The 72089-nt window shown below is 32.8% G+C and overlaps 6 protein-coding genes across 6 annotated transcripts in view; 4 read left to right on the top strand and 2 right to left on the bottom strand.

Annotated features, from left to right (window-relative positions):
- The window catches only part of LOC125811950 (uncharacterized), a 7874-nt gene extending 5360 nt beyond the window's left edge, over positions 1 to 2514 (bottom strand). Inside the window, exon 1 of the mRNA XM_049491499.1 lies at positions 2057 to 2514. Within this exon, the coding sequence (XP_049347456.1) occupies positions 2057 to 2266 (210 nt within the window). The 5' untranslated portion in view covers positions 2267 to 2514. The remainder of the gene's footprint in view (positions 1 to 2056) is intronic.
- Positions 2515 to 13543: 11029 nt separating this feature from the next.
- On the top strand, positions 13544 to 27712 carry LOC125811542 (uncharacterized). The gene is made up of 15 exons (XM_049491047.1): positions 13544 to 13710; positions 15629 to 15802; positions 16893 to 16944; positions 17051 to 17158; positions 17683 to 17767; positions 18367 to 18421; positions 18535 to 18927; positions 20341 to 20400; positions 21891 to 21989; positions 22067 to 22177; positions 22515 to 22586; positions 22776 to 22892; positions 24902 to 25051; positions 25968 to 26068; positions 27267 to 27712. The coding sequence occupies exons 1-15, from the start codon at positions 13648 to 13650 to the stop codon at positions 27595 to 27597; spliced, it is 1971 nt and encodes a 656-aa protein (XP_049347004.1). The 5' UTR covers positions 13544 to 13647; the 3' UTR covers positions 27598 to 27712.
- Positions 27713 to 28373: 661 nt separating this feature from the next.
- Positions 28374 to 32159, top strand: LOC125811801 (thylakoid lumenal 16.5 kDa protein, chloroplastic). The gene is made up of 4 exons (XM_049491344.1): positions 28374 to 28751; positions 30101 to 30240; positions 30316 to 30388; positions 31836 to 32159. The coding sequence occupies exons 1-4, from the start codon at positions 28415 to 28417 to the stop codon at positions 31943 to 31945; spliced, it is 660 nt and encodes a 219-aa protein (XP_049347301.1). The 5' UTR covers positions 28374 to 28414; the 3' UTR covers positions 31946 to 32159.
- Positions 32160 to 32605: 446 nt separating this feature from the next.
- Positions 32606 to 43742, bottom strand: LOC125811630 (methyl-CpG-binding domain-containing protein 11-like). Its single transcript, XM_049491155.1, has 2 exons — positions 43529 to 43742; positions 32606 to 34149 (listed from the first exon to the last, which is right to left on the bottom strand). Exons 1-2 carry the CDS (start codon positions 43598 to 43600, stop codon positions 32908 to 32910), a joined length of 1314 nt encoding a protein of 437 aa, XP_049347112.1. The 5' UTR covers positions 43601 to 43742; the 3' UTR covers positions 32606 to 32907.
- Positions 43743 to 51129: 7387 nt separating this feature from the next.
- Positions 51130 to 56898, top strand: LOC125811639 (axial regulator YABBY 5-like). Its single transcript, XM_049491163.1, has 7 exons — positions 51130 to 51367; positions 53371 to 53508; positions 54741 to 54843; positions 55310 to 55358; positions 55575 to 55650; positions 56146 to 56220; positions 56740 to 56898. The coding sequence occupies exons 1-7, from the start codon at positions 51287 to 51289 to the stop codon at positions 56800 to 56802; spliced, it is 585 nt and encodes a 194-aa protein (XP_049347120.1). The 5' UTR covers positions 51130 to 51286; the 3' UTR covers positions 56803 to 56898.
- Positions 56899 to 60291: 3393 nt separating this feature from the next.
- Positions 60292 to 68071, top strand: LOC125811638 (CBL-interacting serine/threonine-protein kinase 24). Its single transcript, XM_049491162.1, has 15 exons — positions 60292 to 60391; positions 61008 to 61239; positions 61871 to 61933; positions 62054 to 62125; positions 63176 to 63283; positions 63362 to 63436; positions 63541 to 63594; positions 64806 to 64931; positions 65296 to 65385; positions 65794 to 65916; positions 66088 to 66207; positions 66725 to 66841; positions 67385 to 67441; positions 67526 to 67600; positions 67732 to 68071. Exons 2-15 carry the CDS (start codon positions 61075 to 61077, stop codon positions 67825 to 67827), a joined length of 1341 nt encoding a protein of 446 aa, XP_049347119.1. The 5' UTR covers positions 60292 to 60391; positions 61008 to 61074; the 3' UTR covers positions 67828 to 68071.
- Positions 68072 to 72089: the final 4018 nt, after the last annotated feature.

The following is a 72089-nucleotide window of genomic DNA, read 5'->3' as shown; positions in this document are numbered from 1 at the left end:
AATTAAAAGGTGAGAAAAAGCTCAAAAATGTCCCGTTAGTTTGAGCTCTAAATTAAAATCATCCCTATCCTATCATATGGAGCACAAATGATCCTCTAAGTATGCAAAATTAATACACATTTAGTCTAAACTCTAAACTTAATGAAGATGTTAAAACCTAACAGATCCCAATCACGTGTTGTTCACACCACTCTCTTTCTTTCCTACCTCTTTGTGTCGTCATTCTAAAAGTGTACTAATTATGCATACTTAAGGGACCATTTCTGCTCCATATAATAGAATAGGGATGACTTTGATTCAGAGTCCAAACTTAAGGGACAATTTTGGGTTTTTTCTCACTAAAAGGTTCTAGAACCTACCACTTGTCAAAAATTAAGTCCTTGATCGATGTTAGGAATTCCATCCAAATGAACACAAAGTGTCCTAGTAACAAGGTACAGATAAACCCTACAAAGTTAACTGATTTTTTGTGTGTGTTTTCTCTACGTTATTCCATGTTTATTTCCTTCAAATATCCAGCACTTCACACCGAGTATTAACACACCACATGAAGTTACAAGAACCAAAAAAATAATAATGTGGCATCACTTAGGCCACTTTCACTTTTCCAATTCTATATTATGTTAGTTTAGTGCACCCACGAGGTTCCCATATGTATAGATGATTAGGTGTTGTTCGCGGAGAACCATATCTTTTGTAAGGTTTTCTAATATTTGGTATACTACTTGTGTACACTCATTGTTTTGTCCCTTCTTCAGTAAATTATTACTTTATATAAAAAAATTATGTGAGTTTAGTCTGTTCCTTCAACAATCTTCTACTTTTATCTAAAGATGTTCTTTTACTTGATTACAGGAGACTCGATATATATCACTGCTTCAAAATAGTTAAGTATTTGCAAAGCCTGTCTTCCCTTTTTCATTTACTCATTTTTATTTGTAAACTCAAAGTTAAAGTCAGAAGAAGAACTTAATGACGTATATAAGTTGTTGAAATCACAGAACATATCAAACAAAAGGGCTTCAATTCATATACTGAAAATCTAACTAAAAGCTAGCTAACTCTTCTGCTCCCTTTCCCTCTTCCTCCATTGAAGGAGACTTGTGGAGAAAGCGCAGTTAATCAATCAACTTATCAGCCCAGTTCAAAGTCTTAAGAGAATATGTTAGCCTCACAAATGGAAGCACAAGTTCCTACAGTGTAAAGTGATAGATCTCCGTGGGTCTAACTTAAAACAATAAGCAGAGACGGAAGACAATCTTGAAATTAATTATGCTGGTTGTATGCCATGAAAAGTCAGCAAGAAGTTCAACTCCAAAAGGATAAAAAGAATCATAAAACAGGACTTCAAACAGCTAATAAGCAAATCTTCATCCAGCGAATTCAATTACAAAACCACCATAATCCTCAACAAGGAAGTGCATGAAGTTACCCCTCTAGTTACGGTGTTACACACCTAGTCTAGTTTAAGCAAAAGGTGTGCCAGAAATTAGCATCAGCTAAGTCATTAATTAAAACCACATTCCCCTAGTTCCCACTTACAACATCATAAGAAATACATCAACAAACTAACTAAATCACTCAAAAGGTACTCTCCCACATCCCAAAATAACTAAATGAAGGATGCAGTAAGCATTTTTCCCAACAGAGCTTCTCCAAAGTACTAACTTTTATTTTTCTATTAAGACATGTTCAAAACTTGCTTCTTCTTTTTTATAATGCCAGCTTGCACGCACCTAGACTGATTCCACCAGTACCTGCTACCTCCAACTATCAGCACAGGTACCGAATAACTCATAAGTCCAATACTTTTTTGAAAACATTGCTTGTCAAGTACAATCAGAATGAAGGATTTTTACAATGCGATGATGTAAAAGGCAAACCTTCTCAATTGCTCTACTCTTGCCATATCAAAAGCCAAAAAAATAGATAAATCAAGCTTGTCCAATACCTTTTCCCCAACAAAACACATAATTTTACAACGAAAAATCTCATAAACAATATGAAACTGTAAACAATTGATTGAAACAATTAAAAAAACAAGAAAGAATTAAACCTGCTTGTCCATGTCAGAGAAAAGCATGAGAAGATGATCGAGTGCCGACGATGCAATCAAACTACCAGAGAAAACACGATCGGAATCAGATTTAGACCTCGCCGGTGAAAAAGTACGGCGAATCCTCTTCGAACCCGGCGTTGGCGCAGATGACGACGACTGAAAATCCTCAAACAAATTCGATCTCTTCCCGCACACTATAGCAGACATGATGTGCCGGAAAAAAAATCCTCTTTCAGATTTCTCCGATCAAAAGTTCCTCTTTTCCCGTTCCGATCATGCAGATTTATAAATTAAAAAAAAAACTTAAAAAATCAAAAAATTAATTTTAAAAAAATACGGTCAAATTGCTAAAATTTGCTATGAATCTATAAATAATATTCTGTAAATAAAAAGAAAGAAAAAATAATTTTTCTCTTAAATTCTCCCTCTTCACGAGAGAGAGACTCAGCTTCTTCAACTCTGTAAAAATGGAGATTGAACATTTTGAACAATGGTGTAACAGAGGATAAACTGACGGGGAGTTTACGAGTGTTAAACGACGGACTAATAAGAAAATGACAAGTGTCAAAGTGATTATTTTAGGATAAAGTGGATTAAAGTGTAATTTTGTTGATGGGTATGAGGCTGAGAGAATATATGTTATCTCGAGAGTCTTTTGGAAATAATTTTTTTACCTTCGAGAGATAGGGGTTAGAGTTGTGTATACTTTACATTCATCGGACCCTATTTTGTAGGATTTTACGGAGTATGTTGTTGTTGTTATTATTAGTACCTCTAACTTGCGTTAAAAAAGTTGTTTTTAATAGATGTTTTAGTTACTCGAGAAAAATGTATCAAATTGGGTATGAAAAAGGAAATAAGTCATGCATGTTAAATAATGAAGAAAAAACAGTAGCAATAACACATATTGCGATAATCTTTACAATTTACATTGATTGTGTATCTATGTTAAATCCAATCAATCAAATATAATGATTTAAAGCTAGCAATTTTCATGTAAATATATATATACACACAAACATGGAATATGAACTGTGATTTTATTATTTAGAACAAAAACAGCAAAAAAGAGAAGCCTTATAGACAAATGTAAACTATGGACAAGAAAAATGGACGAATGAAATGGTAATAGGAAGTAATTTCCGCTTCAAGCCATTGAGAATGAAATATATTTTATTGGAAGCGTTGTCTTCACAGAAATGAATTTCATAATGCGCAACTTTGGATCTAATCAGTCATTAGGTGGGCAAAAATGAATGAAAATAGGAAGTGATATTGGCGCGGCTCAATCTGAGATCGTTCTTTACGAAAACTAGCATAAATTCGTCTTCGGATTGAACCTCACCAACATCGCTTCTTCCATTTTTACCCCATCAGATTTCTGTTTTGATCACTTTTACTCCAAGGACTTCAATTACACTACAATTAACAAGAACAAATAAAGACATCTTAATTAGATGACAAATTGGATTAATAGTAGGTAATAACCTTAGATAATTGTTTAATAAGAAAAAAAACTCTCCCTTTATTCAAGATTTTATAAAAGGAGGACAATTCAAACTAGGATTTTAATTTTTCAGAGATAACAAATAAATCGAATTCAAATAGTACCTCGAGAGGCCAGTCAAGAAAGTATCGTGCTATATAGAGAGTGAACAACTACGTATGAAGAGAAAAGAGGATATATAAGAGGGAACTCAATAACATGCATGACTATTTGAGTTCTAAAACTATGGATAACTAATAAAACTTCAAGTCCATATATATATAAAGATGGAAAAGAGAAAGAATGATGACAATGAAGGAGGATGTATAAAGTGTAGGGTTTTAATAGTTGCCTTGGGATGAGAATTAAGGAGAAGAAAGAATGTGAGGGAAATGATGTCAATTAGGTAGCAACTTGCTTTACTATTCTCATGCTTATTTAATTTAGATCTTATTTAATTAAATATTTTTTCTATGACATTTGATCAAGAGGGAAGTTTTTTGAAATTTATATCAATATAAGACAAGTCACAAATATTGATATGAGCACTATAGATAATATATGATAAATGTAAGTTAGAATTTAAATTGTGTATCTATACATATAAATATGATATCTTTATGTGAATATTTATTGGATATACTAAAGAGAAAAGACGATCACATAAAATAGAATATTTATTATAGAAAGAGTACAAGAAAATCATGAATTTAAGTTATAATACACCATTAATCTATCATTGTAAGAAGGTTTTACACGATATATTACTTTTTATAATATGTAACATACACTAAAAGAATTACAAGAATTAGTTATGAATTTTACGCTAATCTATCGTTGTATTACACATTGTGAACATAATTTTCTTTTACTATCCATCGCTAAATAGAATTAGCAAAAAACTTTATTGTTTAATATCCTTTAAGTAAATGATTTTATTAATATAATAAAACAATTTATACAAGTTAAAACTCAAAACTCACACATGCAAAAAAAAATGTGTCTTTTTTGGCATGCACCTGAAATATTCTCTTAGCAAATTAAACAAATACAAAAGAGACCCCCTTTTTATTGTAAAGTGTAATATGTAAATTAAATTTCCCCTCTTTCTGACTGTTATTCTTCTAATAATAATCACACTTTCAGATCACGCTTCATGTCATTAATCATATGATCAGAGAATGAAAATAGTTATGTTGGCTTATCTAATTAATTATAATTACCTTTTAAAATACTAAACAGTTATCTAATGTTTTTAATTTCATGCATGATTAATCAGACTAAACTAACATGGCCTTCAAATTTCTGTCTTAGTGAGTAGAAAAAGATTCTGGTGGGAGCGTCGCTTTTAAAAATGAGCCGTGTGAAGTGTGAATATGAATTTAGTTGGATCTCAATGTCTTTAATTTTATACTTTAAGTCAGTAAAAGTACTTTTTTTGTTTTGATTATGTGAAACTTTTCGCTTTTCATGAATGATTATTGAAGTTATTGATTGAAATATATAAGAGTATTGGAATGTAGCATGTTGCTTTCAAAAATCGACTGCCTCGATTGGTTGATTGGTTAATTAGTCGATAGAGTGATCGATTTTGTAGTCGGTATTTTGAATTTCGATTGGTTGGCATTGATAATTGATCGATGAAAAATATCTCTTTGACTTAGTTAAGGAAGAATTGGTTCTCTTTGCGTTTTATTGTGCACTAGAAACGACATGCCAATCGAAGAGTCTCATCTCTGAGTCTAGCTATCGCATAAAGGCTCGCTAGTATAGAGCTATGTTGTTCTAAGTCTCACATAGCTAACATTATCACAACGCTATGTTATGATACACTGACGTGATTTACAAATAGCACTGACGCTATATAATTATATAAGCAATGGTCTGGACCACAAAAATAATCGATTTAGTCATATAAAGCTAGTGCACACCTAAACAATGACTATTTATGAAAGATAATTTGTAAAAAAAAATCGATACTACGATAGTGTACAATTCTCTTCATATCGTTGTTGCATCAATTGAACTCTTATATGTTTTAATTAGTAATATATAGAGTTTGTTATATATATATATATATGTATTATCATGTTATTGTATTAAGATAATCTATTTTATTTTAAAGATTATTATGGGTGTATTTATAATTTATCACTTTTGCTTGTTATATAGTAAATAATTTATCTTATTTAAAGATTACAAATCAATAATTTAAGAAAGCTCCATAGGTATCTTTATATTGTTGACAACATTTATTTATTATAACAAGTAATATATTTTATTTTCTAGATTACAATTTCTACGTATTAAGAACACTTACTAGTTACTAGTAAAATACTTATTCAGATGATCATCTAATAACATAAAAAAAAAAAAAAATGAAAATACTATTGATAAGTTGTATAATTTTATTTTATTTTTGAGTACTCTAATATATTTCTATTATATAGAAGAGTGAAGACGACCAGGACGACCAAGGGCAAATTAGTAATTATGTTATTATGCAAGGGCATTGCTGCTTGCCGACCAAGGGGTAAATTAGGTATTACAAAAAATAATCGCTGTAATTGACTTGTACCATCTGCTATCATGATTATTTTATTGCTCTATTGGACAAAAAACCCAACACATATATATATATTCATTTATTCGTCCTTTCTCAAAATGTACTACTACTCTGACTTATGGACCCTAGCTGGTACTTAATTACTACGCGCCATGTGCTTTTGTACTCTCTTTTTTTATCTGTTTTTTTACAAAGTGTGGTCCTTACTTAGATGTTTACTACACGCGCTCTTTTTGCAACTTTTTAAATAGAGTCATCCGATAAAGTGGGGTCCATTAAAATTTTATTTGACAAGTTCTTTCTTATTTTGGTCTCTCACATTTTCTAACACAGTACCTTTAGCCTTTTGAGTGTTTTTGTACTTAAAATATTACTCTTAATATTATCCCTTCCCTCAATTTTATATTTTAATTTGACACAGAGTTTAAGAAACAAAAAAAATTAAAATTTATGATCTAAAACAAGTGATAAATATTTATGTAGCTATAAATATTTTAAAGTTAAATTGTATCATTCTATTTTATATATACATATATATTATTTTACTACATATACGTAGTAAAGTGGTAATAGTAATATTTTTCTTTACTATTTAGTATTTTCTTTGTATTAAATTTATTTCTCTAATATCATTCTTTCTGTTAATTATAAATTTAAAAAATTGTATTATTTACTATTTAGTATTTTCTTTGTATTAAATTTATTTCTCTAATATTATTTTTTCTGTTGATTATAAATTTAAAATAATGTATAAATAATACTAGAAATGATAATTAACAATATAAATATTTAAAAGCTATGTAAAAGAAAATTCGATTGACTCTTGACACTCTATTGGTCTACAAAAAAAATGAGTTAGATGACAAACATATATTATTCGAAATTGACGTAAAAAGTACTAAAAATCACAATAATTAACAATTTTAAAAAAAGTACATATAAAAGAATCACTTGACTTCAAAAAATCTATCAATGCCACATAAATTGAGGCATGAGAAGTAACATATATTATTTGAAAATTATGTTAAGTAGATACTATAAATTACAAAAATTAACAATTTAATATGTTTAAAAAACATGAAAAGGTTAATTTTTGAAATCCTATAGATGCCACATAAATTGAAACAAAGAGACTAATAAAACAAGTATAAATTACAATAATTAACAACTTAAAATATTTTTAAAATCATATAAAAAATTCGATAACTTCTCAAGTTACATGATATAACATAAATTAAGACACAAAAATTAACATATATTGGGCCTCGTGTAACAAAATATTGACTCTTGAAAAATCTACTGCTTGTTCATTACTAATGTTTAAAAATAGTATTACAAATTATCGACACTCAAAATTCTATTAATGTCACATAAATTAGGATAGAAGAAATAACATTTATTTTTTAAAGTTTATATAAAAAGTACTATAATTATTGTAATTATTGAATTCAAATATTGAAAAATCATATAAAAAATGATTAACTCTCTAAATTCTATTGTGCCACATACATTAAGATAAAACAAGAAACATATGTTATTTATAAAAATGATGTTAAAAGCACAATAGTACTATAAGTCACAATAATTAACAACTTAATTTTAAAAAAATAATATATACAACAATTAACTGCCTTTTCAAATTTCATTTGCATCACATTAATTGACCATTAATTCTGCATTTTTTTCCTTTTAATTTTGTCTTACATTTCTTTTTTAGCCTATTCTATATTTGAAAATTACAGTAATAATACTTTAAATCACAATAATTAATAAGTTAAAATATTTAAAATTAATATAAAAAAATCATTTGACTTCCAAAATTCTATGTGTGACACATAAAATGGGTTAGAGGAAATGACATATATTATTTGACAATGACGTAAAAAGTATATAAATCACAATAAATTAATAACTTCGAAATTTAAAAGACATAAACAAAATTGGCTAACTTTTGAAATTATATCAATACCACATAAATTGGGACATGAGAAGTAAAAAAAATTATTTAAAAATTACGTAAAAGGTACTACAAATTACAATAATTAACAATTTAAAATATTTAAAAGACATAAAAATGATTAATCTTTGAAATTATATATATGCCACATAAATTGGGAGAACGAAATAATATATATTACTTCAAAATCGCTTAAAAAATTATAAATCACAGTAATTAATAACTTAAAATATTTTTAAAAATCATACAAAAATTTGAATAACTTCTCAACGTTTCAACATGCTTGCTTGTAGCCAGGGGTAGTTTGACAATTTAAAGTTTTCTTTTTTTAAAATTTGTCTTTTATTTGTTTTTGGAATAACACTTTTGAAGTACTACTGATGAAGTTATTCAGGCTAATAGGTTTGTTGTTTCAGGTTTGGATGATGGATGATAGACACACGTGATAAATGTATTCATCTTTCTAGGGGCAAAATGTAGACAAACACATTGTTTGTGCTCCTTTTATTTTGTGTGAATTTCAAAGTTAAATCTCACTTAGATGTATACAAATGGTGGTGATGGGGTTACTGGTTCTTACCTATGAAGTATGCTCATGAAGCTATGGTTGCAATAAATTTTATGGGAAGAATTGGGCACGTGTAATTTTGAAGATTGTTGCCTTATTTTAAAAAGAATGCCTATTACGTAAAAGATACTACAAATTACAATAATTAACAATTTAAAATATTTAAAAGACATAAAATGATTAATCTTTGAAATTATATCTATGCCGCATAAATTGGGAGAACGAAATAATATATATTACTTCAAAATCACTTAAAAAATTATAAATCATAGTAATTAATAACTTAAAATATTTTTAAAAATCATATAAAATTTTGAATAACTTCTCAACGTTTCAACATGCCTGCTTGTAGCCAGGGGTAGTTTGGCAATTTAAAGTTTTCTTTTTTTAAAATTTGTCTTTTATTTGTTTTTGGAATAACACTTTTGAAGTACTACTGATGAAGTTATTCAGGCTAATAGGTTTGTTGTCTCAGGTTTGGATGATGGATGATAGACACAAGTGATAAATGTATTCATCTTTCTAGGGGCAAAATGTAGACAAACACATTGTTTGTGCTCCTTTTATTTTGTGTGAATTTCAAAGTTAAATCTCACTTAGATGTATACAAATGGTGGTGATGGGGTTACTGGTTCTTACCTATGAAGTATGCTCATGAAGTTATGGTTGCAATAAATTTTATGGGAGGAGTTGGGCACGTGTAATTTTGAAGATTGTTCCCTTATGTTAAGAAGAATGCCTATGATTTTATGTTCTCAGTGATTTTAGACATTTATTATAGCAAACAAACAAGGAACTAAAAGTCAAGTCCTGGCCGAATGACAACACCATTGCTGGTGCAAAATATTAGTATTACTTGGCCTAAAATGTTGGGCTCGTGCTTAGCACGGGCGACACTAATCTAGTATACTTACAAGTAACAACAACTTCAACATTTTTAGTAGTACTTTTTTTCAATATTAAGTAGTAAAAATCTTGGGAACATGTGTGCAGAATGTCAGTAAAAGTGTCTAGAAAAGAAGTTTCTAAAAAGTTTCATTTATTTTATTTAATTTATTTTTTATATGTGTACTTGCAAACTTTAACGAATTTTATCTAATTTATTTTTTCACACAAATAAGACACACTAATTATACTAAATTTTTCTCACACAAAGAGCGGAGACTGCGGCGCCAAATGAGCCTTGCCTTGAGCCTTCATTAGGAGACACTCCTCTTGGTTTTGTTAACCCCTTTTATGCACCTTTCTAAACCCCGTGTATGATATTTATATTGAAATTCGATTAAATTAAATTTATATAAAAATTTCATCTCAAGATCTTTAAATAAGATTGAATCTTGAAAAACTGAGTTTTCGAGCAAAATCATTCACAACTGAAACTTAAAGGAAAATCATAAATTTCTCATCTAAACGATATCCTCCAAACTTATATGCATAATTGAGTCATGAAATTTTCTTGTTACTATACCATAACTCTTATTGATATGTACACTACCATTCTTCCAATAATACTTAAAACTTTATGTATAGTTAGAGTAAATATATAATGTCTATTTACATAGTAAGTACACTAATTTATATAGAATTGTCTTTCATTCCCCTACTAATCCAAGTTGGAATTAGTGAAACCAAGATTTTCAGTCCTCAATTCTATCAATTCAGATTTAAATTGATTGCTACTAACTAAATATAATATGGATTTGTTCCCTTCCATTTTTTTAATTTTTTTTTAACTTTTCTTTTTATAAAGTGATTTTTGATAGTCTAAAATCAAAAGCCAACCACCCCACATCACTTTTTTTTTTTTTGGTTTCGAAAATATCACTATCTTTAATTTATTTTTCATGATTTGGGGAGATTATGTAGGCGTGCCACTAACCAAACAGACAGCCCCACGCCTTAAAAACTAAATTTAATTAGTTTCAATTTTAATTTTAAACATCAGATCCTAGGACACTCTATTTGTTTATTAACTATAATAATAAAAAATACATATACTATACACTTTAATTTCTTGAGGGGAGGGACTCTATATATAAGGAGGAAATAAAAAATGAAAAAGTTTTATAAAGTTTTCCCCACTGTGGAGGTTTTTTTCATAGTTTTACAAATTTACCATATCGAATAACTTTATCGATTAAAATTTAAACGAACATTCTTTTTACTAAGTCATTTATTCTTTGCTAGAATTAATTATTATCATTATGTGAATTTAATTACACGTAAAATATTAGGTGTTTAATTATGTTATCTCCTTAGGATTATAAGTTTATAACTCATATTAGGTGTTTATGTTATCTTCGTAGGATTATAATTCAAATTAAATTAAAAATAACTAGTTGAATGTGTATATAACTTGCTAAGAGGCGTGTGAAAAATGAAGAAACTCTTTAAAATTCATGATAATTCACGAGAATTTTGTGAACACCAATAATTTAGGTATGAAATTCGCATAATAGTGATAGTTTAGATATTTTCTTAAGCTATTCATTCAATTTTTTCCACTTGTACTACCACTTGAATTTTTTGGAGAAACTTGTGAAGCGTAATGTTCACATAACACTGTCATATTCCATTAAGGGGTATTTTAATATGAGTTCAAGGACATTTGTGAACACTTATAATAGTTTAGGTAAAATATGAAACTTATAAAATAGTGAGTTTAGAAGATTTTTAACCTATTTACTCATTAAAATGCTAACATATATATTGCTTATCGTACGTAGTAATAAGTGCCTTTTGTGCTTTTGATTAAAAAGGTTGGAAAATGGTCACCTATGTTTTTGGTTTCTTAATTTTATGCTTCACCCGTAAGATTGTTTGAGTTAGTGCAACATGTGATATTTCATAAAGTATTGCTATCACAAATTCACAACGTACTTATCTTGTGTGTTTATATCTTCTATATATATGGTTTGTAAATTATTACTTAAGAACATGTTTATATATCTTTCCGATGTTTTAAAAAAAGTTATATTTCTTTTAGATATATATTGGCATGGTGGGGATGGCTTAGTCCATTAAAATAGGAGCAAAAGCAAAACATACTTTGCTTATAACTTGTAAAGTTTGAGTCAAACAATCAATTGATTTACTTTACAAAAGAATAATTTTATTGACCATACAAACCCATGCTTTGTTTTTTTTCTTGCTACACCTCTTAATAACTATGTATTATTTTTAGGGGTCTGAGAAAGATATGTTTTATAACCCTTTTCTATTTTGTCACATTAAGAGTTGACTAAAAAATATGGTTGAAAGGGAATGATGACATTCATAGTTTCAACTAATTCAAATTAATTATTTAGACTCGACCGAAAGACACGTATATTGTATACAATCGTAAGTGATTTACGGTCAATATCAATAGTTTAGCAACTCTAACAAAGTTTGGCATGTTGTTCGAACTTGAATACAAGAGGAGGATATTTTGATAAGTTAATAACCATCAATATTACGATGAATCATCATAAGATAAAATATATTGTTGCGTGTAACACACGTGCTTATCTATGCACGTAGACCATGACTCCTAATTTTTATGTTGTTGTATTGTCGTCAATTGTTTATAAATATTAATGCTTTAGTCAGTGATAGAGCTATAAGGTGTAATTAAAGGATTCAGATAATTATACTGTAAATACAATTTCTTGACTTTTATATAAATATCTCTTTATTTTTTGAATCACCTTACTGAAAATCCTGATTTCGCCACAAACCTTAGTTATCTTACCTACATAGACAAAGCTAATATTATTTAAATGGGAAGTCAACATATATTCTCAATTCCTAGAAACATTTCATGGTACAATTTTTAAAGCATTGTAATAATAAGGGGTCAAAAGAGTAGTTGGAAAATTTGAAGTTAGATGATTTTGTGGTTAATGATGAGTATGTTTCAATCTTGAATAGCAACTAAGCCAAAGTCACTTGTCAACTTGTGTAGACAAGAAAAAGACATTTTTATGCCCACAAACTTGAGTTGCTGCAGAAATGTGGGCTTGTTTACCTCCTAGAATAGAACAAAAGATTGCAACTCTCTAGAGAGGTTTTCAATATATAATTGATCTTCACACTTTCTTAAAATTTATGAAATAGATATGAGCTTGTAATTTTATTATATAATATTGAACACGTAAAGTCTTAATCTTAGATTCACTTCTGAACTGTTCTCCATTTTTTCAGTCATGTTTAATTTGCCAACATAATTGCACTTCATTGATAATATTGCCAATCGAAAATGTCAATGGTAATCCGTTGCTAATGGATCAATTTAGATTGTTCGTAAATTTGTTGGCAATTCCACCTTTTTTGTAGCAGAAATATTTTCTATTGTCAATTTGATCTGTTTCAAGCATTCTTTGAGCAAATTAAAGTTAGCATTAAAATATAAATTAAAGATATAACTTAATCATTAAGTATCCTATCTTAATCGTGCAACTATTTTAGATGTTAATCAATAAGCACCCTATCTTAATCGTGCAAATATTTCGTCATTCTAATTTAAAGAACTAAAAAAAAAATGAATTCTCAATTGCTATTTATTAGCTATTTAATAACTATCTTTACAATCCTGTAACGTTATACTTCACTTATTTAGAAAAATTCACTCAATTTTATCAAATTTAATAGTAAATACAAGATAATTTATGCAACGATAAATATGATTGAATAGTAAATTTAAGATATATATTTTGTATAGGAAAATATAAATAAAAAGAATATCTATCTTTTTTTGTTATTAAAAAAAATCCTCTCATAAAATAAAATAGTTAATCTTAAAAACAAAATTATTTTATTTTTTAGTATTGAGGTGAAGTACATTATCTGAATTTTTCTTTTTTCTTTTTTAGAAAAAAATAATAAAAATATATAATGAGAATTTTTTTTCTTTTTCTTTCTCACGCAAAAACCGTCAGCTATTCCTTCGTCTCTAAGAGAAGCTTTCTACTTCACCCCCCAAACCCAAACACACACCGCCCCAACAATTGCTTCCCTTAATTTTCCGGCGATGCATGAAATTGACGTTCACGATCTCTCCGACGACGCTGATTATGCTGCCTCTGTTCAGCAAGTAAGCAATCACAATTCACATTTCGCAAAATCATGTTTATCTCATCGCTTTATTCGAATCCTTAATTTGCAATTTGCAATGTTTAATTACGTTTGTGTGCATTGATTGATTCTATGTTTAGATAAAAAAAATTAGATTAATTGCCGAATTTGTTGTTGAGGATTTGAGGTGAACTGTGTATAAGTGCTGATTATGAAATTCAAATCGTAAATTAGTACTCTACAATGTTTATTGAAGTTTGTGTGTATTGATTGATTTTATGTTGAGCATGTTTTTGATTAATCGCCGAATTCAGATAAAATTGATTAAACTGTGTGCAAGTGCTGATTATTATTGTGTGTGTTTATCTCATAGTTATATTCAAATAGTAAATTAGTACTTTACAATGTTTATTTACGTTTGTGTGCATTGAGTGATTTTATGTTGAGCATTTCTTTGATTAATCGCTGAATTTTTTTGCGGTTAAAATTGATCATTGAGGGCTTGAGGTGAACTGTGATTAAGTGCTGATTATTACTGTGTATGTTCATGTCATTGTTATATTCAAATTGTAAATTAGTACTCCCATATTACATGGCATCCTTTGACTTGATACGGTGCTTAAGAAAAAAAGGAAACTTTTGGTCTAAAACAATCCTTAGATATTTGTGTGATTGAGAATCATTTCATTAAGGGTAAAGGGGGAATTTCCTAGTTTAATTGTTTCTAATCATAGTAAGGTGACAATCTTTTTGAGATGGACTAAAAAGGAAAGAGTGTCACATAAAATGGGACAAAGGGAGTACTTTATAATGTTTTTTTATGTTTGCGTGCATTGAGTGATTTTATGTTGGCCATTTTTTTGATTTATCGCTGACTCTTTTTTTTGTGTGGTTTTTTTGAGGTTAAAATTGATTATTGAGGGCTTGAGGTGAACTGTGTTTAACTGCTGATTATTACTGTGTATTCGGAGAAGATGAATTTGTGCATATGCTGTGTAATTTGCCGCATTTTATTTTGACAATTTAGCAGACCGCCTATAGTATTAGGATCCCTTGGTCATTGCGGTTTGATTATTTGTTGCCACCAATTAAGCAGTCCTCTTTAGCATTACTATACCTTCCTTATTACTTGAGGTGAACTGCGTTTAACTGGTGATTATTACTGTTTATTCGGAGAAGTCAAAATTGAGCATATGCTTTGTAATTTGCCTAATATTATTATGACAATTAAGCAGATCATCTATAGTATTACTGTCCCTTAGTCATTGTGGATTGATTATATGTCAGAACCAATTAAGCAGACTATGCCTTCCTTAGTGATTGTGGTTTAGCTATTTGTCAGCACCCAATTAAGCTGGCCGTTCATAGCATTACTATATGTTCCTTCATCAATTCAGTTTGGTTAATTGTCAGCATTGGGTTAGGTTCCCCGTGTTTAAGAGCCTTGGCCAAAATAACCAAGGAATTCTATTAGTAACTGCCCATGGATCCTTTGAACAAACTATCTATTTAATAGATTTCATAGAGTTCCTAATGACTATCGGTAGAACCTATCCCATGTTATATCGTGCGATCTGTACCTACCATCTTTTTTAAAGATAAATATCAATAACGCAGTTCATCCAGTGTAAACTCAATTTGAATCACAGAGCTCTGAAAGTCATACCTGAAATGTCTATTTTGTGCTTGCTTATTTTCTTTTCCATTTACTTTTTAATTAAGAAATGAAGGAGAAAAAACAAGATTCTCTATGGCAGAATCTCATAATTATCATGTGCAACTATTTTATGTCTAGCATGACCATTTGATGACATGTAGAGGGGAAGCAGGTTTTTTGTTTGATATATTAGTTAATATGAAATGATTCTTGTCAAAATTTCTTTTAATATGAAATGACGTATTGAATTTGGTTTCTCATCTGTGGGGATGTGCATTAGGGTTCGGCGAGCATGAATAGGAGCAATAGCAGTAAGCAGGGTTCATCAGGTGAACAGGAAGGCGCTGAAATAGTGTATGTGAAAGATAATGTGGCAATTCATCCAACTCAGTATGCCTCAGAGAGGATTAGTGGTCGACTAAAACTGATCAAGCAAGGAGGTTCTTTGTTTATGGTACACATCTAGTTTATGCTCGTATCGCGAATTAAAATCTCAAATCACTGATTACAGACGACGAGGATCATTTTCCTTTCTCTACTATGCGCATCTGAAGCTTTCCTATTGCAAAAGTTTCAAGCTTTCTGAAAATTATTTGGTCTAGAGAGAGAGAGAAGAACATGGATAATATTAGTGTTAATTATGGATTATTTTATGAAGTACGTTGTTATGTGGTATACCTTGACTAAGGTGAAATTATACTTCCAAATTATCAACGCTTTGACAAAGCGACAAAGTACCCCATTTCCTTTCCTTTTCATTTCCATTCATTCTTCTTATTTATTCTTCTTGTTCTTCTTTTCCCAATGGATGACAACAGAGAGGTGCAAGGGGAGAACACTAACTTTTCTCTTTTGCTTTTATTTTGGTTTTAGTTATTTCCTCTTGCCTGGTTAAATTTTTGAATGATGAAGGTTTTTATGGTCCAAGATGTGGTGATTTTGGAGGGAGAATAGGTTCACAACTGGCTCAACTCTTATTTTAGGTGAATGTACTGGTTGATGCTTGATAGTTTGGAAAGAGAAACCAAGTTTCACTCTTGGTGCATAACCTTAGGTGGTTATGTGAATGTTTTCAAGTCATGGTTAATGTCCCACAAACTGAATGGAGGTGATCCATATTCAGTCCTAAATAATATGTAGATGGAATTGAGACAGTTCTTAAATGGTCAAATTTCCATTGTTATAGAGTTATGTTTCCTTCTTCTTTGTTTGTTGTGTATAAGGATGTAAAGAAATGGGTTCGTTAAAATATTGATAAATAGAAGTACTTTGTTTGTGGGGTGGGGTGGGGGTGGGGGGAGCGTTGATCCTTCCCCACAAGTGAAGGATGGAATGAAAATACATTACCTGATAAGAAAATTTTGATGCAATTACAAAGCGAAATGTGCATACTTCAATTTAAGAAGAGGTTTACAACTTTGCTGTCACATAAAACAAGGAGAAGGAGAGGGGATGGGGGGTGGAGTATTACTAACATTTGCAGAACTTATTAAATCTTTCGCTCTACCCTGTTATTTTGGAATTAAATTGGTTTTGTGTGACAGACTTGGATTCCATATAAAGGACAAAGCTCGAGTGCAAGGTTGTCTGAAAAAGGTTGGGGTCAATTATATTTGTAAAATAACAGAGGAAAGAGTAGCTCTGTGCAGCGATTTTCCATTGGCTGTTGTGTAATGGTTATCCTTTCTACATCTTGGTGCAGATAAGAGTCTTTACACTATACGAGCAGTTCCATTCTCGGATGTTAGATCAATTCGACGACACACTCCTACCCTGGGGTGGCAATATGTTATTGTAGTTCTGTCATCAGGTATTTTATGGGGCTGTATTTCACTAGTGATTCTGTTTCATCTTAGTAAATGAGAAATGCTGTTTTTATAGAATGTGGAGCACACAACAAATTCATTTTAGTGGTTGGCATGTATGAAATATCAATTTGAATTAAGTTAATCATTTTCTGTTGTTCTGAATGTATTTTACTCTCTTTGAAGATCCTCTCTAATCATCATTGTTTTAGAATAGCTTAATTGGTGGTTCTTGTTTCAGAAAAATGCTATGATATCATCATGAATCCTGTCTCGTTCCGTGTAGTTTGGCATGTTTTACTACCCAACATTCCCCCTGAGGGAATCATGATGATTGAACTCGATTCTTCTTAGAATTTAATAATGCTTATGTATGTTTTCTTGATGGATAGATTCTTGTATGCTACCTACCTTATGATATTTCCCCTTAAGAGTTTTAGCGGATTCTTTATTGTTCTGTTATCATCATATTGTCAGTTTGTTGAATGCCATTGTTGCATATTGAGTTTACTTCCATCCACACTTGCAGGACTAGCATTTCCTCCGCTTTATTTCTACAATGGTGGTGTCCGGGAGTTTCTTGCAACAATTAAGCAGCATGCTTATCTTGTGAGGTGAACTTATTTGTTCTCTTATGCATTGTCTTCGTCATTGTCATGACTAGGCAATTCAACTAATAAACCGAATTCATCTCTTCCTTTTTCTTTTTTTGGGCAGAGTTCGTAAGATGAGAGTAGAAAAGTAAAACTAGATAGTCTGCTAATGAATGATACTGATATCAGTAAAAAATCAAAAGCTATGTCGTATGAAAGATCTAATAAGTTGCTCCTTTCTTTTGGTGGATGAGAGAGAGTTTCGAAAAAAATATAAGGATGCAGTACATGGAAGGTTAAGGTCATTTCCAAATGCTAGAGTGTGGTGTTACCTCTGGTTGACATTCAATGGTAATCCAGCTGAATTGCAGGACACCAACTATGAATTCTTTTCAGTTTTTTAAAGTAGCTGAACTACAGGTATACCAACTGCGAATTCGTTCCAGGTTTAACTGGTGGTAGCCTGTCAAAAAGTATATCTTATCATACTACTAGAAATTTGGGATCTCAATGTTTTCTCGTTCCAATATCTCTTGTTGCAATGAACTAGTAGTGGGAGAGATACCTTGATTTTAGGCTGACAGCCTTTCCATTCTTACTGGTGAGTTGTATTTTTCCAGGTCAGCCGATGATGCTAATGTATTTCTTGTCAACGACTTTCAAGATCCACTCCAGGTGTGACCAGTTTGATCTATCATTTGTTTAACCAGTTAAACAGCTTTTCTGAGGAGCTTCATCATGATTCATGAATCCTCACTTTCGCTCATGCATTAATTTGCTTCTTACAGAGAACTCTCTCCTCCTTGGAACTTCCTAGGGCTGTTTCTGTAACTAACAGTCCATCATCCGCTGCTGCACCTAGTGAATCCCCATCTAGCTGGATGGATGGGGAAACTTTTGATAGAAATTCTGCACTTGCTCAACAAAATGCCAGGCAAAGACAAAAACATAATGATCCTGCTCGAGATTTGTCAATTCAAGTACTAGAGAAATTTTCTCTTGTGACTAGATTTGCTCGTGAAACGACATCACAACTTTTTGGTGAAGCTCAGGGAGATGGTTTTATCACTAATGACAGGAGGAAGCATGACGGAAAAACACATGATTATCCTCGCATTGCCGAATCTAATGATGCTCAGAAGCTTCCTGAGGATGTTCCGGTGCCTGCGGATCCCTTGGAGGTGAGAAACTTGCATATAATTAACCTTTGTTCCTGCATTTAATCAGACGGTTGGTCATGTTGTACACTTACATTAGTAGTCTGGGGTTTCCAGAAGCCTTTTTCATTTTTTGTAGCTGTGTATATCAGTGTAGGGATTATTATGGGACTTAAGAACCTTAGAACTCCTACTATATACATTAATTCAATTTTTTAGTATTGGAGTGAAACAGGGCCATATGGACCATACTGCGCAAAGAGGAGTCATATGTTCGTCGGCCAATTAGTTTGGCATGTGGCTTAGTGCATTCATAGTGTTGGTGCTTTTGTTGATTTTCCTAAAAGGTTATCCTTTTCTCAAAATGGTAAAATCTGGTCATACTCATGATTTAATTATAAGAAAATCAGTTTGCCTTGTATTATGAGTCGACATGACTATTAAATGTACTTCCCAGAAATAATTAGACATCAAGGTATGAGAAAGATGAAACATTTAATAATGAAATGATGCTACTTCACCCCTTATTTATCAGGAAAAAAAGAGAGTTCAATTTCAGCCCATTGACTTTCATGTTTACCTTGAGCGATATGACATCCTTCAAAATTGACTTCAACTTTTTTCCTAACCGAACCACAATGATGAATTCAATCTCCTTTCTTGATGTTTTGGAATGCAAGTTTAGCCCAACTCCAGGTCAGATAGAGAAGGACAAAGTATTTGATATGTTTTTTACTGATTAAAAATATATAAGATGTACCCCTCGGGGTGACCCAGTGGTTTGGGCTTGGGACTTCCATGTTGGAGGTCTCAAGTTCGAAACCCCTTGCCAGCGAAAGCAAGGGGTTTGCCTTCTGGGTCGAGCTCGTCGCACCGGGCTTGCCTAGTGCGGGTTACCTCTCCTATGTGGTTTGCGAGCTATTGCATAGGAGCGGGGGTTTTACCCTGTGCGCACCCAAAGGGTAGCGGCTGCGGGTTTCCCTTGTCATCAAAAAAAAAAATATATAAGATGTGCTTCTCCTTCAGCAGCGTGCCCTAGTCACAAACAACTAGTCCATTATGCTTGAGTATTGTTTTTCAAATTATATTTTCTTGCCTAAGATCCTTACAAAAATAAAAATAACAGTTTATTGCCTAAGCTACCAACAATATGAACATATCTAGCAAGGGTGGTGATTCAGAGTAGCTCACTTAGTGAGCTGTCCAAATTTTCATCAGGTAGGTGGGGGTTGATTTCCCCAGGATTAATTCCCCCCCCCCGACCCCCCACATTTCCCCTCCTCTTCATCCCTATGTAAAACAGCTCTAGCAAGGGTGGCTTGAGTTAATTTCAAGATTCATTTTCTCCTTTTTTTAAGTTTATCAACAAGTTACAATTGCATTTAGTCCTCTTTTTTTTTCTTTTTTTTTAAATCTATGCCAGTGTTTCTTCTGCAGTTTGACAAACTGTCACTAGTATGGGGAAAGCCACGGCAACCCCCCTTGGGAACAGAAGAGGTAGAGGACTATTTTTTTGTCTACTTTTCAGTTTGCACTTATTAAATGCTAATACAACGGCTGCTAGGCCCAAGAATATTTTTCAACATTCATTTCATGTCTATCTCATTTTGTTCTAATTGCTATATGATCACTTGCCTTGAAGCAACTAAAATCATTGAGTTTTAAGCAGACTGTTGCACACAGTGTTAACACTTAACTGTGTCATAGATTCTCAATTTTTTTATCGGAGTATGCAAATGTCCAGATTCGTGACACAGATCCCAGGGTGATCAATTTTTCCACTTGCACATCTCTGTTTTGTAACCATTGTTTTAGAAGGGATTCCTATTGGTCTAGAAGTAGAATTAGTAAACTACCTCATCTCTGTATTTTTTCTATTTTATCATGTAGAAACTTCTTTGCTTAAGAAAAGAAATTCTCTCTGTGAAGTTCAAGTCAATTATGTCGTTTGGATTCCCATGAATTCTTCATTGAAGGCGTGATATAGCTAAACTGATTATTGGTGCTTCTTCCAGGGAATGTGTTTCAGAAATAGAATGTTACAGCGCTAAACATCAGACCAATTTATGAGTAGCTGATCAGTGTTGGGCCACTGTGTCACTAATTATAAAAAGGGGGGGCCGGGGGGGTGTTGCGTCTCTAAGCTAAATAAATCATATAGTGACTCACTTTGGAATTCACTCCTATGACATTGAATGACATTGGTTTAAACTAAGCTATATTAGAAGTTAGAACATTGAACTAGTTTTGAGATAGACGACCTCTTGCAAGATTGCATCTATATAAAATTTTGTGGAGGTAATGTTGTCCATGTTCAAAGTTAGTCTCTTAAACACTTTTAATTAGTAAATTTGTTGCAATTTAGAACGTTCTCAAATATTTTGGGAGAACCTATGTGTTTTTAGATTTATGGTCCATTGAAATGCAAAATGCAAAAAATATATTGGTTCTTGTGATTTTCTTTTGAGATCGTTTTTTTTGCTTTTTTTCACTTCCAATAATTTTATGTGTTTATGTGCGTGTGTATACTATTTGCACAACAAATCTTTCCAAGAAAGACAGTTTGCCTAACTGTTAGTTTTGCATCTATAAGTTAGAAGAAAATTTATGATGTCTAATAAATAGTCATTCAGTGAGTGTACTTATTTGTCTGAGATCAGTTGTCTATCAAAATTAGAAAGTCAAGTTTATATGATCTATGCACATATTTGTGTTCAATGGGGCAGATATATGTCCTAATGCAATTTTAATTTCTATCTTAATGTGTATTATTTTCTTAGCATGATTGTTCTAAGTTCTAACAATGGTTAATCCAGAGGCAAGGTTTACCTCGTCATTGTCAATTACTGCACATCTGGTGTATCTTCGACGACATCTATATTTTTAATTTTTTGCATGGATTTTAACAAATTGTAGGTTTTTTTATTTTTGCCTATTGTTGTGATTACATTCACGACTAAGTTCCAAATGTTTTGCTCCTTATGCAGTGGTCTGCTTTCCTGGACTCTGAAGGGAGAATCACAGACTCAGAAACAGTGAGAAAGAGAATATTTTATGGTGGAGTCGAACCAGATCTACGTAAAGAGGTTTGTCCTTGTAAATATCCACCCCGCTCTGCATCTGTGTCTCTGAGCATGAATATACTTATGTGTCCTTGTGGCAGGTGTGGCGATTTCTGTTGGGATACCATTCATATGATTCAACTTATGCAGAGAGGGAATACCTTGTGTCCGTCAAAAAGTCAGAATACGAAACGATAAAAAACCAATGGAAGGTTTGTCATATTCTCAGCTTGGGCAGGGTCGGTTGAAAAGTAAAATGTTTCTGATTCTTCATTTACTCAATCTTTCTAGGTGTTTTCCTTCAATTAGCAAAATGTTTTCACTTGTAACAGCGGTAATTTAATTTTAGATCAGTTAAGGTGTGCTATAAGATCCTTTTCTTTCCAACTTCTGTTTTGATGCTCTTGTAATTTTGATGTTTCATTTGGGAAGTATATCCCTATGTTTTCCTTTTGTCCAGAAGGCTCCCATGACAAGAAGATATCTCTGAGATAATTTTGTGTTAAAAGTGTAATTTTAATTCTAATGTTTATCGACGTCTCTCTACAGAGCATCTCTAAGGAGCAGGCAAAAAGATTTACAAAATTCCGAGAGAGGAGAGGCCTCATTGAAAAAGATGTGGTATGTGTCAAATTTGTCCATTTCGCGGGCCTATAAATTATTTTGTTTGAGAACCAAGATGCACATTTACATCCTTGCAATTCACAACCAGTGATACTATTATTTGGTTATTAATATGTTTATAATAAGGGAAAAAACTGATATTTTTGTTCTTCTTCTTCCCTTGTTCTTTCTTATTTGATATGTAAGGTGAGGACTGATCGGTCAATTTCATTCTATGAAGAGGATGACAGCCCAAACATTAAATGTTTGCGCGATATACTGCTGACATACTCATTCTACAACTTTGATTTGGGTTACTGTCAGGTAACTTCTTTCTTTAAGCTTAACATGTGTGCTTCTTCGCTGATCAATATGTTCATGCTGTATTACAAACAATTTGATCATATGTGACATCTCTGCTACATATGTGTTTTTGAATTTCTGGCATTCTTATTCTTCTCTCTGTTGCTACCCATTTCTTTTTCCTTTTTCCTTTTTCCTTTCCTCTTTGATCAGTTTGTGGTCAACATAGGATTACTTGAGCTTGAACATTTGACTCTTTGACAGTTGCACCCAGTCCAAGATTGATGTTAATTTTGTCCAGTCATCATCAGTAGATATCTGGGAGAATAACTTGGTGAAAAAATGAAAAAAAAAAAAAACTAAACTAGAAAGTTTTAATTTCTTTCCCTATTCTATTCTAAGTCTGAGAATTCTGCATTAAGCTGGAGAATGTTCGCTCTGTCAGAAGATTTTCAAAATTAAAATTTCTCCTTAAGATTGCTTTAAGTTAAAAAATTATAAGCTTTTGGCATGATGAAGCAACAAGAATATGTCCTTTTGCATGTATATTTCTTACCATTATCAAATTTCATTAGACTTACTTTCTTTGCAACTGTTTTATTGATCATTGGAAGACACTGTCGTTCAGATTCTATGTAATTTATGTTACATGTCCTATCTGATATTACCAAGCCTATCTTATTCATTGTCATTTGATTTTATCATCTTTCCCAAAAAAGGCTTAAGTCATCTGATGCCCCTTAAAGTTGTCCGCATAATTCACTTAGATACCTCAACTAAGGCTTGTACCTATTGATCACCTCTACAATTCTGAATTTGATCCATTTGAACATTTTTTGCCTAGGTGGCACATTGCTTGTGATTCACACCCTTTAGGCGCATGAAAGGTTTTAAAATGTGCGTTTTTTTTTGGAAAAAATATATTATTTCTTCTTCATCTTCTTTGGCATCCCTTCCTCCATCACACCGTCAGTTTGCCGCCGCCACTACACACCCTTTTTCTTCCTCTTATTTTCTCCGGATACTTAAGTTCTTTTACCTCCATTGTTGTTATATTTTTGGCCCCGTTGTCATCCATATTAGGATTGGCTGCACCACCATTCCACCATTATCACCGTTATTTTCATCATGTTTAATTTGTAAAGGGCTTTAAGTTTTGAGTCTGTCTCTTTGCTGTTAATTTAGAAATTTGGTGTTATATTTTTATTTATTATTTGTTTTGCTCAAATTTTTATTGAAGTTTTTTTATTTGTCTTGAATGTGTTGTTTTGTCTTTAAATTGATGTATATTGGCAGAATGTAAGGATGTTCTTCATCCAAAAAAGTTAATCGGTTATGAAACACAAAAAAAATCGAAATAACTCCATTTTTTCCGACAATGGCAATTGGAACTTATTAATTTTCCGGCGAGATTTTTTTCCCCATCTTTCTCTACCTAAAACGAGACGAAGAATAGGCTGATGGAAAGGAAGATTTGTCGTGTTGGAGATGGCACTGTATAGGGAGAGGGAGGGTCGCCATTAACGGGGTGGTATTGTAGAGGGAAATGCGAGTTTTGGGCTTCAGTGGATAGCAGGGGAAGTGGGGTGGTTTAAGTTCAAGTTTTTTTCATTTTTTTTTACTTTAAAATAATTTCCTTTTTCTTTACTTTTAATATAATGTTTAAATAATTTTTTGGATTAAAAAATTACACATGTCAGCGCGAGTGTATTTCACACATTTTCTACTTTTGGCTTATTCTCAAAAAATGTTCAAATAGTTCAAATTCAGAATGGTAGAGGTGTTCAATAGGTACAAGCCTTAGTTGAGGTGTCTAAGTGAATTATGCGGACAACTTTAAGGGGCCACTGATGACTTAAGCCAAAAAAAACAGTTCATTGGTGTGATATGATCATTGTACCACTCTCTATCCTATTATGGAAGCCCTTTTTGCTCAAATATTCTCTGTGCAACTTAATACCTCATCTTTTTTTTCATGGTTTCTCGCTGATTGGTAAATGAAAATTTGTTTCTCTCGAATTAAATTGCAGGGTATGAGCGATCTCCTTTCACCAATATTGTTTGTTATGGGAGATGAATCAGAAACATTTTGGTGCTTTGTGGCGTTGATGGAACGACTTGGACCAAACTTTAACCGTGACCAAAATGGAATGCACTCTCAGCTTTTTGCATTATCAAAGGTTCTCTCCCTCATCCCTTCTCTCTCCTCCTCTCTGCTCTCTTGTTGCTAGTCCCTTAAGGTTCTAGCATTAGCATTTACCTCCCAGTGAACCCCAGACAGATTGTACACAACACTTAACCAGAGATCTATTCCAAGGGGACAGAAGAGAGTGATCTGTATTGTTCTGTCTTCTTTCCTCGTGTCTGGAATAATTTGTTTTGAAGAGTAAACCCAAATAGGAGTTGTTGGCATGTGTTTATGTCCCAAGCATATCTAAGAAAGCCATAGAGTTAAATAAAGTGCTGATAATTCCTAGGTAATAGGATTTGACCGTCTCTTTGGTGTTACCCCTCCACTTTGAGTATGCTCCGTTCTTAGTTGTAAAATAGCACGTGCCTTTCAAAATTGAGTTCTATTGAAATAAAGAATTATTGAGTTTTGGTTGTGAAATGGAGGATTAGTTTGATTGATTTTTACCTGCTCTAAGAAGGCGTAACTATTGTTGATACACATCCATTGTATTTATGATATATATGTCTGCCTGTTTATCTGGATCTTGTAGCAAATGATTGTCAGCGAGTGAATAGTCCCATGCCATCACCAGTTCTTTCTTGTTCCCATTCCTTCCAATGCTTTCCAGTTATATTATGTACTTCCTCCATCCCAATTTATGAGGCACTGTTTGACTTGACCCGAAGTTGAGAAACAAAGAAAGATGTTTGAGACTTATGGTCTAAAACAAACCTAAGATTTTTGTGTGGCTATAAAATCATCTCAATGAGAACTGCAGACATTCTTTATGGGGACAAATTAAAAATGGAATTGTGCCCACATAAATGGAGATAGAGGGAGTACTTGTGTAGTATATTTTACATTTTGGGCTGATAAATGTTTGCTTTCCTACAAAAAATGATGTTCATACTATGTTTGTGCAGTTGGTGGAGTTGTTGGACATCCCTCTGCATAATTACTTCGAACAGAAGGACTGCTTGAATTATTTCTTCTGCTTCCGATGGGTTCTTATTCAATTCAAAAGGCAAGCAGTAGTAATCCTAAAAAAATAAAATTAAATCCTATTAGCCATCCGCTATATGATTTACTTCGGTATATAAGAGTATGCTCTGGTTTCTTCTTTAACACAAACTCATAGCATTGATCATCTGTTAAATTATGCTGATGTGAGAAGTTAGATTCAAAGGCCCATTTCAGATTTCGATAGACTTGCTATTAGTTCTGGTTTTGTACATATTTCTCATTACCATTTTCTATGACCTTGTGACATTTTGAGATTTCAAAAGGCAAGTTACAGACACACTGTTTTCATCATTTTATTTTCCTTTTGCTTGGATCTGTACTTACCATTTTCAAAAGAATCTTATAATTTTGTAGTGTTCCATTTGATAAAGTAGAAATCAGAAAGAACTTCAGCTTCTCTTTCAAGTTGTTTGTCCCATTTCTTCCTGCCTCTTTCTTTCAATGTGCAACACTACTTACTGTAGTTCCCTTTGTCTTACTATGTTTATCAATTCAGCCTTAGACAGTTTGTTGGCTCTAGGACCTGAAGTAAAATATTTTTCTTTCCCCATCTTGTTCACCTGAATGCACTTCTGATACCTTGAATCCTGCAAATCCATGTTCTATATGTCCAGAGACCACTAGAGCTTATTTGTTTCTTGTCTGCGTCCTGCATTCTAATATGAGTAGTGCACATTCATAAAGCTAAATGCATGAAGGGAACATATTGTCATGTTTCTTCTTTAGAAAAAAATTATATGTTGGTTGTGAATTTACTACTATCTTGTGCTTTACATGAAATATTCTCAATTGACAAAGTGAATCACAAACAGGCAGGTGTTAAACCAAATAAACTTTTTACAACCCAGGTCAGCAGGGGGACATGGTTTCCTGTTCCCTATGTGCATTGAGATTTGTGCATCCTTTACCCAAATAGCACCCTTCTCCATGGGGAGAAAGAAAGATGAATTATGTAAATTTGTTTACTTGCTTACCCACCATAGTGAACCGTGCTGGGAGACACCATCATTAAGTCACTATTTTGGTTCTTCTGGTTTCTCAATGCAGTTCTTTTTTCTCAAATCTTGTACTGCTTTCATTACTGTCAGCCTTCGGTTGTCACTAGATATATGCTTCAATTCTCAGCTCCAGTTTGCTCCTTCAATTCATGTTTCCGTATTTGTTTAGTAGTTTATTTATTTATACCTTGTCTCTTGTAGGGAGTTTGAATTTGAACAAACTATACGATTGTGGGAGGTATTATGGACACATTATGGGAGTGAGCACCTTCAACTGTATGTCTGTGTCGCAATTCTGAAAAGGCATCGCAGCAAAATAATAGGAGAGGGGATGGATTTCGACACACTACTGAAATTTATCAACGAGCTGAGTGGTCATATTGACCTAGATGCTATCCTCAGGGATGCAGAGGCTCTGTGTATATGTGCCGGTGAAAATGGTGAATCCTGCATCCCTCCTGGAACTCCACCTTCATTACCAGTTGATGACACTTCAATGTATTACCAACAAGATGATGATGATGTACTATAATTGCGTCTTATGGTGTAAAGTTTCTTAGTTCAATAAATGACCTTCACAATCAGTGATATTTTTTTCATATGCATATACTGAATTCGTGTAAAGAGAATGAAATAGATTTGTTTTATCAGCAATCTCCGTCACATCAGTTTTGAGACCATGTTTCTGGTCGTTGTCTTGTAATGCTTCAGCATATATTCTTCGACTTCCCTTCTGAGTCTGAGTGATGGTTTAGAAATAGAATTGTTGAATCTTTGCATCGTTCAACGACTTCTTGTGAGTATCGTCTGCTTGCATACTCTATGTGGGAGTATCAGTATTTCACAGGAGGTGTCCGGCGTTCACGTTGGTTGAGGGAATGAGTTATCTTCTTATATAGTCTTTAAGCAATATGTCTCATGAACTAACTCTTCATATTGAGTTAGATCGATGTATACTATCTGGTGTTGCATTTGTTTCGTAACTTGCCACTTTGCTGTCTTACTTTCTTACAATTCCGTGTTGGATACATTTCTATTGAGCCAAAGCTCTATTAGAAACAACCTCTCTACCAGATTTGCGTACATCCTATTCTTTTTAGACTCCATTTGTGGGATTACACTGAGTATGTCATTATTATACAGTTCAACCCAATGCATCACCTACTGTATTTCAAGTTTGTTTCTTTGTATCTTTGCTGAAATGACCAGAATACCCTCAACATTTTAGTGACATGAGAATGTTTCTGATATGAGGGAAATCTTGTAATCTTATCCTCTATAGTCCAACTTGTCACAATGCCACCCTATTAACAGAAAAAAAAAGGTGGAAAAAGAAGGAAGGAAAAAAAATGGCAACTGTGTGTCTCTCAAATCCTAAATCTTTTCTTCCTTCTCTTCCATCATCTTCTTCTACTACTTCTTCTTCATTTTCTACTAGAAAACAAATAATTGTGTGCAAAGCAGAGAATAATGTATGTAATTTTAGTCCAATTATTAGCAAGAGAAGTCTATCAATTAGCCTTGCATCAAGTTTGTTGCTTTCTTTAACTGGAAATGGAACTTTTAATGCAAATGCTGCAATTTTAGAAGCTGATGAAGATGATGAGTTGATGGAAAAAGTGAAAAAGGACAGAAAGAAAAGGCTTGAAAGACAAGTCATTATCGGTTCCTCCTCGAAGGAAAAAGGTAAGAAGAAATTCTTGTCTTGTTTCTTGATAAATTCCCTAGTGGTGAAATCAAGAAAATCAACTGTATTTGTTTTGTTTTTGTTTTTCATCCGGTTTCTGGTATCCGTATTGGTATCGGTACAGACTAAATTCGAATTCGCATTGAGAAGTCCCGCATTGGGGCTATAGAGATTCCTGGCTAAAATCCGGGTTCACAATGAAAAGTCCCACTAAAACGCTCCCGAACAAAGGTTATCATAAACATGACTTGAACAGAGACCTCTTGTTAAGGATGAAGTATTTACCACTTCACTACGAACTGAATTATGGGTTGCCTTAATTTCTTTCTTGTTCTTAACTAAGATTCCATGAATTATTATGAGATAAATTTAGTGAAGCACCTCTTATTGTGTGGTTACGTTTTTATATGTGGAGTTGTACAATATGCCTAGAAAATACTACCCAATTTAGTGAATTAAGTACTATTAGGTACCATCGGTACCGGAGGCAGGATTTTCACTAAGAGATTCATCATTCATTATATACATTAAAAAAAAATGACCCTGTGTATCTAGTATGTTTTTCCATCAAAGGGGTTTGGACGAACTCCTTCCGCCCCTCTAGCTCCGTCCCTGGGTACTGTTATTTCGAAATTCTAATTCATTGCATTGCAGTGGGTAGTTTTGAGGGGTTGGCTGGTTTTGTTTGAAATTTTAATCCAATATTTGATAGTTTACCATATTAAGCTTTGTATTATAGTTGAACATTTGATTACCAAATTAAAAAGAACTATATTGTTGATTGACTTGTCTGTATTATTTGAAGCATGAAGGCTTGGATGAGTAATACTACAGTGTATAAAAAGGGCAGGCTGGTGCACAAGCATCCCGTGTTAGAAGGGTTCGAGAAAGGGCCGCACACAAGGAGTGTGATGTAAACAGTCTATCCTAATGCAATCATTAGTGCCTTCTTCCACAGTTCGAATGTGTGACCTATTGGTCTCATGGAGACAATTTTACTGTTACTCCATGTCCACGACCCCCTTCTATAATGTATATGGCAAAATAATTAGCACACCATTCTTGTATTAGCTAATCCATTTTATTAATCCTAGTAGCATGATTCCAAATATGACAAACCACTCTTATTAGTCAATTCCACGTTTTGATTAGATTTAACTTATATACATTGATAGCGTAAAAACAATTTACACTATCACCACAATTTCTCCTGTTGTTGCAAGTTACTTGTCTTGTTTTTCATGTTACTAATTCCACTTATTATGAACATTTAGTTACATATAATTACCTTATAGGCGACCTGATATCATGTTTAATAACTTTCATATTATCAAATTCAATGGTGAAGGATACTTGCAAGATTTGGTATACAAGCTCAGTAAAGTAGGCCAAGCTATAGAGAAGAATGATTTATCTGCAGCAAGTTCAGTTCTTGGCCAAAACACTGATGCAGATTGGGTACAGAAAGTTAATTCAGCACTCAACAAGGTAGTTTTTTTTCCTTTCAAGCACATTTTTTCTTTCACATTGTCTATGTGCACTGAATATTTCGCGTTGTTACAGTTTAGTGGTAGCGATGAGGAGAAGTCAGAGATCGATTCCTTCAATTCTTCGCTATCTTCTCTAGTTTCATCAGGTAATGTTTTCCTTGACACTCCAAAGATGACTATGGTTGCAACTTGTCTCATATTTAGCCTCCCTCTATCACAAACTAGAACTTTCTAGAGAAAAAGTAAACAAGAGTTTCAAGCTAGGTTTAAGATATGCCATTTGATGTAAAAAGAAACTCAACTTTCAACTATGTTGCTCAGACTCTCCAAAGATGTTGCTACATCTGCATCAGATCCTCCAAAAATGCATCACTTTTAGAGGATCCGACATGCACCTGTCCACATTTTTGCAGAGTTCAACCAACATAGGCTCTCAAGATTAGGTAAGTATACCATGTACTAAGACACAAGATCGAAGAAAGCACACATATCAAATTCCATAGGTTCGATAGAGTGGTGGCTGCTAAAGTTGCAGCCATTTGCAGGGCCGTCTTAACCCCTAGGCCACTAAAGCCATCGCTTGGGGCCCCATATATTTTTGGGGCCCCATTTTTTAAAATATAATTACTTATATATGTTATTTTTCTAAGAATAATAATTATATGTATTATGAATGTTATGATTTCTACTAAGGAAATTGCATATGAGATGAATATAAACCTAAATTTCGTAAGAAACAATTTAATGAAAATATGGATAACAAAATCACAAAAGTCCCTTGAAGAATCTTTTAGAGTTGATTACTTTATATATGTAGAGTAGATCAAACTATTTTTTCACTTCAAAATAGATTTGAACCAATTGAAGCATATGAAAATATTTTTTATTTTTTATTTAGTAGTAAAATATTGAGATCACTAGATGATGAGAATTTTAAAAAATATTGTCTTAACCTTGAATTTTCTTTAACACGTAATATTTATTGTGGTATTGATGATTTAGATTTATTTTTTGAATTAAAGTGTTAAGAGAAATAATACAAGTAGAAGATAGTGATCTAATGAAAATACTCAATCAAATAAAAAAACTTGATTCCTTTCCAAATACACATATTGCTTATAGAATAATGTTAACAAATCTGGTAACCGTTGCCTCAGCCGAAAGAAGTTTTTTCAAAATTAAAATTTATTAAATCTTCTTTAAGATCAACAATGTCTAAAGAGAGATTGAATGAGTTAGCTATATTATCATTTGAAAAGAAATTATTAAATCAAATTGATTATAACAGTACTTAATGACTTCGCATCTAAAATAGGTAGAAAAGTAGATTCTAAATAAAAATACATATGATGAAAAAAAATATTAGGGCCCCTCTCTTAAGTTTCGCTTTAGGCCCCTAATGTTGTTGAGTCGGCCCTGGCATTTGACCAGGAGGTCACTGGTTCGAGCTATGGTAACAGCCTCTTGCAAAAATAAAGGGTAAGGCTGCGTACAATAGACCCTTGTCAAAGCACATAGTGGGCGAGTCTTCACTTAACTCGGTTTGTCAAAGCAAAATTAACTAATTTTCTCTGTTTAATGTGTGTTATGCAGTTACTAAGAATGACATTGAAGGATCAAAAACAGCTTTTGTGGCATCAGCTAGTGCATTTGAGAAATGGACAACATTAACAGGGTTGATTGAAGAGCTAAAAGGGCTTTGAAGCAAAAAAAGAAATTAGCATATTATAAGAGAATATGGTCCAATATCAACATGTTTTCACCTTTAACTTTCTTTTACTGTTTGTGTAACCACAAAGTAATAATTCTTTTACATCGTCTTTTTTCCCTCTGTCAAATGAATCATTTGAGTTATACAATGTAATTTGAGTTCCAGTTGAAGCTGAATCTCTGAGCAAAATGACTGGATATTTGTTATCAGGTTTACTTTCTTTTGTGTGTACTAGACTTTGAAACGGAGCCAAAATGTGAAGTTAATGAGTTCTGATACAATTTTATATTCAACATTATTTAATCAACCTTCTAATACAATTACGGGGTCTAAGCAAAAAACTACTCGGGGAAGGGTAGGACTAGAAGGATCTATTGTAAGCAGTCTTACCCTACATTTCTACGAGAAGCTTTTCCCACAGCCAGAACATGACGTCTTGATCACAAAGCAACACCTTTACTAGTTACGCCAAGACTCTCCTTCAATTACTCAGATTGAGGATGGAAAATTGTATGACCTTGTACAAAGAGCACCTGAGCAATCATCAAACTAGTTTTGGATTGGGATAGTTGATTGATGGATGGATTAATGAAAGGTAAGAACGCAATCACACCACAACAAACTGCAGCAACTTGACTCGCTAATTCCCGCATTAGTCAAGAAAACACAGGCTTTTTATAAGCTTACATTACTGAGTTCTAACAAGTTTTGCAGATCTGGACAACTACAAATTACCTCAGCACAACTAGTGTCTCTGCTGAAAGTCTAAATCTATGGCATACAGTAGTACTGGTACAGGCGATAAATCCTTACAGAGCAATATTTAGGACCTAAATCTATAGTTTTGCATACAGATGTATCTCATGAACAATCAGAGTATCTATAATTGACAACACTACAATCATCCAAATGAAGCAAAAAGAGCAAAATGTTAGACTTAGAGAGAACCGCTGCTCAAGGCTTGGCCTCGTTAGCCTTGCTGCCATTCTCAGTTACTTCTCCCTCCACCTTACTTATTTCAATGTTCATCAAATTATCTTGATCATCAGTACTCTTTCCTTCTGCTTGATGCTTCAATTCCTCAGTGGCGCTGGAATCTACTTTGTCTGCTTCTTGAACCTGTACGTCCTTTTCCTCCGCTGCTTTATCAGCAAGGGCCTCTTCAACATTGTTGACATCTTTTTCAACCTGAGCTTCTTCAGTAGGTTTGTTTTCTGATTCTTGAATCTGTACATCCTTTTCCTCCTCATTTATTTTAGTAGCTTCAGGACCATCAGCAGCTTTATCAGCAGGGGTTTCTTCAACATCGTCTGGATGTCCAATGTTATCAGTCATTTTGACATCTTTCTCAACCTGAGCTTCCTCGGTAGGTAATATTTCTACTTCTTGAACCTGTACATCCTTTCCCTCCTCGTTAATTTTAGTAGCTTCAGGACCAACAGCTGTTTTATCAGCAGGGGCCTCCTCTTCATCATCGTTATCAACCATCTTGACATCTTTCTCAACGTGAGCTTCTTCAGTAGGTACCTTTTCTACTTCTTGAACCTGTACATCCTTTTCCTCCTCGTTAATTTTAGTAGCGTCAGGACCATCAGCTGCTTTAACAACAGGAGCCTCTTCAACATCTTTAGAATGTCCAACGTTATCAGCCATCTCAACATCTTTCTCAACTTGAGCATCTTCTACTTTGTCGTCGACATTTTGGCCTTCATCTAAGTTCTCCTTCACAACATACTTCTCAGAAGATTGGATTTCATCTTTCTTCTCCACTTCACTTTCTCCATCTTGAGTTTCATTTGGGTTCTCATCTTCTTTTTTTTCAACATCTTTCTCAGCTTTTGCTGCAGTGTCCTTCTCGTGCTTTTCAGCTTCCTCCATGTCATCATCCTTTGCTGCTTCAGTTTCTTTAGGGACTTCTCTGTCTTTGGAATCCTTCTTCGAAGCCGAAGACTTTCTGCCTCGTTTCTTAGCAGGCTCACTTTCTGTAGGAGATTGAGTTGCCTTTGCCTTTCCAGTGATCCTTGCGGATCTTCTTGGGGTTTCACCAGTTCCCCAATCAAACTCCGCTACTGGCGGACCACCAGGGTGTGACTTCAGGTACTGTTCCAACTGTTTTCTTGTGGTGATCTCCTCCCCTGTTGGTGCAGTATATACGATATCATTCTTCTTGGGAGTACCTCCTTTTTTAGGCAGAAACTGCAAAGGAACAGAAAGAGAGTCAAATTTAAAAAGAAACAAAAACAACATAGACAGTGAAGTCCCACAAAGTGAATCTGGGGAGGGTAGAGTGCACACAGACCATACCCCCACCTTAGAGGTAGAGAGGTTGTTTAAGATAGACTTGGCTCAAGGGAACAACAAATAATAACAAAAACAACATATAGTAACAAAACAGAACAGAAACTACAACAAAACAATACAATAGTTAGGGTACAAGAAATCAACAGATAGTAATAGAAACCGCAGGACAAGAAACAACAGGAACAATACTACTACTACTGATATGAACGGACAGCAAGATAATGTACTGCTACCTACTTCCCTTCTACTCTAATCCGTGACCCCCACACCCTCCTATCTAAGGTCATGCCCTTCGTAAGTGAAACTGTGTCATGTCCTGCCTAATCACCTCTCCCCAATACTTCTTTGGTCTACCTCTACCTCTCCTGAAAAGTCTTCTCCAATCTCTCTTTTGAGTTCCTCAAAATGTCCTTGGTTCAGGTGGAAAAGAAATAAAGAAGGCTCAAAAGAGTTGCAAGTAATCTAGGACGTCTTTCTGAAACACACAACCGTTACTGAATAAAGATGACGAGCAACAAAGGCTCAAATCTCCTGCTTAACTTATATCCATGAAGATAGAGATATGTTAGAACACAGATTATTAGCTGCATTCAAACAGCAGTTTCAGTAGAAAATCAAAATCAGATATAAAGCAGTTCCTACAGTAATAATATTTATGAAAATTCATGCATTATCATTCACCACAATCCTTACATTATTATTACCACATTACAGCCCCTTACAATCCTTGCATAACTACACCGTGAACCAAACGACCCCTTAGCACATCAAGCACCCGTAACATGCTAATAGCCCTGTTGCTTTATGCTAAAAGTCCCCAAATCAAGCAACTGTCTTCTCGTACTGGAAATTGTGTTTACTCATCCAACTATCCAACCCATGCATATCAAAGCAATGCCGTTGCACAACATCTCTGAAAAATCTTCCAGCTTAATGACAACATAGTCCGACTCTCATACAAGATAGGCATACCTTTCAACAATTTTTTTAACATCTCTGGAAAATGTTTCTAGCATATCTACAACATATTTTTTAACAATTTTTTCCTGGAAAAAGGTGTTCCTCAAAGATGCCAAACAAGATCTTAACGATAAAACTCTGTCAAAGCTACTGTGCTGAAATGATGAACAATGGAACTTAACCTGTCACATAGACATGTGCCATGATACTCACTTCTCAGCTAAAAGAAAATCTCATATCTAGAAAGATCTGATACACACTTCATTTCTACAGGCTCTGAGGGTGAAAGGTATAAGAAAACGAACACACTTTGGGTGTGTTTGGTATGGAGGAGAATATTTTCAAATTTTCTCATGTTCGGTGGGTCAATTTTTTTGGAAAACATTCTCTAGGAAACAAGTTGCTTAAAAATGAGGAAAATGACTTCCCTAGTGGACATAGGAAAAACAAATTCCACAAGTGGCATTTCATATTAATTGTGTAATCCCCACCCTCCACAACACACCACATCATCACCTCCACCCCCGTAGTCCCTATCCCCACAACCCTATCCCCATTCCCACCTCCCATAGCAGAGTATTTGTCTAGATTAAATGCAAATGCTTTTAGGATAATATTTTTTGCTTACGTACCGAACACAAGATAATAAGTAAAAACCCACTTATTTTCCAACAAAACATCTTCCTTCATACCGAACACAAGATAATAAGTAAAAACCCACTTATTTTCCAAGAAAACATTTTCCTTCGTACCGAAGACGCCCTTCATTTCTTAGAAACAAGTAATTTAAGAAAGAAAAGGGAGAATGTGAGGCAGGTAAAGCCCTAGTACATCTTGATTGAAGCAGAAAAAGACAGAATAGTTAATAAAGATGAATAAAAACATCCCATTGAAAGATTGCCCTGACGAAGCTTGGTTCAATCCATGGTTGAACAAAATGCCGAATCCCAAAGATTGTATGAAGACAAAAGAATACAAAGCCAACAGAAGAAGAATAGCTCAGAGATCAAATTTTGAAGCCCAGAAGGAAGAAAGCCCACAAATCAACAATTAAAAGAAGTCTCTATTTCAGAATGGCCAGCTAACATTTAAGAGTCCCTTGGATTACACAACAACAGCTCTTATTGAATTCAAGAAAGGAGCCATTAGTTACTCAGTAATAATCAATAACAGTCAAAGACGCAACAAGTATCAAGAGAAGGTTCAATGGCTACAACTCAAGCTCCCTATAAATTTGAAGTAAAGTGAAGACAAATATAGCTCTTTGATATCAAGCACACTAGAATCTGTAATTGTTTGTTAGTGAGTGAGAAAAGCTAGTTGATAAACATTATGTGGTGAATGCGTAAAACCACTAGTGATTGTACTACTTTGAAAGCATTTGCAAAGAGATTAAAGGTACCACATTGGTGCGCAAACAAGTACGAAAACATTTGATGTCATTTTATGTTTTGCCCTTAATTTATTCACATTCTCTTTCTAAATTATAGGTGATACATGGCTATCTCTTTTCTATCTAAGCAGAAACTGCATTCAGCTTAACTCGACTAAGTTTTGATTATCCAAAATTTACCTCCCCCTTCCCCTCCTCCCCCGCTCGCGTACTTTCACACAGATTCATCCACTTTATGTTGAAGACCAAAGGAGACCCAAGCCTGTCTCGATGGTCTTCTTCCAATTCCACCCAATGACAACTAATGGCATAACAACAAGAGTACAAGAGAGAGAAAGCTACAAAAAAATGGTAGAAGATCACACTCACGAGAAAATATGTTCACATAAATAGCTATCAGGAATTTCACGTTGAAGGAACTCTATAGAACTAACTATTCAAGGAGGAGTCAAATTGTTGACTGGATGTCTTAAGATGAATGATTACCGATTTCAAATTCTTATTTAGTAGTATAGCACCATAGGTATTACACAATGGATAGTTCGCCTCTACTTTTTCTTGAAATTGGATGTTTGTTGGTAGAGATGATGAATAGTGATAGGTTTTGCTTAAACGATGTCGTTTGGGTATCTAATGGAGCGACTAGATTCCATAACACGTTTAATGGATGAATTGGAGTTAAAACTCAAAGAGTTGACTTTCAAATTGGATAATAAAGATTGTTGCTAAAACTTATGAAGTGGAATTTAAGTGCTAGTCACTTGGCTGACTTAGTTGGTATTATTGTGACGTGTTAATGATTTACGTAAGCTCGGATATGTAGATTGTGAATTGTTAGCATCATTGGATCCATTGGGACAAGATTTGGAAAGCGGTTCGAGGTATGTTGAAACCTACTATACTTCAGAGCTTTTCCTCCAAACACATATTGCAATACGTTATAAATGTGAATCCTAACTTGTGGGGACAAGTGGACTGGGATTTCACCATTTCATGCATATTACACGCTATGTGCTATTGATATCATTATTCTTGAAATGAAATGTCGTTTTGGTTCTTAAAGCTAAATAAGGAAGAAGCTGAGAGGGAAGACAGAATCCTTACTAATGAGGAGTCTGCCAAAAAATCTGAATTGATGTTGAAATATGAAGAGTTGATAAAAAAGGAGGAGATCTCCTGGAGACAAAAATCAAGGGCTCTATGGCTGAAGGAAGGTGATAAGAATACTAAATTCTTTCACAAGATAGCAAATGCACATAGGAGATACAACAACATTGATCAACTTATGATACATGGTGAACTGAATCAAGAGCCAAACAGAATTAAAGGGGAAATTGTTGAATATTATAAAAGGTTGTATAAGGAATCATCTCAGTGGAGACCTGAGTACATGAATGTGCAATGTCCTGTCCTAACAGAAGAAGATAATCAAGCTCTACAAAGCAACTTTGAGGAAAGCGAAGTGTTGAGATGTCTGAAGTTATGTGCTGTTGACAAAGCAGCAGGTCCAGATGGTTTTACTATGGGGTTTTTTATTAAATGTTGGGATGTGGTAAAGCAAGACATCATGGACACCTTTCAAAACTTCTATGAACATGAAATTTTTAAGAAGAGTTTCAATGCAACTTTTATAGCTCTTATACCCAAAAAGAAAGGTGCCAAGGAGTTGCGGGACTTCAGGCCAATTAGTCTAATTGGTAGCATCTACAAACTTATCTCCAAAGTTCTTACTGAGAGGCTGAAAAGGGTGGTGGACAAGTTGGTAGACTCACAACAAATGGCTTTTGTTAAAGGGAGACAGATAATGGATGCAGTTTTGATTGCAAAATGAAGCAGTTGACTCCAGAAATAACCAAAAGAAGCCAGGTGTCCTTTGTAAGTTGGATATAGAGAAAGCTTATGACCATGTTAGCTGGAAATACTTAATGAAGATGTTGAACCTGATAGGTTTTGGGCAGAAATGGTTGAACTGGATAAAGTTTTGCATATCAACTGTAAGATTCTCAGTACTCATCAATGGTAACCCTGCAGGTTTCTTTCAAACCCAAAGGGGTCTCAGACAAGGGGATCCCTTGTCACCTTTTTTATTCCTGATCACCATGGAGGGTTTAAACAACATGATAAAAACTGCTAACTTGAGAGGCTGGATAAGGGGTTTTGATGTGGCTAGAGAAGGTACTGAGAGACTAGAAGTCACACACTTGCAATATGCAGATGATACCTTGATTTTCTGCGATGCTAAGGAAGAACAACTGAAGTATCTAAGGGTGATTCTGGTCTTATTTGAAGGTATTTCTGGTTTGCATATCAATTGGAGGAAGAGTATGATGTATCCTATAAATCAAGTAAACAACATGAGTTGTTTAGCATCAATTCTGGGTGGTGAAATAGGAGTTCTGCCTACTATATACTTGGGAATGCCTTTGGGGGCTAAATCCAAGTCCATAGACATATGGAATAGTGTGATTGAGAAGTGTGAGAAGAAATTGGCCAAGTGGAAGTCTCAGTACTTATCAAAGGGGGGTAGACTGACCCTTATTAACTCAGTACTTGATGCTTTGCCAACCTATATGATGTCCCTGTTTCCTATCCCACCAGGGGTCATTAAGAGGTTGGATCGTATCAGGAGGAATTTTTTGTGGCAAGGCAACAAAGAAAAGAAAAGTTTTCATTTGGTTAAATGGGAAGAAGTCATGACAAGCAAAGAAAATGGAGGTCTAGGAATAAAGAATTTGAAATTGCAAAGCAAGGCTCTTAGTATGAAGTGGTTGTGGAAGTATGCAAACAACAACCAGATGCTATGGAGGGAAGTAATTGGAGCTAAATATGAAAAAGAGGACAACTGGATAACTAAAGAAGTAACCACTCCTTATGGTGTTAGCCTCTGGAGGTCCATCAGAAGCTTGTGGAATGAAGTTAAAAGTAACTCAAAGGCAAAAGTAATGGATGGGAATAAGACCAGATTTTGGAAGGACATTTGGCATGAGAAAGGCAACATGGAAGATCTCTTTCCAGACATCTACAACCTAATCATGTTGCAACAAAGCACTATAGCAGATCTTTGGTCACCACAAGGATGGAATTTCATTTTCAGAAGAAACCTTAATGATTGGGAAATAGTGAGAGTTGCTGAATTTTTAAACACTGTGAACACTTTCACTGGACTACAGCCAGGTGAGGATAAATTGTGGTGGACAGGAGATGACAAGGGAGTGTTCAAAGTCAACAAATCCTACAAGTTGATGGATCAGATAGATCAACAGTGCTCAAGATGGCCTTGGAAGCAAATATGGAAGAGCAGAATCCCTCACAAAGTCTCCTTTTTTGTCTGGTCAATGGCTAAAGAAGCAGTCCTTACACAGGACAATGTTATGAAGAGGGGGAGAACCTTGTGTTCCAGGTGCTTCCTATGTGGTGAAACATCTGAGCCTGTTAACCATCTATTTTTACATTGCAAGTACACCCATCATCTGTGGAGAATATTCCTAAGCCTCAAAGGCATCTCTTGGACAATGCCCAGGAAGGTGGCTGAGGCATTACTATGCTGGGAGGAAGCAGGTGTACATGCTAAGGACAGAGGTAGATGGAGAATTATCCCGGGGGCTATCTGGTGGGCTGTTTGGAAAGAAAGGAATTCAAGATGTTTTGAGAGCATAGAGAACAATGTGCAGAAAGTTAAACTAAACTGCATTTTACTTTTAGTCTTTTGGTGTAATCAATTATACTCTAATGACACTGTCTCTATTATTGATGTGTTAGACTCAATTTAGACGTAGAGAAGTGAAATCAGGAGTACACTTGTATATAAGGTTACAGTACGACCCATGTACTGTTTTGTGATATAATACAAAGTTACCAAGTTTAAAAAAAAGGAAGAAGTGACATTTGTACTACTTTTATTAAATGAATTTCATGAATTGTAAAACCTAATTTTTACTTAACCTTTCATAAATGGTTGGATTGGCTATAAATGTTGAATGGTAAGATATAAACTATTTTGGGAGTTGCTCGAGTTCGCCAAGATTGGCCGTGGATATTTTCCTTGTTAGGTCATGAAACTACACGTGCTGGTGTAGGCATAGAACTAACCTTATGGTTTGGAACTTCGACAGAGTGCCTCCATGATAGGATACTATTGTGCTACTTATCATGACTTAAATCGTTTTGTGCGGCACTACGATGAGACGACTTGAGCAAGTAAGGCATATGATACTTGCCGCTAGGTACATAGCCTAATTGACTTTTCAATTGTGTCGGTTATAGTGTGGTACTCCTTGTAGATGAATAACTTGTCTTGATTACGAAAAGCTAAGATTGTTGGGACTCTCCAAATTTGTTGCCGCACCCGTGTCAGATCCTCCAAAAATGCACTACTTTTGGAGGATTCAACATGTACCAGTCGACATTTTTAAAGAATCCAAGCAACATAGACGTAAAGCTTGGTGATTAAGGAATGATTGAGAACATGTTTTACATTATTTATAATTTTTCCAACTCAATCGTTAATTAATATAAATGTTCCTTCTTATATCAATTGTTATGCATGTATCATATTTTATCAACTCTAGGCTCACTTCTTGGGAAAACAGCATGTGGAGCTTAGTGTTGTTGGACAAATTTCCCTTTCAATTTTCAAGGACTGGGACTCGTGGATAGTATTGTTCCACATCCCATGTCAATACTTTGGTTAGGCTCCAAACTTGTATTCGTGGAGGCCATCTATTATTACTCTTTTGGTCACCAGCGCTTGTCTTGGTTAATTATTTCATTTTGTGTCATAGAGATTCCATAGCCAGTTGTGTTTGTTATTTTGGGCTGTCTTTCTATGGCTACTCATGTACATGCATGAATGGAACTCCTCACCCTTTTTCGTTAAATCTCCTCCATCTCTACAACTAGAGAGTGGAAGCATATATATAGATATATAACAAAATGTAGAAAACAGAGGAGAATAAATTTCCCTGTACCTACTAAGAATGGGAAACCCTCCATTCTATAGGTAGTAGGATTCCAAATCAGCTACAAAAATAAGATGGCATTGTGAGGTACAAAACACTTCATTTAGCCAGATAAAACAATCAAGGAACATCATTCAAAATTGTGAATTCTATACATTTATCTTTCAGGAGAGAGAATTCCTATGTATTTTTCTTCTAAAAGAGGGAAGTTGAGCTTTGTCCATTCGCAATTCACCTCTAACATCTTTAGGCAGCCTGTTGTAGTAAAAAACTGAACCTTTTCTTTGCGCCTGAGACCTCAATTAACCAAAATGTCAGCCCTTTTGTTTCCTTCCCCATAACAGTCATAGATACTCCAGTTGTCAAATTTAGAAGTTTGCTTCTGTATTTCATCAATGATCTCCCATAAATTCCAAGGTGGTTCATAACCTTCATAACCTAGTCAGTGGGCAACTTAGAATGACATTCCATCACAATGTTTTTGATCCCTTTTGAAACACACCAGTCGATCCCAGATTTAAGGGCCATAGCTTCTACCATGTTGTTGGACATAGTTTCTAGAGGCATCACAAAGGCACTGATTATTTGACCATGTTCATTTCTAATAATCCCTCCAGCACCACTAGGCCCTTGAATTATCCTTAGAGCAGCCACTGCCCACCAGCGTTCAGTCTCAAGAAACTTTTAACCTTGTGATTTTCTTTTAAATGAAAGGTGGTTGGTTTAAAGATTGTATTCATGCTTTGGTTTTAACTTTTAAGGTTGGTTCCCTCGGGTCGGTAGAGCTTCGAGTGCAGGTCACATGGATTTGGGCCGCGATACATACCTGGATATGTACCCCGAATCTTAAAAGTTAGATCATGAAGGATCCGGCCTCTAGATCCACACCCATATCGGACACCCACACCGGAGTCCAAGCAACTTAGCTCTTCAAACCCAAAAAATTCAACCTCAGAACCAAAAAACTAAAAAATAAACCATACCCACAAAACCAGTTTTTTGAATAACTGCAAAAACCAGAGCTAAGAAACGAACTTTACTCAAAATAACAAAAAAGATGGAACTTTTCAAGATAGCATGGGGAATTAACTAGGGAAAATCCAAAAGCTGGAGAAAACCCCTCTCTTAAACCTCCGTAGTAGTTCTTTGGTGCTTTCTGTTCATCAATAATACCTTTCCCAAGATAAAACTCTATGTCTTAAATTACCCTTACTTATCCAGACTAAAAATTCAACATCTAAACCACATAACTACACAAAATTAGACAAAACCCATTAAAAAAATTGCAAGTACCAAAGCTAAAGAATCGAACTTTACATGGAATCAACAAAAATTGCAACTTTTTTAAGAAACTAGAGACTGAGCAAAACCTTATCTCCTAAGGACCCTTACTCATCAAAACGAAAAATTCAACCTCAGAACCACAAAATAAGCAAATTAACCAAACCCCATTGTAGAAAAACTGCAAATAACAAAGCTAAAGAAGCATACTTTCACAAAATTGTAACTTTTCTAGAGAACTAAACATGAAAAAACCTGAGAAAATCCCCATCTCCTAAACGACCCTTACTAACCCAAACCAAAAATTCAACCTGAGAACCACAACAATAAGCAAAATTAAACAACACCCTCAAAACCCATTGTAGAAAAACTGCAAACAACAAAGCTAAAAAAACAAACTTTACATAAACTCAACAAAAAATTAGAACTTTTCAGCAGAACTTCAAGAACTAAACAAGCTAAAACCCTATCTCGACCCTCACTCACCAAAACCAAAAATTCAACCTGAGAACTACAAATTAAGCAAAATTAAACAACACCCACAAAACCCATTGCTAAAAATTTGCAAACAACAAAGCTAAAGAAACAAACTTTACATAAACTCAACACAAAAATTGGAACTTTACTAAAACAAACTTCAAGAACTGAACATAAACTTAAAGCCTGAGGATAAAAAAGATACCTTCTTGCTCCAACCAGAAGGAGCTGGAAGCTCAATGGACACAACTTCATTTTTCTCCACTGATTTCGCCATTTCCCACCTAACAAAAATTTCCCAAAAAAATAGAAAAGCAAAGCAACTGTCTGCAAAATGGGTAATATCCAATTTCTCCTATAAAATAGGAACTAAAAATACTTCTTTTTTGACTTTTTTTTTAACTCTACTTTTTTCTTGGGTAAACAAAATCTTGTTTGGAAGTACAAAAATTTAGTGCAAATTTGACCAAAAACCAGACACATTGTTGTTTGTGTTTACTGTTAATGCTATTTGTTTTCTTGAATAAATTTCAAGGGCTAGGATTACTTGTCTATCTATCTGATGATGACACGTGTCATGTTTAGAATTTTATTTTTATTTTTGTTTTCATCACTTTTTTTTAATCTTTATTTTTCTTGCCTATTTGATTATTTATTAGAACAGTGTAGAACTGGCAGTTAACTGATTTTCTTCACCTTTTATAGGAATATGAAATTAAGGCAAAGAAAAAAAATATAACTTTTAGTACTATGCTTTTTATTTATTTCTAAAAATAGAAAAGATATAGGATTTAATGATTCAACATTCTCACTAATGAAATTTATATTATCGGTTTCAATAATTTTCGAACTAGATATAATTTTGAATAGTAAAATATATACATTTTTTGTTTTTCTGGATAACTAATAAGGCGATGGCTTATAATTTCATTGGACAACTCTTACATATATTGCATTAAATTAAATTTCCTTTCGATTTATTGTCCAAAGTGGTTTTTAAAGTTGTCTTATTAGGAACCTTATTTAATAAGCAATTTTAAGAGTGCAAGTTTACAAAAAGTTGGGTGATAAGGAATTACTTGTCATGCTTTTAATCATATTCATAAATGTCTCATTACGTTACAATATCATTTTAGTGAGGTGCTTTTGACATAGTATATTATGCATATATATCATGTTCTTTGAGGATCTTTACACATGAATCTGAACATCGTCTTCATTCGTTATATTTTTCATAATATTCAATATTTACCACCTCTATTCGTAATATGAAGAAGCTTAATCTATATAGCTAATAAATATGCTAATACAATTTTTCAAGATTCCAAAAACAAGGCATCCAACTTTATGTTATAGCCTTCATGTCCTCGATCCGACGGACCTCATTCTCCCACTTGGCAAGTTGCTACTATGAACAACAAAGTCAAGTATGCTTCCACAAACCGTCTAGGTTCTTCCTAGGATTGAGAGGATGATCCTTGGCCATCGCATGTGGTGTTAGATCATCCTGATCAATTACGATTGAGAAATATTTGATGTTTGAACACATAATCAAGTATGAGAAAAAGTGAGTTTTATAGCATTACATATACATATAAGGAATCACTACATATAATATACATATTTTAAACTAGAATTTGAAGTTTTTTTTAAGAATAATTTTTAAGGATCACATTTTATGATCAACTAGGCCAAATGCATAATGGGCTCAGTTAATATTGGGCCGTTAAAATATCAAGTTGGTTGCTGATGACAAAAGCCCATGGATTTTATACAGATATTTGAAAAATAGCCAATGTTCTAAAGTTTTAAATTTCACATGTGGAAATTCATCACAACGTTTAATCTTTCATTTGCTATATGGTTATATTGTGAATTTCCAAAAAAGAAAGACAAAATTCACAAATAATCACTTTTCAATCCTCATAATTAAATAAGAATCCCTATTTCTGAAGTTTCAAATTCCACATATGAAACTCGAAGACATTGTCATGGAGTTCTATCTTTTGAATTTTGGAACTTCATAAGAATGTTTAGTTTTCAAATACGATCTTACATAAATAGTTATATCATGGAATAATATAATAACATTTCAGCCTATTATTGAAAAAAATATATAGTCATTGTCATGAAATTTTAATTTTTACATTGAAATCTTTGGTATTACCGAGAATTTTTCTTGCAAAAGTTGAAACACTGATGCAATAGCTACTTTTTCATTACAAAAGTTTAAAATAGCTATTTATGAAATTTCTCCCTTGAAAAGACATGAGTAAGAACCTTAAAAGATTGAATATTTTGGATCAAATGTAGTAGCATATAAATAATAAGAAGCTAGTTGAATTCATAGTCTATAGATAACCCCTTAAATTTTCAGTGAACTTCACTTAGACACTAGAAATACAAGAGGTTGATTTTATGATTTATTGAGACTAATGTGTATAATGAAGAAGGTGATATTTTAAGTGGTTAGCTTACTTATACAACGAATACTTAAAAATATCACACGAAAGCTTGAGTTAGAAATACCTGAAAGAACACTTCATTATCTGTTCAGATGCTTAATCTAAAGTTACAATAATTAAATACTAAACAAATTTTACTGAAAATTTTGGTATATTTAAACTAATATAAAAAGTCAAGTCAATAATTGTTTTTTTTTTTGGGTTTGGGGGGGGGGGGGGCGGTGGAGTTATAAAGCTATAGTACAAGTTTGGCCAAATGGGCACATTAATTGGTGAAAGAGATGTATCAAATTAAATAAATGGAAACATGAGAGTGTGTGATGTGTCATATGTCTATACTTGAAGGGCAATTTATTACATTTTAGACATTGAAAATGACTCTACACTCTTCTCTATCTGTATATATATTTGGCCTCCTCTTTCCTTTTGTTAGTATAATTTACTCCTTCAACTTTTCATCGCGATTAATTTAAATTCATATTAAATACATAAGTCTATACTGAAAAGGATAACATATTATAACAATAGTAACATATTCAGTTTAATTTCATAAATGATGTCCAAGGAGAATGGTGTCTACGCAACTTTACTTCTATCTTGAAAAGTAGAGAGCATTTCTAATATATTCTCGACTCAAATAAAAGATATCAAAAATCAAATATATAAAGTAAATACAACAATTTACTAAAAAACAATAGAAACGAAACTAAAACAACATAATAATACATAATATAATAATCGATCCTAAGAAGATAATTGTATACATTAAAAAATCAATAAATACAAGATATATATGGTAAAATAACCTACTACATGTTGATAACATTTAAAATATCATTGTAAAATTATAGAATATTTTTTTCTACAGTATGTGTGTGGCCATTAATCATGAAACTTGTTAAGATTAAAAAGGTATCACCAAAAAGGGGGAAAAAGTGAAGAAAAGATGCTCTATAGGAATAAAGCACCATCAAAATCTATTATTACTACTTCTCTATATGGTTGCAATTTAATATGTTACAAAAAATAATAAAAATTTATCTTATATTCTACATCATCAATCAATGTTATTTTTGGTGCACTAAAATGAAGGGATTTTGACAATCAAGTCAAATTGACATACAATAGTACTAACAATATAATAAATAAAGAATTTAGCGATAATAATAATATAATTATTGTTATATTATATTTAATATTATTAATAAATATGAATATTTAAAATCATCACTTTATATAAATGTCGCTAAATATTTTAGCGATTTTGAATGAAATGACATGAACTCAATTATCGCTAAATATTTTCGCTACAATACTTTAAAAAATCTATTGCCACTAAATATCTCTTTAGTTGTAGATAGATATTTTCGATCCCTATCAAGTTTGACGTATAATATAATTACAAAGTATAGTATAGTTTTTTGATACATTATTAGAAAAGACTAAAAATTAGAGCTTCATCATGTTTTCGCCCTTCATTTGATCTTTAATTGCATTTGATCTTTTCCTCACTTATTATATAAAAGATGAAATAATTTTTTGAAAATGTGAATTTTTTCTCCCCCCTCGTCCGCTGTGGTACTGCAGTGAGATTGATAGGGAAAGGGCATTGCCTCACCATTATCTTCTTTATCAACACATTTAATTATAATGTCAAGAAACAAACAAACATATAGAAGCCCCCCTACCCCCTATACCCCATGCCCTCACCCCCACCATAAAAATAAAATAGTATGCTTTTAGTGTACAAAGATTTAAAAACTATTCGATCATCTAAAAAATAATTATAGCCTATGATTAGTAGAATTAATAACGTGAAAATTAAAGGCGAGAAAATTGTTATAATTTATAAATATACACTCATAATACAAAAATTATTTATACTGATAGTTAAATATTATGTACGTAAATGTTTAAAAAATTATAATGTCAGATCATTCAAGTAATATTTAAAGGTATTAACACGAAAATGTAATTTAAGTCGGTAGAGCCTAAAATCATACGTGGAGAATTTATAGAGATCTCTTTAATTAAGCGGAAGAGAAATTAGAAGACTATCCTTTCTATCGCTTGTCCTCCTGACTTTTCACTTTCATTTGGTCTCTTTCTTCAAAGCGCATGGCAAAGAAGCAGCCAACTGGTTGTACACCTCTTTCACTCAGCCTTTCTTCGTTGTATGTAAGGTCCTAACTTTTACGGACATTCTAGATAGATTGCAATATATAAGTCACTAGTGAAAGATTTAGACGTATTATAATTCATCACCATCTTAATTACACACTTCCAATTGATGACAAGATATTATATAAATGTTGACCTAAACCCCTATTCAAAAGCTTAAGCATTCCTGAATCATACATGAGCTATTTTAATTTATACAACTCTTTCTAAGAACTTGAAGTCCCTCTCTCCATAGGAAAAAATAATCATTTACAAGCCAAAAAAAAATCGATCGAACCGCATTGACATGATTGGTCGACCACACTATATTATCATGTCAAATTAAAGCAAGTCATAGTCTAGATCATCCTAGTAAAGAGAAATTCTATGTATAACGAAAGTTTCATCTCACATGTCTCTAAGTCATACATTATATATATGTCTACGTAACCGAATCATATATCATATATATATATATATATATATATATATATATATATAAAAAAGAAAATCCTAGGCTTAATGTGGCGCCATCATAAACCATGATTCTCTTTTATTTATTTATTTCTAAAATTAGTCTTGTCCTTTCATGAAAAGTTGTGACTTTTATGAAGAGTTGCGACTTTTATGAAAGGTCGTGACGTTTATGAAAAGTTGTGACCTTTTCCGAAGGGTTGTAACTTTTCCAAAGAGTTGTGACCTTTCCGATAAGGCACAATAAATATTTGTTCACACTACCCTTTGTTGTCTATAAATAGAGAGATTTCCTCTCATTTTAAAACAACGAAAATTCTGAACAATTCTGCTTCTTCTACACAATTAAATATTGTTTTTATATCAATACACTAGTGAATATAATTGTCCTGAGAGGATATATTCCTTTAAACATCGGGTACTAGAGGGGAATAATTTCCTTAAGGGGACACTGTGTATTCAATGGGCTCAATTTTTTCCTTTCTGTTTCATTCTATTGTTACAGATCCTGGTATGTTTGTTTTAAACTTTGTTGTTATGTTTCCGCAAAGTTATTGTTAGTACAGATTAAATAACACACGTTAATTGAGTGTTCACGCAAGTTTTCTCTACTGAAACTGTAGTTTCAAATTGAACTTCATCACTCTGGTATGTTGATTTTTTAAATACACCCAAATAAACTGAATAGTTTTATGTAATATTTTCCCTTTCAAGTATATATAATAAGTTGAATTATTGTCTGATATGATATATTCTCCCTTTAATATCAAATAGTAACACTTCTTTGAAGCAAAAAGATAAATTATAAAATCAAATTAAAGATGATTGATTGAAGGATAAATGATAAGATGTTATAATTATCATCTTCCTTTACATTATTAATGTTTGTTACTACGTAATTTTGTATGTAAGATAATATAATGTTTTAATTTTAGTAACTGATAGGTTTTAAGCATTATTTTATAAATTCCGTGATATTAAATTCCCGCGCAAGGCGCGGATAATTTTACTAATTTATAAATAAACCATCTTAAAATGTGAGATTGTGCATAATCGCATATTAAAAAAAAACTTTTGACTCATAAAATAAACTTTATTTTTCTTTTTAACTTATTCTCTTTAGCATAATAAAGCCAAAAACCCTAACCCTTGTTTGGTAATTGGTGGCCAATATTTGACATTTCTGGGAAAAAAACCCGGTTCTCAATGAACCGGAGTATACTATAGTTTAAGCTTATTAAAAATTGCCTCTGTATAACAGCTAGCAGTATTCTTTGCAGTAACTTTTTGTCATTCCCCATTCACCACTTATTGCCGTGGGCTCTATTGAGCTAGCTTATTTTTTTTATTTTTTTTAATGGATAAGAAAATTATAAAAAAGTTATAGTATAGTTTTTTTTGTATGATTGACTCATTATTCTTTAATATGATGTTAGAGTAGACAAAGATTCAACGGTTTGAGTATTCTCAACGTTATTTATTATCAAAAAAAATATTTATATGTTTGACTCATGAAAAAAAGAATCAAGTCGGCACGATGTGTTGAAAACTGTTTTTTTATAAGATGGTGTTGTTAAGTTTTCAACATCGGTGGAGGATGGTTTTTTTTTATCTCCTTATATGGAGTAGATGAGCAATCCTTCCCTTACAAACTAGCCTTTAAGGTTGAGTAAGGTAATAATAGAAACCATTTTTGACACTCCTAGCTCATTTGCTTTAGTTAATGCAATCTATAACATGTTACATGTGTTAAAGACGTAATATAATTAATTAACGGTGTATCACAATTTCTAATAGCTTATCAAGATGAGATGATGATACACTTCAATGTGAGATCAATTCGAGTCTCATTACCATCATCTAAAAGAAAAGTCACATAATTGGCTCATGAAAAAAAATCAATCACACAAATAAGGACGTATTAAAGATATAATTAAGTAAATAATAGTGTTGTTTCTTTTAATTGCTTAAATTTTCCGATAAGATAAATAATCACGCACTTCATCATTCATCTTCTATATCCTACTCTTATATATAACAATAACATATCAAGTGAAATTTCACAAGTGAGGTATAAAGAAAATATTGTGTAAATGTAGATCGTCTCACCTTATGATGCCCAACTTAAGATAAGAAGCCCCGCATCGACAAAAACATAGGAGAGATGTGAGCGGACAATATCACTGGTGGACTGAGCCGTTGCAAATAGTATCAGAGTCACTCTTGTGTCAGTAAGTGGGCCAGAGTTCAACTGAGTTTAGGCAAATCCCAGTAAGGCGGAATAAACCTCAGTGTTGAGCCTAGGCAAATTCATGCAGTGGGAAAAACCTCAGCGAGGACGTTGAGTCCATAGAGGAGGTGTATGTGACACCCCAACTTAAGATAAGAAGTCTCACATCGGCTAAACACACGAGAGGTGTTGAGTATATAAGTAGGCGGGTTTTACCCACTAGTAACACATTTTAAAGATGTACGGGCCTAGGTTAAGAGCGGACAATATTACTAGTGGGCTGAGCCCTTACATACCCCTACCTTATGAAGATTAAATAAAATCTGATAGATCCTCGACCTAAGTAAATCATTTCAATTTCTTGTATGTAAGCCCTTTATCTTTCTTTTTTTAAAAAAAGGAGCTACTATTAGGAAGGGATCATGTGCTTTTATATACACTTATTTTAATTACTTGTATACACATAAGAAACATTTATTTGAGAGCAATATATTAGAGAGAGAATAAAAGCATTTTCTCATTAGAGTGACTCATGTCCTCTTATATATTTTGAACTCTCTCTCTCTATATATATATATTTGCTTCTTTCTCCATCCTCTTATAGTATTTCACTTTCCTCCATATATAAAGAAACATGTCATCAAGCTACATTGATTCTACTAATTCTGAGCAACTTTGCTATATCCCTTGCAATTTTTGCAATATTGTTCTTGTGGTATATTTTCTATCCTATCTTTCTATTATTACTTAATTAATGTCATGTGTGTGTGAATCTACTTTTTTTCTTTCTACAAGTTGAATAAAGCTGATTTATGATTCAGAGATTGGTTATTTTTGGTGGTATTATATACATAGATAATTAAATCTCTTGATATTCTCTATGTTTTTTTTTTTTTTCAGAAGTGTCAAGTCTCCATCTATCTTCATATTTTTTGATTTTTTTAAAAAAAATCTTTGATGTCTTTTGCAGTCAAAGAATAAAAGTGATAAGCTCTCTGATGATTTATCTAAAATCCAAAACAAGCATGTTAAGTAGTGTCCTTTCAACTCTTTAATTAATTAGATTTAATTTTAATTTATTAATATATCTTTGTATTGTACCTTTCTCTCTTTACTGAAAAGAATACACTCACAGGCTGCAAAAATTAAAGTAATTTTGATCAGTGTCCTATCAAAAAAAGAAAACTTTTTCCTTGCTCATAGGGTTTATTCATATGATTAAGTCCTCAAATTTTTGACTAATTTAATTGTAAAATTAACCAATTAAGTTGTGTTTTAGGGTTTCTTCAAAATCTCACAGCTTTGAAATGTTTTTGACATAGGGTTTTTTTTTTCTCCAATTTTGTTCACATCTTAGATCTATAAATTTATTCATTTCCATAACGTAATGGGGCTAGTCAAATAAGCAAGAACAAGGTAATTTATGTTTTGTCTCATTTTTACTACCTGGTTTATAGTCGAATCTGGAGAATGTGAACTACTCACCTTCTTCTTCTTCTTGGCGCAATTGTGGAAAAATATCATCTCAAGATTTAGTCTATGACCTTCCCCCTTCCACCCTACTTGGCCTCTGCCTAAGCCCTCGAGGCGGATGTAGAGAGTTTTGTGAGTTCAACCAAACACATGATCAACTCGTTCTATATGCTTTTTCACTTATTTTTACTACCTGGTTTATTGTCAAATCTAGTACTCACATTCTCCTTCTTAGTGCAATTGTGGAAAAAGATGATCTCAACATTTGGATGACCTTCCCCCTTCCACCCTGCTAGCTTGGCCTCTCTAGCTCTCCCCTAAGCCTTCGAGGCGGATGTAGAAAGTTTTGTGAGTTCAATTGAACACATGATCAACTCATTATGCCTTTTCTCGTCTTCTCTACTTGGTTTATAGTCGAATATGAAGAACATAAACTTCTAGCATTTTTTTTGGTGGATTTGTAGAAAAAAGGTGATCTCAAAATTTAGACCTCAATTAATTCCCCTTACCATTAGGTAGAGGGTTTTGCGAGTTCAATCAAATCCATTATTTTTTTCTAAAAACATGTGACTACATATGCAAAATTGTACTCAATATTACTCATCTCAATCTATAAAGGAGTCGAATGAGCACAAATAAGGTAATTTTTTCCTTTTTTTTCTTTTTCATCCTCACCATCTGATTTATATATAGTCGAATATAAAGAACATGATCTTCTAGTGTTCTTCTTCTGAGAAAAAAAGATGATCTCAAGATTCCGATCTCCCACTTGCCAAAAGGGTTTTGCGAGTTCAACTGAACCCATTATTTTCTGTTAAAATCATATTGTTAAATAAAATCTCCTTTATTTTATATATATTGACTCTAAATCTTGAATTCACACTAACTCTACCCTCACTTGTGACTATAGATCTTCAAGATTAAGTATGAAAATAGGGTTGGACCACATACTCCTAATAATTGCTTCTTTTTTTTTCTTTTACTTTTGGTTCTTACTCGATATTCATATTAGCGTTTGATTAATTCGAATTTACATCAAGAAAGTTTCATGCTCTATATCTAGGAAACTCTATATTTAGGATATATCAAATCTGAATGAAAGAGTATTTACCATTCCTCAGCAACAATACGTAACAGAGGAAACTCTATATCTAGGGATCAAACATAAGGCCTCTGATTAATTGTGAATGAAAAAGTATTTACTACTCGTCAGCAACGTGTTTTTGATTATTAATAATATTGCAGGTGAGTGTTCCATGCAGCAACTTGTTTGATATAGTGACAGTTCGATGTGGACATTGCACAAATTTGTGGTCCGTTAATATGGCTGCTGCATTTCACTCCAATTCTTGGCAAAATCATCATCAATATCTTCATCATCAGGTCAATTCCAAAAAAAACAAACTTTTCTTTTTTGCAGCTGAAATTGTGGGCGTTATGTTTTTTTTTTATAGCCTTTTTAAAAATAAAAATAAAAACATCTAGGGTTTTCGAGGTTTTACTTCTTTTAAGAAAATAAAATACAGACATTTATACTTACACCAATGTTTTTGGTCAAGTTTTATTACACAGTGTAGTCTGTTCATTTTTACTTGTCCAGTATTTACTTAGTACACTTCTTAAAATACGATAAGTAAAATGATATAGTACTTAACAGGGATAAATTAGGAACTAAGTGATAAATTATCTTTTGATTTTCTAAATTGGACAAATAAAAGTAAACAAATGGAGTATGTGATATTGTTTAACTTAAGAAAACAAACCTTAGACAGTTATGTGACTATAACTCATTTCATTATAGGGCAAACGAGGAATTTTCAAATCAAGTTCTTTTCAATTATAAAAAGATGACAATTTTTTTTAGAGACAGACTAAAAATGAAAGTGTATCACGTATACAAAGGAATTATATATTACAATAGCCATAATCATATACAACCTACATATATGATCTACTCTTTTTCTTTCAAACCTCATTATAATTTTGGATATTTTTATTATATATTATGGTGAAATACTATAACATAACATGAGAAATCGATTTCACTAATTTTTTTGGTTATTATAATGAAAATGTTACTTGCTTTTGAATTGTTTGATTTGATTGATATGAAATATTCTGAGTTTTTTTTTTTCATTTTTTGTCCTATAATGTGGAAACACATCCTAAAATTAGCATATTTTGATTTTTGAAAAGGATATTTGTCCTAGAAAAATATCACGAGAATAACTTATTCAGTCACTTCAATGTTGTTTTGTTATCTTCTTGTCTTATCACAAAACATCATTTCATTACTTTTGGTAAAAACAATATACATAACATTCCGTTCGTCTTGATTTATGTGATGTTATTTGAATTTTAACAATTAAAAATTCTTAATTTTGATCGTGACTTTAAGTTTTTTGAATAAGTTAAAAATAGTATAAGTAATAATAATTAACAATTCAAAATATTTATTAAACGTGAAAAATTTGTTCAATAAATTCTTGAAATCTGAATGATGCCACGTAAAATAACACTTGGAGTAGTACATATATGCAATTTGTATCCTTTTGATTTATTTTTATTTTCTGATTATTTCTTCTAATTTTTGTTAGTAATTTTTTAATTTTCAGGTAGGAAACTACACTAATTCTCCTCATGATCAATACAAGATAGATTGTGGTTCATCATCCATCACAAACAATTCTACTCATGAGGAGAGGATTGTAAATCGACGTACGTAATATACCAAAAAAATTTAATTTTAACTTTGGATATTATATTGTTTAATTTTTCGACCAAGGAGGTTGGATTGCATGCATAAACATAGCTAGCTCGGCTCGTGGTAACATATTTCAAGACAACAAATTCTATTTTTAAGATTGAGGACTATGTTGCTCAGACTCTTGAAAAATGTCACCAAACGTGTGTTAATTCTGACACGAATTCACAATATTCTTGAAGAGTCCAATTGAGCAACATAATAGTTTTTTTCTTTGCTAACCTAATAATGTATAAAAAAGAAAGTAATCATGTTCGATGTATATACGTTAAACTCTAGAGATATTTATTTGTAATTATCTTACAAGCCGTCAAATTATATACTATGTATATATTTATTGTATCATCGATGTATCCAACTTAAACTCAATTAAATTTAACTAATTTTCTAAAAGGTTTTTTTTGGGTGTATTTTTTTCAGCTCCGGAAAAGAGGCAACGAGGACCTTCTGCATATAATCAGTTCATAAAGTAAGGCAACTCTATCTCTGTTACGTTGCTCGGACTCTTAAAAAGATATCATTAATTTAAAAGTAGTCTACTTTTGAAGAATTTGACATAAGTATGACATTATTTTTTAGAAAGTCCGAGCAGTATATATAGCCCATCCGTTAATTATGTAATTATTAGATATGTGATTTGACTGCATTTTAATTAACAACTATATATTAAAAATAATTTGTGCAGAGAGGAGATTCAGAGGATCAAGGCTAATAATCCAGATATCACTCATAGGGAAGCATTTAGTACTGCTGCTAAAAATGTAAGTTTGAATAGACAAAAAGTTAAATAAGATAATAATAATAATAATAATAATATATATTCATAAATATATGTTAATTATTTGTTTTTATAACACTTATGATTTTAAATATCTCATAACATTGGTACGTGCGGTTATTATAAAAACTTTTCATTCACTACTAAAAAACTTGAATTTCATACGTATAATATCTGTTGAGAATTGATTTGATTGTCGAAAATGTTAATTCTATCGGTATTTTCTATTAGAAATCTTTTATTTTTTATGATGTCCTGACAGACTGTTAATTATTAGATATTTGTGTTTTTAGTAGAGACTAAGGGTAAGATGGAAAGTTTAAATTAAATTATTTTCATGTTAGGAAATTGTTATTCTTTTTATAATGAATTTAAAAGGAAATATTTTAGTTTCCTCTCTTAATTTATGATTATTATTTTTTCTGATTTTTTTATGGTTAGTAATTACTGATTAATTGGCCATGTTTGGTTTAATTAGTGGGCACACTTCCCTCACATTCAGTTTGGGCTCATGTTGGAGACTGACAATCAAGCTAAACTTGGTGCTAGTGAGGTAATAATATTCCTTAAATAATAGTCATAATATATATATATATATATATATATTTATTTTATAGCATAATTCTTTCTTAAATATTGTATTTTTCAGTCAAACAGTATCACATAAATTGAGACGTTAGGTCCTTAAATCTCTTTGTACCTTTTAGATTATGAAGCTTCATTGCCAAAAAAGGGCTCAATAAATTAAAATAGCATATAATATGAAGAAAAAAAATGCTAAAAAACTTCCAAAAGTGTAAGGGAAATACTACTTGAATTTTTGCTTTTAAACTAAAAATGTGTATAATGTATCACAAAAATCTTCAAATTTACTAAATATTGAGTCGTGGAATTAGTTATTGACTTTCCTGAATTCTACATGAACGTGGAATGCTTATTAGTGCGCCGGACTTCCCCCTTTTAAAAAATAAGATACATAAATTAAAACAGATAATAATATTCTCTATATATTTCCTTTTATTAACTTGTAGTAATTTTGTGTCTAATTTGTTTCCATTCCAATTATCTGCAGAACAAAGAAAAGCTTATAATGCCTAGAGCTGCATTGCCAAAAATAAAGACCTTCACCTTCTAAGAGTATTAATTCTCCACATGTTGTATGCTGAATTATTGAAGACAAGTGTGATTTTATTTGTTCTATTTATTAGTACTTATAAATTGTGTAATATAATTTGGAAATTATTTGAAGTTCCTTTGTTGTCTACCTCAATTTATTTTATCTTTCCCTAGTTATTAATTAACGAGAGAAAAAACTTTCTAGAGCTTTAGATTGCTTTCTTATTCTTTGTTTATCAAGGTAAAAGATGGAGTAGTCTAACTATCAGTTATTCACTTTATCTATCTGAACTATCACTATTTATATATTAAAGCGCACTTAATTGATTACATGATGGTGTGTGGTGTATGTACTCTCTGATTGATTGAGTAGTTGAGTAGTTGAAGGTGCGTGATGTACACTCTCAAAAAAGTGATAGTTATGTTGATCGAGAATATTAGAATCCCTTTAAAAGTTTTGATGTGTGTACCATATTTCAACAATTTTTAAAAAATAATAGAAAATAAACCTATGAATTTTAAAATTATTTCCTCTTTTGATTGACCTAAGCAAAACAACTTGTACTATAAATGTTGTATATATAAAGAATTAGAAACAACAGTTTCTGACTTTTTGTGGTATGTGTATGTTCTTTTTTTCATGTAATAATTCATGAGTACTTTACTTTAATTAGTTTATTGGATTGATATTTGATTGCAAAAGTTGTTTTCTTCTTTTTGCACAAAGTTAAACCTATATCTAGTATAAAAAAACTTTTATGTTATGTCCAAGATATATTATACTCCTATGTTATTTATGTGTATTTTAACAACCTTTACCCTACCAACACAAAATGAACATTACCTATATGTGGTAAAAACTAAAATTCTATGGACCACCATAAAATAGCAATCTATCTCTCTCTTTTTACCATTTTAGAAACGACGTTAAAATCTTAAAAGTTTATAGGCTATAAATTTATTATCGAACTGAATTCATCTATTAAATTAAAAATTGGTACTTAATAATGACACTTTGAAAGGATTAGTAGTTTGACTTTTGGGATAATATCATTTTTGATCAAATCAATTATTATTTGATCATTGTAATATATAATTAAACATATTTGTTTTTAATTAATTAAAATATATATGTTTAATCCCTATATATATTGCAGTTGCACTATAAAGAAATATACCTAGACGGATATTATAAAAATAAAAATTAAAATTTATCGACTTTTATGGGACCAAAAATATTATTATCCTTAGTTCCTTTCCTTTTCGGTATGACCTTTATATTGTGCAATTAAATATTTCAACTTCGAAAATGAAAGCTCATTTTTAAAAAACGTTGAATTCAACACGCACCACAAATTAATTTTTTTTTTTTTAGTAATTGTTAACACTTTATTTTTCCTTATTGGTTAAGTGTTGTCAACGCTTTGACGTTCTTAAATTTGGATGTTAGACACATTTAGGCCCACTAAAAATAATATAATTGGCTAATAAGTCAAATATCAATTAACAAAGTTGTAAAATTGGTAAAATTTGCTAACAATAGTTGATTACTGTAATATAATGTTCAATAGATTTCTTTATGTAATTAAAATTGGTAAGATTTGCTAACAATAGTTGATGAAAATTGAGTTTTTAAATTTATTTCTTATTCGATGTTTGATATACGTATTGAGATTTAACTAAATTCGAATTCACATTAATAGTCAAATATTTTCTAATAAAAGTAACTTCATATTCAAAACTCAAATTCTAAGTTTATGAATATTAATATAGAAGCGGATCAAAGTATCTAGAAAGGTCCACAAGGAAAATATTTATTTAAAGTAAGATTAGTCCAAGATTATTATTTTAGTTGAATTTGTTTTTCTATCAATATATATTAGTACAATTTACACGTGATTTTATTGTAGGATTTGACTTGTACTCCATTATTGTAGGATTTGACATGTCCTCATTATTAGATGCATTTTTTTTCCATGTATCTAATTAATTTTTTTCATGTAAAACAATTTGATTTAAAATACTAAGAAATTGTTTTGATTGTTAATTATGGTGAGATGATTTGTAATCTCTTCACGTTTAATCAGAATTTTGTTCAAACTCTCTAAAATGTAAAAAAAAAAAGTCTTATTAAAAGTATTGTCCTCATAAGTAGACCGTGCAACACACAAATTCAGATTTGGTCATGGTCGATGTGGGTACATAACACTAATATTTTGTTTGGATCATTGTGTTATCAATTGTATTGTATTGTATCGTTATTATATACCTATAATGTTTGTTTTGATTGTTACTTAAAATGTATTGTATTGTATTGTTAAATTTCGTTGTTACGTAACAATAAAAATCCTCATTTTATGGAACAACCAATTTGGTGTGTTTCCATTGTTACTTAATTTCTTTTTCCAATTATATCTTTACATAATAATTCATAATATTACTTTACCCTTTACTTTATATTATTTAATTCTAGTCAAACCCCCTACCCTAGAATAATTGAGGATATTTTAGTAAATTTATAAATTACAATACAATACGATACAGTCAAACCAAATAATAAAAATGTTATTAAACAACAACAAACAATACAGTCTAGCCAAATATTGTATCCACCATACAATACAGTACAATAGAGTACAATACAATACATTATGAAACAATGAATAACAATGATCCAAACAGAGTAAAGAAAAAGTTTTATTGAGAAATCTCTAAAATTATTTTGATTGTCGGTTGTGGTGGGATGTTGATTAGGGTTGTTCAAAATCGAATCGAAACCAATAAATTCGAACCGAAAAAATATTATTGGTTTATCGATAATAGGTTATTGATTTAGCGGATTCGGTAATGATTTTTTATCGGGTCATCAATTTTTAACTGTTTGAGGTTTTTTCTTAACGAGTTAACTAATAACTCGATAATAAGTTAAATAATTATATTTATACCATTTTGATATATAAAGTCCTTAAGTTAGAGTTTAGTTTCGTTTATTTCTGGCTATCTCAAACTCTCAGTTATTCTACGATGTGATAGTGTTTGCTTTTGAGAAAGATACAATCTATCAACTTATGTGCATGGTTCATTTGGTTTGTCACCTTGTCTGTAAGTGATATTAAATAATTTTTTCGGTGTCAAATTTTAACTGTTAAACCAATAACTTAACCGATAACGATCAACAATCAATAAACCAATATCTTAATGGTTATGTAACACTTTAGCTCGTCTACAAATCGATAACTAATAAGCCGACCCGATAAATTTCAAAACTGAACAGATCGATGCACGACATTGACTCATAATCTCTTATCTCTTGATCATAGGTCTAATTCAAGCTTCCAAGAATGAAAAAGATATTCTAATAGGAGGTTTTTTCACGAAGGGGCGTGTAAATTGTAATGCATGAATTCAAATTTAATCGTAATCTAATATGGATGCCAACTCCGAATAAAAATATATTAAAAAAGAATCTGATAAATTGATTTGAGCAGTTAAAATTAGTCAATGCTTCTTTATTCTCCACAGTTCAATAAGTCTCAGCTCCAAATCGATCAGATTCCTCCGTTGCTCAATTTTCCGGCGACTTCTCCACCGGAATTTCTCCATTTCCGGTAATGATTCCGCCGGCAACTCGCCATTTTTTCTTTCTTATACAGAAATTTACTAAGTATTTATTCGAATTCAATTTCATAATTTTGTTTTTCTCTCGTCAATCGCGTTAAATTTAAGTTGAAGATGGAAACTTTTGCGGAAATCAGCTTTTATGCTTTTTCTAGTTCATGTAATTTTCCCTTTTAATTTCTGAATTTGGATATATACACAATTCAAATTTGCAAGTTTGTTTATGATGTCAGTAGTAAATTTCCAAGCTTGTGATCAGTTCTAATTTTATTTTTTTCAAGTTGTAATGGCAGATATTTTCTGTTCTAGGTCTATGTATTTAGTTTCTTCAATCATATGAGTATGTATGGGCGATAAGTTTTTTAACCTGTGAAAATTGCATATTCAATTTATTTGTCTGATTTTAACTTAACACAAATAAATTTAAAAAAAACAAAGAAAAAAAGGAAAGAGGCATTCTTTTCGAAATGGATTTAAAAGGAAGGTAAGACAAGCAAATTGAAATGGAGGAAGTATTTATTATATGTGTGCATTTTTATCTGTAATACATGATCAGCTTGAGTTGATCTAGATTACTGATTAGTTTTATTGTGATTCAATTGACAGGTTTTTGATGAGTTATAGTTGAAGGTTGCTTCACTTTTGGTAATCTGTGGGAAATGAGTGTTCAGTGATGAAGAAAGTGAAGAGAAAGCTTGGGAAGTATGAAGTTGGCAGAACTATTGGTGAAGGGACATTTGCCAAAGTTAAGTTTGCACGAAACACCGAGACTGGAGAGAATGTTGCCATTAAAGTCTTGGCCAAAAGTACCATTCTTAAACATAGAATGGTTGAACAGGTATTAAGATATACTTCCCTTCAAGCTCTCGAGTATATGCTTTACGTGTCCTGCATTTTTGTTATTTTGTTTTGATAACAGTGGTGTGCACATATCCCATATTTAAAGGTTGGAGTTGATAATTAGAAAAGTTATTCCAATCTGTGAAGTGATTATTATTGAAATTAGGTCAGAAATCTCTTCTGTCAAACTTCAGTAGGCTTTTCTGATCTGATGTGAATCAAGAGTAACCATGACAGTTTCCATGGTGGACTATTAAGCTCACATTGAACATTGTAGCCATAGCAATGACATCTGTTATCAAAATTGAACTATGTGAATGTGCTTGGTTTCTGAGCTGAATTCCATTAGTGAACATCAGCATGTTCATCCATTACTGTGTAACTATAGCCAAATTCAGTAGGTTGATGGGTTTTTAAGCCTTTTAACTGATGGCTGGCAACAGTTTAGCTGTGTAAAAGAATTAAGCTTTATTCATATTGAATTTTTATTATCTATTTGCACTTGAAATAGATTTCTGTGATAAGAGAGCACATTCTGGGGTCTGTGTGTGATAATTCTACTGTCCTTGTTCTTACCATCTCTGGCATTTTTGGCTGATCAATGTGCTGTTCTTTGAGATGGTTTCCAGATCAAAAGAGAAATATCTATAATGAAGATTGTCAGACATCCTTGCATAGTTCAGCTTCACGAGGTAAAAAGAAAAAAAGAATAAAAGTATGCATATTACAAATACTACTGTGAGTTTGGTTGTTCTATTATCTTTGCTCCTTGCTGTTGCTGATGTTTATTGATTTTGTGTATTTCCTTGTAGGTTTTAGCTAGCCAGACAAAAATATATATCATTCAGGAGTTTGTCACTGGAGGAGAGCTTTTTGATAAAATTGTAAGATTCCTTTAGAATTTTCAATAAGATTTTTCCTTCTTTATATCAATAACTCTTGCAAACTTTTTGATCCTTGTATGTGATGATAGATAGCTCTCTATCTGATAATGACTAGAAAGGTAATCTGTAAATGAAAATAGAGGTATGATTGAGACATTATTGCAACTAAGATGTGTGCCTATGACGAGTTTCTGTGAAGTGATAATCTTCATTAATTAGGATAAGTTGTAGTTTGGGTCAAGATACTTATGGAGAATGGGGAAGAAGATAATGGAGTGATCAGCTGATATCTTTGGTGTATCCTATACAATATTCACAAAGCAATAGTCCGATGGAGTAATCTGTATAATGAGAAATAGAGGCATGACTGAGATATCTCTTTTTTATATCTGAAAAATAGAGGCATGCTGAGATATCAGAAGAAAAAGAACTTCTGTATTTGGATGAAGTAGTTCCAGTCCACGCTTTTTATGTGGAGAGCTTGGAAATCCACTTCTTTACTCTGAAAGTAGTTTAAGAGTGTGTTGAATTGCCTTCTAGTAAGTCGAAAATTTCATCTGATCAAGAGGTTCCTCTAGGTAGGTGTTACCAGTCTTACTTAAGCACGAGATAGTGATCAGAAATACTTAATTTGGCAGTGACAATTTAGCTTTAAATCAGTTTTTCTCTGTCAGGGATGGACTCTATCGAGTAGGATTATTTTCACTTATGGAACTTTGTACATTTTTTTCAGTATTCCTGAATAGTTGGTATGAAATGCACGATCCAGCCTGGTTCTGATCTTTAGTCCACAATGATAGACAGGAGACCGACCGACCAACTAAATCTCATCTTCATCAAATATATAAATTGTTGGGTTACTTAGGTATAAACTGGTTCATTGATAGTAGTCCAGTTTCCAATTAGGCACTTGCATCTTTACTAATTTACTTTAGCTCATGGAGCTTTGACCCTTAATGGTTTACTTTGTCCTTCTCCCTATGAATTATGTGATTTTCAAGATTTAGTAATGCATATGTCTCTTCAATTATATATTCGTTCAATTTATAGGTTCATCTAGGTAGGCTTTCTGAGGATGAAGCAAGGAGATACTTCCAACAACTCATAGATGCAATTGCTCACTGTCACAGCAAGGGTGTTTACCACAGAGATCTGAAGGTTCGCAATTGCTGATTGGGAGATCTGTTGTGAAAATTATATATCTTAATATTTTAACTATTGTTCCTTGTTCCCCAGCCTGAAAATTTGCTTCTTGATTTCCAAGGGAACTTAAAAATTTCTGACTTTGGGCTTAGTGCATTGCCTCAACAAGTAAGCAGCATCTGATGTTAGTTGCATTAGATGGTATATCTATTTTTGTTTCTTTCCTTGTTAATTAGAGCTTCTAAATGGGCATTTACTCAAATCTCTAACAGGGAGTCGAGCTCCTCTATACCACTTGTGGGACTCCAAATTATGTTGCACCTGAGGTATGATGCATATATAGTTTGAATGTTCTTCTTGTTTTGTACATGCCACCCGTCATTCTCCATTTGACTGCCTGCTATCCCCAAAACCCTTTGTTGAGAATATAATTAAATAATAAAAAGTGTACTCTTTCTAACAGCTTAAGCTTTTATATGAGATGGTCACACACTTCAACATGGTATCAGAGCCAGACAGAGATCGAATCTCACCGCCGCCCAAAATTAAAAAGAATTTCCACATGCTTGGCTTGAATTCATTCATGACAGTTTCTTATCATTAATATATCACTTGTACCAGCTATACTTATTGTTTGGTTCTGCCTAGATTAAGTTATATGGGCGATGAGAGTGGTATTGCACCTAGCTCCAGATTTCCAGATTTTAGCTGCCAAAGCGAGGCTTTGACAACACTATGCTAAAGTTTACTAGTAGTGACTTCTCTAGTGTGAAAAAAATTTGAGTAGTTTGTTAGTTTTAGTACTTGTATGTTCAACATTCTCTTTGGTCTTTTGCTGAAGGGTTGTGAGTCTGTTACCACATAACAGTTACAACTCCTCCATGACATTAGTGCTTCCCTGCAATCCTTTTCACACTTTATTCCTCCTAAATGCTACAGTAGTGAGATATTTAAGGAATAAAAAAAGAAGGTTTATATGAGAATCGTCTCTGAGAAATTTCTGGACTTAGCAAGACTTGGTTCTTTGCAATGTGAGAAATTCCAAAACCAATGCCATGCTACAACTCAGCTCTGGAACCAGTTTTGCCTTGTTGAACTGTTTATATGATTTCCCAACTTCTTTTACGAAAATGAACTTCCTAAAGGTGCTATCTCTGACTTTCAGGTTGATTGATTAGAAACTTAGGCCCCCTTATCTATTTTCCCATTCCTCATACATCCTCAATGATGTCCACATTAATAAGCATCATTTGTATTTGTTTTATCTGCAAGGAGCTTGAATCAGAAAGAAGCTAAGCAGAGGGGTGGTTGTCTTTCATTTTAATTCATTGCTATCCCTTTTACCTAGCATGATCAATTGGCTTTTGATTAGTCATCAAATGAGAGAGAATCAGAATTTATTTCCCTTCCATGAGCTCTGTAGTAATATACCTTCAAATCATTAAACACATTCTAATATAAAAAATAAATAAAAATTTAGAATGTGTTTGGACTCTTTCTGTGGTAGCTGGCTTATTACTCTTAGTTACTTCTTCAGGTGTTAAGTAACCGAGGTTATGATGGTGCTGCTGCGGATGTGTGGTCATGTGGTATCATCCTTTATGTTCTGATGGCAGGATATCTTCCATTTGAGGAGACAGACCTTCCTACCTTGTATACGAAGGTTAGATGCAGTAATCATGCATTTGTAATGTGTTAACTGGAAGCATAGATAATTCTGTCAAATGATTCTCTTTTTCTTCTTATATAGTGACAAATGCTAAGGATCATGGGTCATATGATGGACAATTCCGTATTTCTAATTTCATCTTCATGCATGAGTTTCCTCGTGTTTTTTATTATTACCATTATTTGTTTTTTTGTGTGTTTTTATTAGATTAATTGGGGCTTTAAAAGTAACTTGACATTACTTGTACACGGCTTGCTATACGTTAAAGTTATTGTTTGTTCTATGTGCGGCTTACTATATGTTAAAATGTTATGGTTTGTTCTCCACAAATTTCTTATTGCTTTTAATAATGACACAGATCAAGGCTGCTGAATTTTCCTGTCCATTTTGGTTTTCTCCTGGTGCAACATCATTGATTCAAAAAATCATTGATCCAAATCCCCAAACTGTAAGTGCACTATATGTTTAACTCTGAAAACTATGGTGTCCCATTGCCTATTTGTCACATAATTATTCAATCTACTATTAGCTTATGACATTAAAGTTGCACTAGAAAAAAAATCCTTCATGAGGGAATATGAGAAGCTCTGTTTCATTGAACTGAAAACATGGATTTTTTGAGTTTGATTGCTGAACATGGATTAAAATCCTTCCAAATTTCCCGGATTGGTTATGGAGATCCTTTTTATGAGAAATGCCTTAAGCATGTCTTCTGCTCGTTCCTTGATTTTGTTCAGTACAAATGTTCCTTTTCTCATGTCCTTTTTCTTGGTTAATTTGTGAAACTTCAGCATAACTTGTACAGAAGTCCTTTTAGTGTTTTCATAGTGATTTACTCAGAACCATGTACATGCAGAGGATCAAGATTGATGGGATAAAACGAGACCCTTGGTTCCGGAAAAACTACAGAGCTGTTAGAGCTAAAGCAGATGAAGTAGTGAATCTTGATGATGTCCGTGCTGTGTTCGACGACATTGAGGTTGAATCCTTTCACATTCGTCTTCTAGTATTCTAACTAGTATATCTGCGTGAGGAAATGATCAAATTTAAGATAAATTGTACTCTGGATTTAGATTAACTAAAGTGATTGGCCTGATACTTCAATGTTCTCACCCATTATAGGTTTTATATGTTCTATTTTCATGTGCAGGATGCATTTGTCAGTGAAAAATCTGAAGATAGTGAGAGTGGCCCTTTGGTAATGAATGCATTTGAGATGATAACACTATCTCAGGGGTTGAATCTATCCGCTTTGTTTGACAGACGTCAGGTACAATGATTAATTTAGTTCATGGACCAAAAAATAAACCATACCGAAGTTTCCAGATTTTAATTCATATCAACTTCATCTGTTTTATCTCTTTCTCCCGATTCTTCCTGTAAGCTTTTCGTTTCTTGGATAAGGAAGGGAATCTGATGGGATATGTAAATTGATTCTTCCTTGAATTTTTTAGTTAGCATGCTCTTTAATAGAAGCAAGTTAGTTTCTCTCCCACTATTTTTGGTATCTTTTTTTCTCCTTTTCCTTGTAGTTAAGATGCTCAGAGCCAATGTTACATAATACCAACTTTTCTTAATCCAATTTTAGATCAAATATGTCCCCATTTTTTTGGTTTGGAAAAATGTGTCAGATCTGATCTGAATAGCTTATATTTTTAATGATCGAGTTATTTATGTTTCTACAAACTTAATAATGCTGACATGTCTAGTACGTCGTCTCTTTGCTATAAAAGTTTTCACAACTTCCTTATTATAACAAAGAGTAATTTCCTCTCTCATTCTTGCAGGATTATGTCAAGCGTCAAACTCGATTTGTTTCCCGCCAACCTGCTAAAGTCATCATTGAAACTATTGAAGCAGCCGCAGAGTCGTTGGGTCTTAAGGTCCACACACGTGATTACAAGGTATATTTCTAATTCTCCATATAATTCAGGGACAAATGATTCTCTTTAATTCAAATAACAATTGAATCAGTATGAAGCATTGTTGTAATTGAATAATCAGTTTCCCATCGGATCAACTGTAATTGTCAGCATTCTTTCACCCTTTTCCCACTATCTATCAAACAGTAGTTCCCTTTCAACATCAAAGAACATGGAATATACAGGAGGAATTCACCCTTTCATTTTTTCCTGCTCTTTATCAGGAGCAAAATCGTAACTGTGCCACATAAGATTTAGTCGCATTTTGCTTAACTTGAATGAACGATGGTTAAAAAATTATCTGCCTTAATGGTCACTGTTGCTTAAGATGCAAACAGCTTGGAACTAGGGGCTGATTTTCTTATCAGGAGCAAAATCGTAACACTCCTACTTTTTGTTACGAACTTTGGTAATTTTTTGTAGGCTTTTGTGGTTCTAAGATCATGTTGTTAAACCACAATACCCTGGGTAAGTTTCTCTTTATTGAGCGGGCATTGATTTGTTCAACCACTATTCTCATTGCAGACAAGAATTGAGGGGGTAACGGCAAATAGGGCTGGTCAATTTGCTGTTGTGCTGGAGGTAACTTCAAACTTAATAAACCGATTCATTATAAGATCGGTGTTTCATATTTTCATTTGACCACTCTTTCTATAATTTGTGAAGGTTTTCCAAGTAGCCCCCTCCCTTTTTATGGTTGATGTTAGAAAGGCTGCTGGGGACACTCTTGAATATCACAAGGTTGCTTCTACACTCAACTTTTACCGAGTTTTTTCACTATAGTTTGCATTACAATACTTATATTTAGGTTCTTTAAGGAATTACATGAAACTTGGAACTACTTAACAGGCCCTTGTTATGTGCATTTGCAGTTCTACAAAACCTTCTGCACGAAGATTGATGACGTCATTTGGAAACCAAAGGAGGGCATGTCAAATGCTGTTCTGCTTAGGACAATGACTCGCTGAACCAGATTTCTGGGAATGAGGTGAATCACTAAGCAGTTTGATGTGCTCAGAAGACATTCACATTTTGCTATCCCCGCCCTGTTTTGCACGCTACATCATCGTTGTGTTAGGTACAGTGTGTGTAATTGTATGTTTACTGTTAATCTTCGTCTTATTGTATAGAAAAAAATAAGTGGTAACTGCATATCTTATATGTTATCTGTAAATCATGGGCTCAAAAGCAATGGAATTGAGTGTTATTTTATCTCCATTGTACCAATATATAGTTCCCTTTTACTTCATGAGATTCGAACTATCTACCTTCCAGTCGGGGAGAATGAGGTAGGTTGTCTACTGAGTAGCCCTCATATTAATGGGCTAACATACACAGTGAAAATTACCTATTTTTTGTAAATTAGCCCCTAAATGCCAAAGATAGACTAAAAATAATGAGACTATATGTACTGCTTCCCCAACTCCCTACGGAGGGTTCCATAATGGTTTCGCAATAAATTCGTTTGGAAGCTATATCACAAATATATTCATGGGCTAACGCATATGAAAAAACTGAAAAAATCGCTTAGTTCCTATAAATTCGCCTCTAAATTCCCAAAATAAATTCTAAAAATGGTGAGGCTTTACGTACTACTCCTTCAACTCTCTACGAAGGGTTCCATAATGATTTCACAAAAAAAATCACCTAGAAGCAATATCACCAAAATATTTATAGGCTAACACACACAAAAAAACTTGGAAAATCACCTAATTCCGATAAATTGGCTTCTAAATGTGAAAAATAGACTCTAAAAATGGTGAGAATGTACGTACCGCTCCCCCAACTCACTACAGAGGGTTCCGTAAAGATTTTGCAAAACAAATCATCTAGAAGTCATATAACCAAAATATTCATGGGCCAACACATACGAAAAACTGAGAGAATTGCATAATTTATGTAAATTGGCCCCTAAATATCTAAAATAGACTCTAAAAATGATGAGAATGTACGTACTGCTCCCCAAGTCCCTACATACTACATAGGGTTACATAATGGTTTCACAAAGAAATTAACTGGAAGTCATATCACCAAAGAATTAATGGGCTAACACATACGAAAAAGTGAGAAAATCGCCTAATTCCCGTAAATTAGCTCCTAAATGTCTAATTTGGACTCTAAAAATTATGAGATTGTACATACTGCTCCCCCAACTTTTATACAAAGTGTTGTGTAATGGTTTCGCAAGAAAATAGTTTAAAAGTCATAACACCAAAATATTCATAGGCTAACACACATGAAAAGGAAGAAAATCACCTAATTTTCGTAAATTGGCCCCTAAATACCCAATTTGGACTCTAAAAATGGTGAGATTGTACGTATTGTTCCCCCAACTTCCTACAAAGTGTTGTGTAATGGTTTTTCAAGAAAAAGTTCAAAAGCCATATCATCAAAATATTCATGGGCTAACACACATGAAAAAATGTGAAAGTTGTCTAATTCTTGTAAATTGGCCCTTGAATGCCCAAAAAGGACTCTAAAAATGGTAAAACTGTACATATTGCTCCCCCAACTCCCTATGGAGGGTTCCATAATGGTTTCACAAAAAACTCATCTAGAAGCAATATCACCAAAATATTCATAGGCTAATACACACACACAAAAAAAACTAAGAAAATCGCATATTCTTGTAAATTGACCCCTAAATATCCAAGATGAATTTTTAAAATGGTGAGACAATACGTATTGCTCCCCCAACTTCCTACGGAGGGTTCCGTAATGGTTTTGCAAAATAAATCATGTGGAAGTCATATCACCAAAATATTCATAGGCTAACACACAAAAAAACTAAGAGAATTGCATAATTTCTATAAATTTGCCCCTAAATACCTAAAATGGACTCTAAAAATGATGAGATTGTACATACCGCTCCCCAAAGTCCCTACATAGGGTTACGCAATGGTTTCACAAAGAAATTATCTGAAAGTCATATCACCAAAAAATTTAAGGGCTAACACACATGAAAAATTAGAAAATTGTCTTATTATGATAAAATGGTCCATAAATGTCCAAAATGGACTCCAAAAATAATAAGATTGTTCGTACTGTTCCCCCAACTCCCTATTGAGGGTTCCATAATGGTTTCACAAAAAAATCATCTAGAAGCAATATCACAAAAATATTCATGGCTAACACATACGAAAAAGTGAGAAAATTGCCTAATTCTCATAAATTGGCCCCTAAATGTCCAAAATGGACTCTAGAAATGGTGAAATTGTACGTACTGCTTCCCCAACTTCCAACAAAGTGTTGTGTAATGGTTTCGCAAGAAAATAATTTGAAAGTCATATCACCAAAATATTCATGGAATAACACACAAAAAAATGTGGAAATCGTCTAATTCTTGTAGATTGGCCCTTAAATGCCCAAAAAAGACTCTAAAATGGTAAGACTGTACATACTTCTCCCCCAACTCCATATGGAGGGTTCCGTAATGTTTTTTTTAAAAATCATCTAGAAGCGATATCACGAAAATATACATAGGCTAACACACACACAAAATATAGAAAATCACCTAATTCCAGTAAATTTGCCTCTAAATGTGAAAAATAGACTCTATAAATGGTGAGAATGTACGTACTTCTCCCCCAACTCCCAATGGAGGGTTCCGTAATGTTTTTTAAAAAAAATCATAAAGAAGCGATATCACAAAATATACATAGGCTAACACACACACACAAAACAAAGAAAATCACCTAATTTCGGTAAATTTGCCTCTAAATGTGAAAAAATAGACTCTATAAATGGTAAGAATGTATGTATTGCTCCCCCAACTCACTACAGAAGGTTCCGTAAAGATTTTGCAAAACAAATCATCTAGAAGTCATATCACCAAAATATTCATGGGCTAACGCACACGAAAAATTGAGAAAATTGCATAATTTCTATAGATTGGCCCCTAAATACCTAAAATGGACTCTAAAAATAATGAGATTGTACGTACTGCTCTCCCAAGTCCCTACATAGGGTTACATAATGGTTTCACAAAGAAATTATCTGAAAGCTATATCACCAAAAGATTTATGAGCTAACACACATGAAAAATTAAGAAAATTGTCTTATTCTTGTAACTTGGCCCATAAATATCTAAAATGGACTCCAAAAATAATAAGATTGTATGTACTGCTCCCTTTACTCCCTATAGAGAGTTCCATAATGGTTTCGCAAAAAATTATCTAAAAGCAATATCACCAAAATATTCATGGGCTAACACATATGAAAAAGTGAGAAAATTATTTAATCCCGTAAATTGGTCCCTAAATGTCCAAAATGGACTCTAGAAATGATGAGAGTGTACGTACTGCTCCCCCACTTCCTACAAGGTTTATGTAATGGTTTCACAAGAAAATAGTTCGAAAGTCATCATGGGCTAACACACAGGTAAAAATGTGAAAATTGTTTAATTCTTGTAAATTGGCCCTTTAATGTCGAAAAAGGACTCTAAAAATGGTAAGATTGTACATATTGCTCCCCCAACTCCCCTATGGAGGGTTTCGTAATGGTTTCATAAAAAAAATCATCTATAAATAATATCACCAAAATATTCATAGGTGAAAACACGCACAAAAAACTTAGAGAATCACCCAATTTCAGTAAATTTGCCTATAAATGTGAAAAATGGACTTTAAAAATGGTAAGAATGTACGTACTGTTCCTCCAACTCACTACAGAGGGTTCCACAGAGATTTTCCAAAAAAATCATCTCGAAGTCATATCACCAAAATATTCATGGGCTAACACACACGTAAAATGAAAAAATTTGAATAATTTCTGTTAATTAGCCCCTAAATATCTAAAATGGACTCTAAAAATGATGAGACTGTTAATTGAATAGTTTGTGTGTTATGAAATAGGAATTCAAGATTATCCAATTTTTCATGTGTAATTTATCCATAACTATGTGAACGATTCTATTTGAGCTCAAATTCTATGGGTCCATTAGTATCGACCTATTAAATGATACTAATTATTTTTCGAAAGACGAATGTCGTTTGTTTGAAGTTTACTTTTTCGTCATGAGTTTTATACCTCTATCTATCAAATATTTTCTTTTTATACACGAACTATCATCATCTATTCAATTAAACCTATTTTTTAGTATATAGATGATGAACATTTTGTGTTAAAAAGGAAATTGATAGTTAATGCGTGAAACTCGCAGAAAAAGTTTCAAATTTTCTGTTGACTATTCAGTCCATAGTATAACATAACATAAGAGATGAATTTCACA

Source organism: Solanum verrucosum, unplaced genomic scaffold, assembly GCF_900185275.1.
Source record: "Solanum verrucosum unplaced genomic scaffold, falcon-dt-bn FXZP01000238.1, whole genome shotgun sequence".
Taxonomy (NCBI): Eukaryota; Viridiplantae; Streptophyta; class Magnoliopsida; order Solanales; family Solanaceae; genus Solanum; species Solanum verrucosum.
Note: the sequence above shows the minus strand (reverse complement) of the source record. Positions and strands in the feature narration are given on the sequence as shown.

Bases quoted from the DNA above. Each gene is read 5' to 3' on its own strand.
- LOC125811639 (XM_049491163.1), top strand. From the start codon at position 51,287: ATGTCATCAAGCTACATTGATTCTACTAATTCTGAGCAACTTTGCTAT. The intron at 51,368-53,370 runs GTATATTTTCTA...ATAATATTGCAG, and splicing joins TTTGCAATATTGTTCTTGTG to GTGAGTGTTCCATGCAGCAA. The intron at 55,651-56,145 runs GTAAGTTTGAAT...TGGTTTAATTAG, and splicing joins TTAGTACTGCTGCTAAAAAT to TGGGCACACTTCCCTCACAT.
- LOC125811630 (XM_049491155.1), bottom strand. From the start codon at position 43,600: ATGGCGAAATCAGTGGAGAAAAATGAAGTTGTGTCCATTGAGCTTCCA. The intron at 34,150-43,528 runs GTATCTTTTTTA...GTTCCTTTGCAG, and splicing joins CTTCTGGTTGGAGCAAGAAG to TTTCTGCCTAAAAAAGGAGG.
- LOC125811638 (XM_049491162.1), top strand. From the start codon at position 61,075: ATGAAGAAAGTGAAGAGAAAGCTTGGGAAGTATGAAGTTGGCAGAACT. The intron at 61,240-61,870 runs GTATTAAGATAT...GATGGTTTCCAG, and splicing joins AACATAGAATGGTTGAACAG to ATCAAAAGAGAAATATCTAT. The intron at 66,208-66,724 runs GTACAATGATTA...TCATTCTTGCAG, and splicing joins CTTTGTTTGACAGACGTCAG to GATTATGTCAAGCGTCAAAC.
- LOC125811801 (XM_049491344.1), top strand. From the start codon at position 28,415: ATGGCAACTGTGTGTCTCTCAAATCCTAAATCTTTTCTTCCTTCTCTT. The intron at 28,752-30,100 runs GTAAGAAGAAAT...TCAATGGTGAAG, and splicing joins TTCCTCCTCGAAGGAAAAAG to GATACTTGCAAGATTTGGTA. The intron at 30,241-30,315 runs GTAGTTTTTTTT...GCGTTGTTACAG, and splicing joins TTAATTCAGCACTCAACAAG to TTTAGTGGTAGCGATGAGGA.
- LOC125811542 (XM_049491047.1), top strand. From the start codon at position 13,648: ATGCATGAAATTGACGTTCACGATCTCTCCGACGACGCTGATTATGCT. The intron at 17,159-17,682 runs GTATTTTATGGG...CCACACTTGCAG, and splicing joins TATTGTAGTTCTGTCATCAG to GACTAGCATTTCCTCCGCTT. The intron at 22,178-22,514 runs GTTTGTCATATT...GTCTCTCTACAG, and splicing joins CGATAAAAAACCAATGGAAG to AGCATCTCTAAGGAGCAGGC.